At 40.8% G+C, this 57,806-nt stretch overlaps 1 protein-coding gene across 1 annotated transcript; it reads left to right on the top strand.

Moving 5' to 3' along the window:
- Window positions 1-17,903: 17,903 nt before the first annotated feature.
- Window positions 17,904-47,248, top strand: COBL (cordon-bleu WH2 repeat protein). The gene is made up of 6 exons (XM_065627936.1): window positions 17,904-18,229; window positions 31,228-31,331; window positions 32,581-34,583; window positions 35,181-35,300; window positions 37,429-37,680; window positions 47,179-47,248. The coding sequence occupies exons 1-6, from the start codon at window positions 17,904-17,906 to the stop codon at window positions 47,239-47,241; spliced, it is 2,868 nt and encodes a 955-aa protein (XP_065484008.1). The 3' UTR covers window positions 47,242-47,248.
- Window positions 47,249-57,806: the final 10,558 nt, after the last annotated feature.

Below are 57,806 nucleotides of genomic sequence, written 5' to 3'. Positions count from 1 at the left end.
ATGCTTCAGAAAGTGTACGTAATACCCTAAGGGTCTTCTAATAAAAGTGAAGTAGAATTGAACTCTCTGTGCTGCCAGGTACTTTGTAATAGCTTCTTAAGACAGGACAATGGTTTAATTGTAAGTCTTCTATTAAAAAAAAAAAAAAGTAGATGTTCACAATGTGAAGATTAAGAGCCTAATTTTCCCATTCTCGTTACTCTATTTACATCCTATTTGTAACTTCACAGAGTTACGTGCCCCATAGAGTTCAAACTAGTATGAAAATGGAATAATGAAGTGAAACAAAGCTTTTTATATTTAGTACGATGTAGAAGTACAGTGTATTGTAAAAGCAGTTCTTTGCATTGACACTGGTTTAGCTTAAAGGAAGTTTTAGTTTTCAACATAATTACATTTTCAATGAAAAAGTTTCCTTGCTTTGAAGGAGTACAGCTATGACCTCTCTCCGCATAGCTGACAAGTTTACTGTGAAAAGCTGTCTGTCTTCAGCTGGTCTGCTCAAACTCTTAAAAGCTCTAAGTAAAAGCTCAAAAAAGTTCATTACTCACCTTTAATTTACTTTGGTTTTGTATTAAAATGCAAATTTTTCCTCTGAAAATATGTTCATGACAATTAATATTTTCTGTGAAATTTCTACATAAAATCTTTTACTGACCAGTTTAAGCTTTACAGCTCTGCCTTTCCAAATTTAAGGGAAAAATCCTTGCTTATGCTAACTCATAACCTTTGTTTCATACAATTTCATAGGTACCAGATGCATATACAGTATTAAAAAGAACTTAAAAAAAAGAACTGCTGCATCTTTACAAGAAATCATCTTAATTATAAGAAATAATGCTTATACTGTAACATTAGCATATTTAAAACCTCCCATTACTATACACAGTGTGAGAAAGAACTTTCAGTGACACTCATTAAACCCAAATCTATTCAGTGGAATTACATAGATACTCTGTTCCACAACTGTCGATTCATTAATAGTGTGTGTGATTATGGGAACATGAACTCGCCAGAAGTTCGGTTCGCAAACACCAGCTCAGCACTGAGGGACAGTCAGAGAATCCCTGCTTGGTCCAGGCTTTGACGTAGGATTTCTAACATCACCTCGATTTGACTTCTGGAAGAGAATGAGAGTTTTTCTGTCGTTTTCAGTGAGAGGAAGAAATGTCAGTTTAGGTAGGTTTGATGGAGTTTCAGGTTAACAGTGATATGAAAGGACATTGGCTTGGGTTTACTCCGTTTATTTTAACCATGGAAACATTAAAAATGAACTGAGAATGACACGGAGAAGTTGATAACAAATTGACTATTATACTACAATTTTTCACCAGAATGTTCTTACCAAAATTAGTAAGAAACTCATTTAATATATTCAGGATTTATCTGCGCTACCGAACAGCATTGCTCAAATACTGTCCTTCATGGTAAGATATCTGGGGTGAAAAATAAACAAATAAACAACAACAACAAATGGAAAATGTTATTAAGCCCTTTTAGGAGGACAAGTAAATGCAGGAGATAGCTTATAAACCAAACAAATTCCAGTATTACAACTCCAATGTCCGTGACATTCAGTGCTCTTAGGAAATAAGAACAGATGTATAATTTATGATTAAACTCATTCTGATACCTGATGAATGTGGTCCACCCCCACAAAATCCGGTGAATTAGAAACAGATTAAGCTTCCTGGTGCACAGGTTTTGCTGAATGGCCATGTAAAACTTTTTTATGTTGACCACCAGAGGGAGCCGATGTTGTCACATATCTGCAGTAGGTCCCAAGTAAGAATAATGCTAAAGGTGAATTTTAAGCTAAAAGATATCACACTTATACAAAGATTTTCAGTTCTTTAAGAATGCATAAAACTAAACTTAGTTTACTGGGTTGTTTTGTTCAGCAACTAAAAAGAAAAATAAATATTTTTCTAGACTTTTTTTTTTTTTAAATTGGTTTCATCGCTAATAGTAAAATGAAAATAAAATCATATTTGCAGGTGATGCCACAGTGATGGCATCTTCCAGATGCAAGCTCACGTTTTTACTCTAGGCATTCTTGAAAAGGATGGTGGCATGTTGAGTTGGCTTTTATAGATATTGTCTCTGTATTTGTAGTGGCTGTGTGTCCGAGGTATGGAAATCAGTGCATATGGCTGGTGTATGTGCTTCAGAACAAGTGCTTAGGAGCAGGTCCGGTTTAGTGCCCATATAGAAAGACGTGTTGTACTAGAAAGGTTTATCAGCTCGAGTTTTAGAATTTTAAAAGCATGAGTAAATTGTTTCAGTATTCATCCTCTTTCACAGACAAATGACTTCATTACAAGCAAGCCAGACATTCAGATACTAAAATCCAAGATTGAGAGACTCTCCAAACATCCTTAAATGTCTTTTCTATGTGTAATGCTTTCTTTTTTTTTCATTAGGATTGAAACCTTTGATTATTGAAATGAATGTTGTCTTTTTCACTGAGCAGCTGGATTTTTTTCTTTTCCCGTGACAGGACTGTAGAATACTAAACTTTGAACTCATTCCATTTTTATCTTTAGAAAGTGTGCTGCTGGTCCAGAACTGAAACTTATTCTGAAAAAGTAAAATATGGAGAGAATAGTCCAAATAGATTAATGGGAAAAGGAAATATTTCCTTTTTTAAATTTTAACTGCAACTATTTAAAGCTGTCCATGGCATCTAGAGTGCTCAAGTAAGTGCCAAGGGAGAGTGATTGGTAGAGAAATCCTCCAGTCAAATTGTATGATAAACTGGAAAGGCCTGTGATGCATTTATTTATTAAACATGTGACCATGTAATCTATCACATGCTCATCATTTGTCCCTGTATTCTGCATTTGTAAGGTAAACACTGTGGTCATGATTCTCGTACACTCACCGTTTATGTTTACAGCCACTTTAAGTGCTTTTTCTTGTTCCATCTCAGCATAAAAGTGCCTCTTTGTGAGAGTTGGGCCATGTATGTGTATGTGAGACAGCAGTTCTGTCTTCTGAACTTGGCTTCCAGTCACTGCCATGACTCTCAATATATATTTAGCACATGCAGTAGGCACCATTTAACTTTCCATACTAAAATACATGTTATTTTAGAAGACAGAATGTAACTCACTCCATCCCTCTGAAATTACAGCCATGTTGTTTTCTAATGTCATTGCGAAACTATGAACTCCTCCCTCAAGAACAGTGAGACAAACTTGCTGCCACCGTTTACACACTTCTTACTCAGATATCTCACGTATAGTATGCAGATAGGCTTCTCTGTATCACCTGTATGGCTAGAGAAATCCACCAATAGAATTTATATGAAGTTGACAGAACAAAAAGTGGTGTGATTAGTACTTTGTTTATCCAGAAGAGCTTACGCGTAATAAACTCTGGTGACTTCTGCCGAGGTGGAGAAGGGGGAAGGTGATCTTGTATTTTTCTATGCAAGAATCGGCTGCTTTATTCCTTATTTATCGTCTATTCTTCTGTGATGCTCTGACTTCAAGTGGTAAATGACTGTTGAAAGGATCAAGCCCAGGAGCAAGAATGAACTACTTTAGAAGTTGATAACCTGCTGAATAGGTATCAACTGCTGAGTCCTTTATATCGCTTGAATATTGTTTGAACACAAAACATACTTTTTTCCTATTCAGTTCTAATAAGAAAATTGTAAATTTGGGTCACTAGATCTGCTTCATTTTCTCATGACTTGAGCAAGTTCTGAAGAAGAAGATGCAGTCCAGGGTAAAGGTAACACCAGTTGGAAAGGGAGTATTTTGTATTCCCTTACATGTTCACTCTGCTGCCTGACATGGTATTGGAAATAATACCTGTGATTTTGCAGACTTTGAGCCAGAAGTCGGTCCTACTGTAAGGGAGCACAATTCCTTCGAATATAATGAAATATTTCCTGGTTATATTAAGTATGGGACTAGACTCCAGTGAATCAAATAGTCTTTCTAGTTTCATTTCCTGGTATTTAAGTTGTTAACTGTTTTTTTTACCTGTTTCATAGAGTGTGGAATAAACCTTAGCTTCACATTTCCCATCATGACTAAATGTAAAGACATTTCTCTTCAAATTCCCTTGCAGCCCAGCTCTGCAATCCAAGTGGTCTGTGGATAAACTGTGAATGTTTATTCTAAATGAAACCAGATTCCCTGTTTTCCTGTTTCTTAGTCAAAACAAGAGCAGTGTAACTCCGTGAGCTGTACCTTTAATAACTGAGTGGCATCTTAAACATACTCTGTTGTACTTGAACAGTGGAATATGAAGAAGTCATCACGCTCATACAAGTAGAGAGACACAGGCTTTATCGGTACAAGCCAGGCTAAACATCAGTGTCCAGCCATACATGCACGTGGTGTGAGTGTGTGTGTGTGAGGACTTTAATCCTGGGTATGAATTTGAAGTTATGCTTGATTTACGCATTATGTGTGGGCCAAACCAAACTGTAGGGTTGGTATTTGAAATGGCATTGACATCTGTAGTGCAACTTCCTACTGATTCAAACGCAGGCAGTGCACAGAGAGCTACAGAAAGCAAACTGTTGGAAATTTTTGTATTCTCTGTTCCAGGTAGGTGATAATATCCCAACCAAAGTGTTTGTCCATCCTTAGAGATGCTCGTACTCAGCTTTTCATATTACCACTTCTAAGTCAGTAAACACTGACTAAAATGCCTACCTGCTTTCTTCTGAGAAATTGAGAATTCTGGCCATGCATGTTCACTTCTGGGTTTTAGGGCCTGAAGGAACAAAAGGCTGAGACCAGAGACAGAGTCGCTTTTGTCAGCTCCTTTTGTGGATTCCATAATTGGCTCCTGGCATGGATAAAAGAATTACTTTCCAACCTACTGTACCATAAGCAAAGGTGGGGTGTAGTGGAGGACAGAGACCTGAAACAAAAGAAGACCAAGGAAAGAATGAGAAAGGAGGACTATGACAGACGAATATTTTTTTCTTGTAAGACTATCGTTATTAAAAGGTGAAAGTAGCTAAATATACAGTAACCTCCCATAAACAGTGAAGGACTGGTAGGGAAGGACCTATTTACTTGTTAGAGCAAACAAACAAAACAACTAATTTTTTAACTTCAAGCATCTAATGAAAATTATTATTGATATCCGATTTTTAAAACATGTAGGTTAGCATTTTTCTTCTTTTCTCTCCCATGATTGTTTCTTTCCTCATCTTTTTCACTTGACACAGGGAGTTAAAAACTAAAGGGGAAAATTTTTTTTCAGTTTGTAAAAACATGGAAATTAATGGAGAAATATTTTCAACATTTTTTTAACTAAGTCAAAACATGCAACAGCTCTGTTCACAAGGTGTGTCTGTAGATGTAACAGTCAAGATTTCAATGTAAGAACTTAACAATTCTTATAATTCTTAAATTATAAGAATTATGAAGAATTATGTAAGAATTATGAAGACTGGAAGAAAAACTAGTCCACTGCCTTTAAGTTCAGATAGGGAGTTGCTTTGCTTGACTTAGACTCGTAAGAGATGGAACATTTTGGAAGCTAAACAGATTCTTATACTTGACTTGCTTTATGGAAAGCCTCGTGATGGGCTGCTAAGGGCTGTAGGAGGGCCAGCCTGGAACACCTCCTGGTGTTGCTAGAAGTAGAAACTACTTTGGGGACTGTTGCAGGAATGCACTGGTGTTTCAGTTTTATTCTGAAACCTTTTTCGAGTACTACCAATTTCTCAGACATGTTAAATCAATGCTCAGGAATGACGTGATTCTTTTTCACCAGGTAAAACTTATCCCGCTTTCTCCCCAAAAAGAGGAAAGATTTTTTTTTTCAGAAGAAACCTTATTTCAATTAAACATAATGTATGTGAACATTATATTATTTATAATTTTTTAAAATTTATTTTTAAAACCGTTCTCTGCTTACCTTCAGAAAATGAGAATAATATGTTGATTAACTGACAAGTCAGTTAAAGAAACTTGGAGGTTTAAGTGTCCAAGTTTTCCAAATGAAAACATTCAGTTAAAAAAAAAAAGGCGTGCATATACTGTAATTTGCTTCTTTGCTCCACTCCCTTATGGACATGCCCAGCTTCCTCTGTACCTGGCAGCTTTCCTGTTCTGTATTCATCAAGCTGATCAGTGGGATTCAGATGTTCCTCAAATAAAATCATTTGTCTTCAGTCTGCTCGTACAAAGGACACAGATTGTACTAAAAAGGCTTTTCTTCACTTTCAGGATACATTATATACATGCCACTGTTCATAGGACAAGGCTTTGGCAATGTATCGATTGCATTTTTTCACACAAAAAGTCCTTGCACAGGGAAACTCCTTGTGGTTTTCCATGGAGTGAAATTAGTGCCTGTGAGAAAATTAGCAGACTGAAAGCAATGGAGACAGAAGTCTTCAAACTTACATGCCGTGATGCGAAGAGTAATAACAAACCACCAGTTTGATTCTGTGCTGGACTGATAGGGACCACTCTAAGGTGAGAGGAGAGTTTTACAATCTCATGCTGAAATTATGAGCAATCAAGAGAATGAAGATAATGTTTGGGCATTACTGTACAAACTGTACTGTACAAAGTGGCCAGTCACACTTGCTAAAAAATTTTCCAAACACAATCTTTGTGTGCTGTTTTTAGGAAAAAAAAAAAAATAGCTGGTTCTTTGGAGTCTAAAAGAAGATGTGCCTTTTGTTTGGTTTTGGGTTGTTTTTTTGTTCCAAACGTTCTTTTTTAGTTAGGGGTAAGAAAGGGAAAGAAAAGGGATAATAAAGAGATTAATAATGGATAAAAAAGGGAAAAAATAGATGGAGGAGAAAACCCCAGAAGCTTCACCTTCTAGTTTTCAAAATCAAAATGGATGTTAGGATTTGGGCATTTTTTCTTTTTTATTCTTTGTTTTCCTCTTCTCTTCCCTCAGACCCCGTCAAGTAATTCCCAAAGCATTTTTTTTTACTTCTGCATTAACTCAGTTCTCCGGTGTCTAAACCCCAGCACACTCTGAGTTGAAGCTTTGCTGTTGTTCATAGCATCCTTCCCTCAGGTATCCCTGGTAGATAACAGAGAATGAGCTTTTATATCAGCACATATATGAAGAAAGTCACCTTGCTCTATCCTTCTACCTCTTTATGAGACTTTTGGAACTTGACTTTAGACTTTTATCCTTCCTGACTAATTCAGGAGAAGTTGGCAGCCAGTTTAAAAGTTACTGGAGAGTTTCATAGACAGACTTATAAACCTGCAACACTGTGACCTTCTCAACCTGATTTCTGGAGGAACTGAGGCTAAAAAGAATGAAATTCAAAGACATTTCCAAATTTCCCAGAGGAAAAATGACCTTTTATACTGATCCTAACTAAGCCCATTAACTCAGGTGAAAAATTCCCCAAACTAACTTGTCTGTTTTGAGGATATGATTATACCGAACCTTCAAATTCTAGAAATGGCCCTGCTCCAGCAGAGCACTTAAGCATACTTAATCAGGTACCCCATTATACAGCATGCATATTATTATTGAATGAACTGTGTAAATGAAAGCCTTAAAATGCTTCACATGAATAAAAATGCAGACAAATTTTCCCTGTGGGGATCCATCCCGTGCAGGAGATCGCTTCAGCTTTGCATTTCAATCAGCGAGAGGCCCGATCCTGCGCCCATTGAAGTCAGTGGCAAAACCCAACTGCTGGAGTGAAAACAGGATCTGATGCTGACAGCGCAAAATATGAAAGGGGAAGATTTGTTCCAAGTGGGTGTTCAGATAATGACCTATTTCTTGCATCAGGCTGCTGTTCACCATACCACCAGAGATGACACTGCCATTAACATTTTGTTATCAGCAGATCAGCACAGAGTGTAACATCCAGTTACCACTCTTGCATGTTTGCATTTCTTCCTCCTGGTGTTTCAAAGTTAACAGGGAAACAGAGCCCCAGGGCAAAGCGCGATGGATGAGATAATTGACTTCACAAAAGCACTATGAAAGAGTGGGCCAAATTCAACTCTGACTTAAGTATTCCCATCTCTGCTTATGTCTGAAATAATCTGATCTAGTCCATCTGCTGTCAAAGAGGAATGGTGGCATGACAGCAGAGCTCTTCCGTGAGCGCTTTGTTCTCCACCTGTCCAGTGTTTCCCTCCTTACTGGGCTCCCAGGGAGAGCTTCAGCTTGCGCTACTGAAAAAGAGAACCTCATGGCTAGAGCCCGAAGTGGAGTTCGTGGTACCCTGCATTTGATTCTCGCCCCACGCAGTGATTTCTTGGCTACGTCTGTGTTGTTGGGAAAGATGACTGTCTCTTGCCATCCTTCCGTACGACCAAATCCCTTTCTGGGATTCTGCAGCATGTCCGTGGGTGTTTGCTGCCAGCTTAGCCCCAGGGTGCCTGGCAGCGTTTTAGGTGGTGAGTGTGCTTGGCTTTCACTGTCCTGCCCTCACTGCCTTCAATTTGGCCTCGTCCCAGCACAGGAGTCTGGTCTGCAGAGTGCCCAGGAACTGCCCTTTGAAAATGGTGCGTGCCCCTGTGGAGGTTATCACACGAGATCTTCAGGAGATACTTAGCATACCCTGGTGCTTAGTTTTGTTCTCTGCAAGAACAGGAAGATGTGCCAGGGAAGGTTTAGGTTGGACATTAGGAAAAGGTTCTTCCCCCAGAGGGTGGTGGAGCACTGGAACAGGCTCCCCAGGGAGGTGTCCCGGCCCCAAGCCTGACAGTGTTCAAGAAGAGACTGGACAAGGCCCTCAGACACATGGTGTGACCTGTGGGGTTGTCCTGTGCAGGGACAGGAGTTGGACTCGATGATCCTCGTGGGTCCCCTCCAACTCAGGACATTCTATGATTCTGTGATTCTATGAATAATTGTTTCTTCACTGGACAGTTTCAGAGGCAAAACACTGTAGTGATGAGAAGTGTTCAGGTGTTCTAAGCAGTGTCTCTCCAGGTAGATACCTCTGTTGACATCATTGAATGTCTTCACAGCTATGAGAAATATGTTAGCAGAGTAATCGAGTGTGAATGTGCAGTAAAAATATAACTAAACTCAGAATAGAAGCATGCTTTTCTAGATTAAAATATTTTAAAAAATATAATTGCAAAAGTATACTGAAAAGCCTGTTGTTCTTTGAACTTTGGAGGACGCAGGTATTCCATTGATCAGGAGGTCCAAGAAGAGTCAGTTCTGTACATCAAAAGAGGTCAGAGTAAAGCTTTGTGTCTTTATAGCAGAGAGGTGCTTGAAAATGTTTTCGTATTTATATTTGGAGCTAGCTGCTGAAAATCTTCTGTGAAAGTATTTACGTTATTGGCGGTTTGGCTGAAGCATGTTTTGGCCAATTAAACAGAGTTATTTTGTGCCATCCTAATTGTAAGTTAGGCGGTTTGTCCATGAAACATTTAATTTTCTCAGGGCTCTGTCTGACTTCAGATGATACTATAGATACTATCCTTTACAAAGATAGAAGGTGATGTAAGGGAAAATAATGGATGCGCTGACAGGGGAGCTGAAGGGCGTTATCACAGATCTGAATGGAGTGTGAGGATGGATAAGAAAAAAATTTACGGGATTGATGAAATCCCATTTTGTTAACTGCCACTCCAGCCTGGAGTTCACTCTTAGCTTTTGGTATTAAGCAAAACCAGTATTTGTTGCCATTACTGCCTAGTAAGTCTGCATTGTTAGGAAGGTTCTAGAAGTATTTTTTCTCATTCATGCAGCAGTTCTCGGTGGAAGTATATATATGCCCAAGGCAAGTCCTCATAAACAGAAAGCAACTTTCCAAATTTGTTTATGTTTATGTGTGTAATACCTAATGTCTTCAGTAATAGATAGGTTATTACAGATTGACCTGACTCTGTTCTACACCTGCTGACTTCTAAGTCACTTTTAACTTCAAATAAATACACAACTGTGAGTAGAATAGTGTCTCTGTACTACAGAAAGAGCTCTTAAATCCCACAAGTGTGTGTGTATATATGTTTATGTGTGTTTGGTTTCGGGTTGGGTTTTTTTGTCTCTTTGCTGAGTTTGCTGGCAGCTAGTCTCTGGGGAAGAGAAGTATATTTACAATGCAAAAGTGTTCTATGTTTTTCTCTTCTGGATTATGCTAGAAATATGAAACTGTAGTAGAGAATTCATTGAATTGTTAACAGACAAACTAAGGAAGAGAACGAATTGATAGAGTGCACAAGAGGGAAAGATGGTGAAGTTTGAAAAGTTGAGCAAATGGCCATTTTTCTGTGGTCTTAAAAATCACCTAATAAAACACTGTTTTATTGCATAGGTGCACTAATCGTTTCTGGTTTTAGTTGTTACACCGCATACGCTTTTCATGCAATTTTATTGAGTGTGTTCTCTAAGGTGGCTCATGAAAATCACCTTCACAGTCCATTTGTTTAGATTCTGCAGTGTGCTTGAATGGAAGTCGACCACCTCTGTAAAGGATGCAGATTGCCAAAATCTGTCACTTAAGACTAGTAATTCGCAGCAAAACAGGGAGAGAGGTTTATTTCTTCACCAGGCTCATTGTATTGGGCAGTCTGGTTTTAGATCTAGATTTTCCTTTCCTGCAAAGGCCTCCAAAGAGCCCCATCATTGATCACAGCATGTTACCAGTGTTACAAATGGCGATTTAAGAAGTGCAAGTCTATTATATGCTCTCATATATGTTTCCATATTGTCCTGCTCCTTTAACCTACATTGTCTGCTTGTTCATAGTCTGTCGGAAGTGCACGGATTAGGAAAACTGCCCCTCTCCTCACACCTAAGTAAAGGACCAACAAGAGGCAGGAAAGCACCTTGTGAGTCGTTCTAACTTGCTGTTAACTCCAGATAGTGAACACCAGGAGCTGTTGTGAAAGTCTCCCCATTATACTTCACCATGTGTAAAAGGAAATAACTCAGACTGCTGGCTCATTTTAAAAAATCTGTCCTTCTCCAAGCCAAGTGGCAGTGTTCTCCAGCTAATCAAAGAAAGATCTACTTTGACACATGAATCCTTTTCCTGTCAAAGAGCATTTTGCTCTTCATGTCGCTTTTGCGACATCTGATCTCTTTGAAAAAGGAAGGCTGGTTACTGGCTTCGGTGTGGACTTGTCAGAGCCTCAAAACAAGGCTTTTATAAAAGCAAGCAACTAGTAGATTCAAGAGAGTGCCAAAAAGGAGAGGATGAAAAGCAGTTTAGCAATACAAGCAGCATTCTAGGTCAAATGGGCTTTGCAAAGGCCAGAGAGGCTTTTTCAGTCATTGAAGAAGAGACTGTGGGAAATAAATGGGGATAATGAAGTCCAATATGTTAATTTTCCCCTGTCTGAAAATCTGTATTGCATTAGTTCAGAAATTTTTCTTTCCTTGTTTGGTACGTGGTAAAAATAAAGGTCTGAAATGGGAGAGGGTAGCAGACATTTGCTTGAAGTGGTAGTTTCCTCTGAGTCTTTGAAGAGCCAGCAGACAGTCTTACCTAGTGTTCTTCTGAGAGAGAGACTTCATGATAATTTTCAGCATAGGTTTGAAAGGAAAATCAAACATTAGTGCACAAACCTTGACAGTCACTAGTACATGGACAAAACAATGGAGGTACTGGGATACTCTCAGTTCCTGCTCCCTGGTTTGATCCTATCTTTTATTGCCTTTGGTGTAGGAAACATCATTGCCAAAAAAGCTTTCGTAAAAAGTTACAATACCTTTGTGTTCCGATGTCAACCAACAGCAGACAGGATTAACCTCAAGGGAGGTGCTTACGTACCTCAAATTGGTAAGGCAGGTTAAGTCAGCGCACACTGCATTTATTTTTCAACCATAGGACAGTAGGTCTTGGTAGCTAAGTTAACTGATTAGCTTGGAAATGCTGAATATTCACAGGGTGTATCTAATAATACTCCATCTGTAGCTTTCTGATTATATGTCTGGTGATACAAGTGCTTTGTGAGTCTTTAATTTTTGTTATTTGCTAGCGTGTAAAGGAATGGATTTACTTTCGTTTGCAGGTTTTGTGCAGTAAGAATGACTTGCAATTAAAGAACCTGTTGGAAAACATGAGCGTGGAGCATAAGACTAGGAAGGAGATGCGAAAATGTCTCATTATGTGAGAACTGGGAGTCACATGCAGGACTGTGTGAGTCAGCTACGTGCCCTCACAGTGAAGAAGCACTAACCACAGACTGGCTTGCACTAGCAAGAGCAGAGCCAGCAGATCAAGGGAAATGATTGTTCTCCTTTACTTGGCTGCCATGAAGCCCCATCTGTGTCCATTGTCTAAAAACTGGTTCAGCTTTGAGTTCTGGGGGACAAGATAGTGACAAACCAAAGCAGAGGCAGCAGAGTCTGGCAGAAGGTATCGAAAGTGTACATGAAGATGCTGAGGCAACAGGGCTTGTTCAGCCTGCAGAAGGGAGGGGTAAGGAGAATTTGAATGCTGTCTTGCATCTGAAAGAAAAGGAAGGGCGAGCCAGAGTCTTCTCTGAGATCCACTGCAAAAGGCTAAAACTGCAACAGTGACACAGTTGCAGCTAGAAAAATTTCAATTTGGAATTAAAAAAATGTTCTTTATGGGGAGAAGCATTAAACATTACCAAGAGAATGGTTCATGGTTTCCCAGAGAGGTTCTGGAGTCTCCACGCTTGGAGATTTTCAAAACTCAGCTGCTCAGGGTCTTGGGCAACCTTGGCTAAGCTAGAAGTTAGCCTTGCTTTGAGGAGGACGTTGAACTAGGTGACCTCCAGAGGTTCTTTCCAAATTAAATGATTCTGTGGTTCTGTGACCTAAATGAGCTGAGCCAACATTAAGCTGCTCTACATCCTCATTCTGGAGGAGGGCTGGAGCTGCAGAGCATGGTTCCTCACCTCAGCATTTCCTGGCCTCACCTTCAGTTTCTGCAAGGCAGTTACTGGAATTGGGAGAGGAGCGCCTCAGAGCTCCATCTGTTCCCCCACTGCCCCCATGCTATTGTTGATGTGTAACAGTAGTCATTTATTTTCTCTTTGTTTCTTTTAATTAAAAAAAACAGGAATTATGCATATAGGCTCAAATATGCTAAGAAGCATGATGGATTAAAACAGTCTTAATTGTGATAAATAGAGAGAAGTCCTCCCATTCTGTCTTGTGCTTTAACTGCTCACCGAATGGTTTTTAACACCTATCTCTACGTACAAGTTTTTTATCAATGAGCAAAATGAGTGGAGTGGAACCAGAACACATTGTACCTGTGTGAAAAGTCTTATGATAATCCTGTGTTGTCCATTTTCATGCTCTCTGTTAATCATTGTCATGATAAATGTTTTCTTTTCCCATTTCTTCTACTGACCTTCTTCCAAGTGTATGAAAAAATGTACACTTTTGTAATACTGGTCTTTTGTGATGGTCTAACTTTTTACTGCCAGTACAAATAATTGCAGCAGTGTTTCTTACTAGAAGTTTTAAGTACTGTCAGTGAAATAATTATGTTGTAATTTGGGAATCATTATAAGAATTAATATTCTTTAACATCATGAAGTTTTTATTATTTTTTACAACTTCATTGTAATAGACCATTTGAACTACAGCAATGCAATTTTAGTCCATGAAAAGAAAGTTTTCTGGCAGTGGAACAAGTGATGAAAGAAATTGGAAAATAATTACCAACCTCTTAGCAAGAACACAGAGGAATTAGAGGAACTCTGCATCTATAAAAGCATTATGAAGCTCAGATTATTCACCATGTAAGGTTAAATCAACTGTTACTGTTTTGGTTATACTGTTTCTGACATTACTGAATGTGACAGTACACCACCAGCAGAGCTGTAAAACCAGGAGGTCACAGCACTTAGCAAACAGTTACAGCCTGAAAAGACTTACACCCTGTGCCCATTGGACTCAGAGTGATGGCTTGGGCTTTGGTGACTGATCTTCTAAGTCTGGGTAGGATGTGCATCTTTTGAACACTTGGGTCTGATTCTAATTTCATTCAAAGTCAGTAGTGATTATATTTGTGGTAGTAATCAGATTATTTTACCCATGGTAGTCTTCAGCTATTGAATTAAGTCTTCATTTCTGAAAGTGCTGATTAGCGTTTAAACCAGGTGAGATTTATCTATCTCACCATCATTGGCATTCTGTATGAGTAATGTGTACATATATGCGGTATCAAACTGCACAAGTGCGGATATGACTCCTCCAAACTCGGAGTTCAGTGTTTTCCTAATTACTTACAGCCTATTGAGATTAAAGCGACAAGATCTCTTTTGTGTTAAACAAGAAGCTCACATTCTTTACTGGTGAGCTACTCTCCTCTTTCCCTCTTGATGATCACGGGCAACATTCTTGCAAACAGACATCCCAGTCATCGTGTCCCCCCCGCTACAAGAAAGCCTTTGTAAATTGTGGTTGACCTAATTGTGCAGCGGCAGCGCCGCTGATGCTGAGCAGGAGAGATCCCTGGTATGGAACAGTCTGCAACCTGCAGCAGGATGTAAGTAAGTGGCGATGCAGGGCATTGAGGGACACTCTCCAATTTCACCTGGGGGTGAGATGTCCCATGGAGACTTCAGTATGACCTGGAGACCACGGGCCAAGTTCTACACCCCTTTCAATATCGCACCCCACCTGAAACTAGTGAACAGGATCGTATGTTACTGAAAAAGAGGTCTTGGCATTGTTATATATTTGGAAACGCAGACAGTCTTCTGAAGTACAGCAGTGTTTCAGTAATATATTATCTGTGGCAATTGTTACTTGTGTGTCCAATCCTGAAGTACTTGCTGAATATTCTGTCATAACCTTCGTAGCTCTACATGAGGTCTTGAAGATCAGAGCCCATATTGAAATGTTCTAGTGTCATGACAGAGAAGAGAGAAACAAATGTTGAGATTTTTCTTTATTTGACCAACAAATAACCTCAGTGGCCACCATTGTTGTGATCACACTGTGCTCCATGTGTGGTGGTTTCCTGCATGTGCATTCCCTCTGAGAAAAAATAGGCAAAAATCACAAGGCAGAATCACATCTACTACTGCACATTACCCAATTCTCTGTGTAGAATTAGAAAGTTTTAAAAGGTATTTTCTGACTCCTGGAGTCAAGACTGTTCAGTGAAGTCGAGGAGGGCTTTGTTCATGTCATGTATCATTACTCAGTAATGCCAATACATCTTCAGTTTGCACCAGTGGAGACTTAATCAAGCATGTAGAAGGAGGAATAGATTCTTACTTAATCCATCCAAGGATGGCTCAACTTTAAAACAGGGCTCTTTTAGTGCTGCTCTTAGCTGAAATGAGGTTGTTAACATGACACAGAACTGTAGCAGTCATGTTTTATGTGGGTGCTTTCATGTTCAGGCGAGTAGTAGTAGCAATCAAATGTGTTAACTCTCTTAAAAATTCATGGATCTTCTCAGTGAAGATAAAAGATTAGGGAAGCGCTTTGACAATACTGATAGACCTGAAGAAAGGGGGAAACTTTGGTTTTGCTTAAGCGCGGGGAATTTAATTGTTGAATAGAAAGGTGTCTTTCTGTAGTTACATACTTCAGGATAAAACTGGTGTTGAATGAGGAGGTTCCTACACTGGACTGGGTGATTCAGCTGCTGAGATCTAGATGTAGCAGATTGGGATCGATTTGCATGTGGACCCTGATTAATAAGAGACTTGGTTTTCATTTTGTTTGTTGATATGTGGGAAGAATGGGCTGGGAGATGGAGATCCTGCCGTAGAGCATCTTTCTTAATTGCATCAGGAAGAGGCTCGGGTGTTGTTACTACAGGAGGCAAGTGGGGCTGGGTGACCAAAAGGATCTGAATCCCTGAGCAGAGAGATGTAGGAAATAGTTGCAGGCAGGCAAGAAGAGGATGAGGAAATGAGATAGACAGCTAGGGAGGAAAAGCCTGCCATCCTGGTGTCAGGAACTGGAAGCAGGTACTTTGTTATAAATGACTGTGCCAGCTATAGGATGGAGGTCGTTTGTGGCACCCTGGTGACAACAGACGTGGCCTGTGTTATATAGAGGTTTCTTTGCATTGAGGTATACTGCATTGTGCATTGTTTCGCAATCTTCCCATGTGCTTCCACTCTTCAACTTCCACTCTTTAAATTTATTTCTTTGCTATCCTACTTTATTATCTTTTTAATGTATTGTGCCTTTTATTAATGCTTTGGCGGTGGGTTGTTGCTGTTGGGGTTTTTTTTGTTCGAAAGCCAAGCAGGCCATATTCTCTTACCTGTTCATTTACTGACAATTTTTGTGAGGTTTTATGGTTTGGTGTTTAATGTCAAAATTATTCATATTTCTCCTTGATGTTGGTGTTTTCCTAACTGCAATTTTGTCATGAGTATACTCTAATCCATTCAGTGACACATACTTGGTTCCTGTAATTGCCATTTTTAAACAGAATGATGGCTTAAATCTTGGCTTAAATCTGGAACCTAGAGCTAATGTTATAGAAAATAAGGTCAAATAAATCAAGTAACATTACTTCCAAAGTCACAATAGTCTTTGGATCATCTTGTATTATTAATATCAATTCTTGACAGCACTTACAACTTTAATAATGATTTGCAACCCTCTGAATTTTATTGCTTCTGCTGTCAGAAATCAATTTCAGTACTTAATGGCATCTTGTAACCTCAGTCAAGGAGAATGTTGGTTTGATTTTTATTTTAGTTTTACACAGAACTTCATTGCTAAGCTACACCCTTTCAAAATGATTTCTATGACATTTTTTGACAAAGTTGTTTTCAGTTCTCTGACTTAAAGAAAATACTTTTGTGTATGCAACATAATAGAAGTATTTCTCTCTGTTGATCATTTTTATTGAGCAGTACCTTCATGTATGCTTCAAAAAGTTGTAGATTCTGACCCTGAAAAACAGTGAGGTCTATGTTTAATCTTAGTCATACTTGTAGACCTGGAACTTCTCCTATAATTAACATCTACCACAAGTGTCTTCAGGATCAGACCATAAACTATTATTTAATCTTCCTTGTGCTTACTGAGGTTGAAGAAGAGAATGGAGCACACTTATAATTCCAAATTAAACATTTAGATTAGTCTTTATTGATTTCTTTTGATCAAAATAAGTTTGTTTGGGCTTGATTCTGTCTTTAGTCACTCAAGAATTTCAGCCACTGAAATTATTGTTGACCTTCTTGGGAGTTCCCCTTTAATGGCATAATTGCAGGAGGGAATGTAGAGTTATACATTTCTGAAGGGAAATAACAAAAGTGTATTTTTCACAAAAAAAAAAAAAAAAAAAGAAAACCCAAGTAGCTCATAGGAACCAAACTAAAACAGAGTATGAAAAATTGTGCTGTGTCTAATCTTTTAACAGAGTTAAATGTGCAAAGGGCATATCCCTTGGTCTCCTTTGTAAATGACTAAATGCTGGAAAAGGTTCTTCTTTGAGCATAATAGTGTCTGCTTTTCTGTACACTTATTAGTAGATTTTGTATACTTTGAAAAAGAGATGATTGTCTTTCTCCCATTTAACACATAGGAAAATGAAGCATGGTAAAATGAAGTGACATCCAGTGGGCCAGCAGTAGGTATACTTTACCAGTTCAGTGTCCTGACGAGGAAATGCTACCTATTTTTACCTGTGTATAGACTTCTTATTGGAAACGTCATGATCTGTTTGGCAGCGTGGAAGAGGAATAATGAGAATATGTTGTCAGAAGCAATAACAGGAGTGATTTCGTGCACCACATCATTTAAATTTTTGTCTAATTCCCCAAGAAACTGTCCCTGGAAAGTTGTTTCTTCGTAGAAGTAAGGAAACTGATTTGATATGAAAAGTAAAAAACCCAAGCTCCACAGGACAGGTGTAGCAAACCGCCTTTCTAAAAGCAAAGACAGACAAAATTTTTTGTCACTTTTCAAATAATCTTTATCCTATATACGAATACTATTATATACTATTTCTTTTTTTCCAATTACGAAGGAATAGCTCTCTGTGTTTGATTTATGTACTGATGACTTTTACTAACCTTCCTTGCTGTATTCCATTTAATGTTTATGTAGTGGATGACGTGGTACTGGAGCTATCAGAGGTGGAAGAAACAGCATCAGAAAGCAGCTGTTTTGCATCTGAGGACACCACAGAAGACTCGGGTGTGGTGAGCTCCCCATCTGACATAGTATCTTTGGATTCACAAAATGACAGTGTTAAGTCGAGAGACATCAAGCTGGTCAATGGCTACACGGACCCAGCCGAGGCAGATGCGACGTGTGGCACAGAAATGTGCCCCGTAAGGAACGCCTGCTGCCATAGCGTGGGATCTGACAGTGCTCCACACAGGTAAAACTTAGTTTGCAACTGGCTCTTGGAAAATATCTTGTGTGTCCTCCTTGTAGGGAATCATTTAAGAAAACCAACTTCTACGTTCTTCTGCTCTTTCAAAAACCAGCACCAATGCCAAGTGACTCCTCCCAGTGAAGAGCTCACTGCCAAATCCCCTCCAGCGACATACTTGTAGCAACAGGCAAAGGTCACTTTTCTGTTTGAACTTGTAGTTACTTTTCTTGCAAAAGACCGCTGCCCTCTGGAGTCAATTTCTCCAAGAAGTCTGAAATAATACTGTTACAGTTTGGTTTATTTTGTAGCTCTGATAGCATATGAAGTGCTTAAAATGTTACTATATATTGATTTTTAAAAATGACGTGGGACATAAAATGGAAAGTTCATAAAATTGAAAAATTCAAGCTACCAAAAGCCAGGTGGGAAAGGATTGTATTCAGTGAAATTTGGGATTGGTTTATGAGTGTGTGCACCCATAGGTATGTTCACCTAATTCTAACCTCCCCTAGCATTATACCTTGGGGGGTTTTTTTCAGCGTATTTCCTTTTTTTTTTTTTTTTTTTTGCATAAACAAACATTGTCCTGCAGCTTTTGCAAGAAAATACTAGAACCTGGAATTTAACTAGAAACTGCCTTCAAGCACAAGTGACTCTGACACTGTTTGTTTGCCAAAACTCACATAGTTGGTGGCAGGGCTGCAAAGGGAACCCAAAATTTATAGGACTTTGCAAATACAAACTGGCCAAATAGGAAGCTGTGCCTCCAGCAAGGAGGGTGGCCTGGTAATACTGACAGGGATCCGCTCTGTGTGATGCTGCAGAGTCATGGGACAGGGGCCAGAAATTCCTCTGAATTCTCAGTTGACACAAAGTCTGTGCTTTCTGGTCTCCATTCAGCTGCTAATCTGTAGCCCCTTCATAAGAGCGTGTATCATGACCTAGTTATTTCCTTCCTCACATTTCTGAGGGAGAACTTCATCTTGGATCATGCAGTGAGTGATAAATTAGGGATACATTAGGCCAAAGTCAGTATTTAACCTATTGGAATGATCTCAGGGCTTTTCTTTATCCATCAGTATCAATAGGGACAAGGTCAAGCCTCACTTAGATACTTGCTTGACAATATGTTTTTCTCCTGAATTGTCCTTTTACAGTTTCTTAGATCCTGAGCAGTCTGCAGTTGACGGATTAGATAGGCTAGTATAGTAACTGCAATTAACTTTCCAGACGTGATCCAAAAAAGCAACCGATTAATTTCAGTAGATTTAGACTGGGCCTTGTAAGAAAACTACGGAATCTCAACTTTCCTCAAAATGTGGGGTCTGAACTGGTTAGGAAAACACACATGCACACTGAGTGGTGGGGGAAGAAGTTACCATAATGTTGAGAAAAGACATCAAAACAAAAGCCTGTGAGAACAATCATAATCAGTGAAAAATATTTTAGACCTCTGTTTTTTTTTAGTAAAAGAAAATATCACCACAGGTCATTAAGCGACACGCTCCCTCTTGGAAGTCCGTATTCTCTCCGTCTTACACTTCAGCCAGAGATATATGTTCTGTGCATTGCACATTCACCACACAGAATTTTCAGTAGCTGGAAAAAGTGTATGTAGAAGAGGCAACGGGACGTTTCATAAGACTGCTGGCAGGACTGCTGCTCAGGGGTCTGGCTGAGCCAAAGGAGTGGAAGCTGAAGGGTGGCGTGGTGTACGGCCCGTCGCAATTGGGGAGGTGATTGCTCCCCTTGCTCGGCTGCTGTGAGGCCAGTGCCGTAGCACCGGGCCCCCGCTTCAGGAGAGAGATTGGCAAACTGGAGAGGGGTCCGGAGAAGAGCCACAGAGGGGGCTGGGCTGCTGGAGCACACGAGGTATGAGTTGGAGAGGAGGCAACTGGGTGGTTCACCTTGCAGAAGCGATGTGGGTAAGGAGGGACCTGATTGCAGCCACTCCCCAAACTGAAGGAGGACTGTGAAGCTTCTCAGCCGTACGCATTTGAAAGACAAGAGGCAGCCGTCGCCGGCTGCTGTGAAGGAAATAAAAATTGAATGTAAGGAGGAAATTCCTCGAAACAGGAGCGGTTAAGCAGTGGGAGAGGCTGCCCAGAGAGGTCAAGGAATCTCCATGCCTGGAGGTTCCAGAACGTAGCCAGGCAAAGCCTTGGACAGCCTGGTCTGGCTTTGAAATTAGCCCTGCTTGGAGCAGCAGGTTGGGCTAGGCTTCCAACTTAATCTTTTCTGTGATTTTGTTGTGCTAAATATTCTGTATCTAATATGTCCATAATTTTAAAAGAGTGGTTTTAAACTGAAATAGGAGACAGTTGTTGTTGTTGGGGGAGCATGGTTATTTTTCATAAGTTCTGTTGAAGACAGTTATTGTTGACTGGGGAGTGCGGTTATCTTTCACAAGTTCTATTTGTTTTTTAGGCTCTGGGACAGTAAAATTTCTTCAGATCAATTTCAGGATATAGCAGAAACTTAACATTTGTGATTTATTTTAATCTTATATTAGCAACCACTTGGATAGCCACAGCAGCGATGCTGACAGTAGTGTCTTTTAAACTTTTATGCTCTGAATGTGCCAGTAATATTTGAAGGTAAATCCAACTCTACTCCTAACCTATGTTTGTAAACAAACCAGCTTTGAAAATCATGCTTTTGAGGTCAACTTGCTAAGTTTTCAAAAGCCACTTCCTAAGTGTAGAGGGAAGGAAAAAACTGAGGGTTTTTTTAAACCTATTTGTATGAAGTTCTTGTTTTAGTGGGATGTAAATCAGTTCTGAGTACAATTTTGAGTACAGCCAAATTTGGAGAACATCAGTTTCGACTTCCACTGTCAGAACAGCTGCCACTCCACTAATAAAAATTTTTGGGAGCTCTGAGGTTGTTTGTAGTTCTTACGATGAACAGGCTGCTTTCAGGACAAAACCAGCCTCCTAAATTCCCAGACAAGTCAAAGTGCCATTCATGCGAATAATTGATATCAAGCTACGTAGTGTTTTAAATATATATCAGAAGCTACAAAACTTAAAGGAAAATTTTACATGGAGTTTATTAATTCGTTTCTGTCTTCTAGCCTGTGTACTACGATCTAACTCAATTCTAAAAGGCAGACAAGAAAATTTGGGAGAACACGTCGCTACTATAAAGAAGCAGTGGTTAACAGTAGTGAGTCGAAGTCCTCCTTGAGTCTGAGCTCCAGTGAAGCCCGAAATTTTATTTAGTGACTAATTTGGCTGAGGCTTGGGAAAAAAAGGTTAATGAGAATAGTGGCAATATTTAGCTTGTTCTTTTAAATTGTAAATCTGACTAAAACTTGGGCTTTTCACCCAGTGAAATAACTAATTCCTAAGAATTCTAATGCTGTATACTAAAATGATTTTGTACTCTGTGGGCTGTGAAAAGTGCCCTTAAAGTGGAAGCAAATTATACTTGGAGTGTTTAGGGCTACAAAGAAAGTCCAAGTGGTTCTTTGCATGTACACTCTGAAGAGCTGCAGGGAAAAGCAGAATCAAGTCCACAGTTCTTACCTCGGTTTGTTCCAGGGGCTTAGCCTGTGCTCCAGGAGATCAAGAAGATTTTGCCATATTGCTTACTTTGGTTAATTGTATGTTTAGTTTTAAATTCATTTTTCTTTGATTTTCTGGAATTGTTTATTGGGTGGCCTGGGTGATCTCTGCGTAGCTGAAATGTCTGATAGCATTAGAACATCACAGGAGGGTCTGCACCTCAGCTACCGCTGAAGTCAAGGAAAGTTGAGAGCATTTAAGGGTACAGTCTTCATCATGCAATAGGTTTGTCCGCACATAGCGGCATAATAGTATAGCCAGGTCAGAAATGGCACATGCTGCGGGCTGTGCACACACAGAAATGACAACCACAGCAGAGCTCAAATCCTGTTCAGTTCCCAAAGCACAGAAATTTCTAAAATAAGGTCCCTGGATTCAGAGGTTTCCAAGCTGGGGTCTTTCCTCCATGGTTTCGTTTTCCAGTACATGTGAGCAACTTGCAAGTGCACTCTCTTTTGTTTTCCTTTGGGTTTCTTGTTCAAGCAGTCTTAATCCAAATAAACATATCAATCAGCATGGAGACTGTCAAATCTCAAAACACTCTAGTTCTACCCTTGGCTCTGCCTCTAACCTGTTAAACCATCTTTGTCTCTCCACTTCTGATATCCCTTTCAGCCACTGACTGTTGGTTTTTTTTTACGGTAAAAACCATAACACAGCTGTCATATCTCACAATATATTTGTACAGCACCTGATGGAGCAGAATCCAGACCCCAGCTGGACGTGCCAAGGGCTAACCCCGTATAAATAATTGACTACATGCAAAGTTTGGCTGTGAATGTTTTAATATTAACTGCTGACTGAACACTGTACTACGTAGTTCTCTTTCTTCATATCCTTCCTTACGGTTGATTTCTTTGTGTTATGTATCTGTTCGCGAAATTTTAATATATAGTGTTAAATGAGTAACAAGAAAACCACAGAGAAGCTGAAATGTTGCTTATGTAGCAGTAAGTACATCTCATGATCTCACAGTGTTGCAACTCTGTCCTCCCATACCCCGTCCTTTCCCATCCCTTGTATGGTGTCATCACACAAGCTCCTAGGGGCAGGGATCAGACCATTTTATATGCCTATAAAGCATCATGCACACCTACTGTCTGGAGCTTTATAAATAATTACACATTAAAAATTATGTTAAAATAATATTATTAGGGATGCTAGGTCACGCGCTTAAAGTTAGGTAACATTAATATTAAGGCTGTCTGTGTAACCTTAACTTCCTCCCTTTAACCTTAATTCCTCCCTTTTGTGGAGTAGGATAAAGTCTCTATTTAAAGTGATCATACTCTATTTTGTTTTATTTTCTTTCTAAGTTTCAGAGCTCAGTTAATAAAGCAGGTATACCGCCGTTCACTTTCAGTTCAAATTCTGTTCTGGAGACAGGACTACTTAATTTCCTTTTACTGTTTTTATGTCACTCACCACACCAGTATCCATGTGCTGTGCAGACTTTAATTCATTTCTCTGCACAGTACTCACTTAAAATGAAGAGGTGGTGTTATCCGATTTTAGAGAAGGAGAGCTGGTGTGCAGGGAGTCAAAGCAGACTAGTGACTTGTTAGACCACACAGGACCCTTTTCTTTTTTTCAGAGGACTGAGCATTAAATAGCATTTCATATATCGGAATACAGCTCTCCTTTTCCTCCAGACTCTCTTCCTGGAAGACATTTAACCATTTTGGCTTAAATAAAATGAGTGATCATGGACATAATTGAAATTATCACATTTGGACTGCCACCTAGCAAAGATATATAATTTCTCCAAGTTACAAGCAATCGAAATCAGAGTTTTAGAAGGGTTCTTAAGAGTGAGTGATTCCACCAGCCTCTCTCAGAGTAGGAAAACCACTGTAAAATACAAAACTTTTTTTTAATTTTGAGAAGGTTTTAAATGTATTAAAATATTTTAAAAATAGAAATATTTAAAAAATTTAAAGGAAACTTGGCAGTTATAAAGATGAATAAATACAATCTTGTCTGGGACAGAAAGATAAAATACCTTCCAGAGATCTTGAAGGGATTTTCCCTTCCCTTGGGTTGCTGTCTCAGTAGCCATGAGAGAGGAATATTTTTTCACGTACAGCTGGTGGAGGGCATAGGGTGGGGGTGGGGGAACCCTCCTGAGATCTGTTCATGCTGTGGGTCTGGACAGAGATAATCCCATTTCCTCCCTTTCTCTTGGGGTAATTTGTTACCTTTGGCTCTGTTCGGGGTAGTTGAAGCTGTTGGGAGGAGAAGGAGAAGAATCCTCTTCATTACAAACCTGAGAAATACTCACTGTTTGCTGCAAAAGGGTTTTGATGAGTTATTAATAGTTTAAAACAAAAGCTTGGAAGAATAGGGGTGCATGAACTTGTTCTGCTTAATTTTCAGCCCATTCAAATACAAGTGTTACAAGGTTCGACTTGGGAAGGGTAACAGGGAAGGAAAAATCAGTAGCTGTAGAGAATTCAGCAATGAAACTGGTTGGAGGAAGAAAAAATATAATAGTGAGTGGCAGAAGGCAGGCAGGAAGGAAAGAGAAAAACTGTAATGAAAAATAGCAGTGTATTATATGTATTATATATACCTCTTTGTGCACAAATGTTCCATATAATTACATGTCACTTGTAACCGTCTCTGAGAAGTATGGGAAAGTTTTATTCTGTTATTTCCCTATAGGATAGGTTTCATTTTAGCTGGGGAGGCACTTGGTTTACTTTTTTGAAAACAGAAATGTGGTTTTAAGGGGGAGGAAGGTACAGGAAGGGTTAAAGCGGTAGGGAAAACTTCAGGGATGAAAAATTACTTAATTAAGACCCAGATGTCTGAGAGATTTGCAAGCCTCTGCTTCTTACATAGTTTTGCTAATTTCCTTCCTTATCTCTGGCTTTCCCTTTCTCCTTGTTCCAGAAAACTCTTTAAATTTGGATACTCTCATGCACCTTTTTGCTGGCAGATCTTCATGGAGGGAAGATGCTAATGATATTATGGTTAAGTAATAGACACAGTCGTTACAGAGGCAGAATGCAGATTAGCCTTTCTGTTCAACTCATCCACTGGAAAAATGCCATGTACTTTGGTATATTTTACATGTTAGGAAGCAGCTCAGGTTGCTAAAGGTGTAGTGCTGGCCTCCAGGAAAGCAAGGCTCAAGTCCTTGCTCTGTTTCTTATTTTTTCTGTGCAAACCAAGAGAAGTTACTTAACCTCACTTTACCGTCTTTTAACTTGCGCTGTTATGTTGTACAGGTGATGCGGCTGTATTGAGATTTAAATCACCACGCTTTCCTGACTATTTCTGGCAAGGCTGCCCACCTGCGGGCTTCCCCATTGAGAAGCTGTTGCCAGCGGCCCATGTGAGGAGGGGGTAGCGGGGACACGCTTCCAGCTGTATAGCAACTGCAAGCTGCTGCTTATGCAGCAGGACGCTGGAACTGACATATGTCAGGGGACTCTGGAAGCTTAAGTCACCCTGGTATGTTACAAGCTTAGGGATTTCTAGCATTAAAACACAAAAAGATACTAGGCAAAAGCATTTTTGTTTGCTTTCTGTTTAGATTTTTGACCAGTAACCTCAGAGGAGGACTGTAAAAGGACCATAAACCCAGCTGCTGCTGAAAAATTACTTCATTTTCCTCCTCATCTATATTTGCAAGTTCTTCTTTTTAATTGGGTGGTGTTATATCTGAAGGCACTACTGAACCTGTGTGTTCTAAGACTGGAAAATAATTTAATTCAGTCTCTGATTATTTTTAATCAGCACAGATATAAATGCAGTCTAAAGACCTCTGTAAGTGTGATGCAGTCCCACAGAACTAGAAACAGAACACAAACTAAAAGAGTTGGAACAGAAATTATATCTGTACATAGCTCTCAAAAAGTATGTGCAGCTTTTCTTTTGTCTCTCATCGAAGAACATAAAAACCAAGGTTATCATAGAATTGTAGAATGGTTTGGGTTGGGAGGGACATTAAAGATCATCTGGTTCCAACTGCCCTGCCATGAGCATAGTCACCTTACACTAGACCAGGTTGCTCAAAGCCCCGTCCAGCCTGGCCTTGAACTATTCCAGGGATGGGCCATCCACAGCTTCTCTGGGCAACTGCTCCAGTGCATCACCACCCTCATAGGGTGTAATTGCTTCCTTATGTCTAATCTAAATCTACCCTCTTTCAGTTATCTGGCATTCAACAGAGTATGACCGTGTGCTTTTTCCGAGTTGCCCGCCACCTTCAGAAATCTTGCATCAAAGACAAGCGATGACTTTGCTATCTAACTAGCCCTAAGTTGGTTCTTCAGTCTACAGATTTTGCATTTTAACAGGCTTTGGTCGTTTGAATATTGAAGCTTTGTGCTCAAGTTCACAGGAGGCAGCAGAAATGGAAAATATCACTGATCAGATCATAGCTTAGGTCTCCAGAAAGTCCACCATTTATACTAGCTGCTCTCCTGCTGTTATATTCCTTCCTTGGAAGGAAATAGAAAAAAGGCATCTAGTAATGTCATACAGAAATGCAAAGAATGGAAAAATAGTCCATAAGATTTTGTGAACTGTTGATTAAAGCTGGGAAATAGTTACCTCCGCTTTTGAAGGGTACTTCACCTCATCACTCACAAACACAGAAATTAAACACCTTGAGTTTACTTAATGACATCTTTCTGGCCTGGTTGAATAGAAAGTTGTATTCAAAAAGCTTCAGCTATACTTTCCACAACTTAAAACCCTTTAGCACCAGTCTCTTCGTTAACAAGCACCTTGATATATACCCAAGGAAGAAGCATTTCTCTTTCTAGCATTTGTGTAAGAGGAGAATACTGTGGATGCATTTTGAAGAGGACAAATTTGGATACATACAGACGCGTTAATGTAATTCCCCAGTATCAGGCTGAGAAGACTACCAGAGCTGGGAAAGGAGCCCAGCTACTCCAAAGCGCAGTCTGGAGTAACCATAATATCAGCTTGGCATGTGGGTCAGTCCCTGTTAGCTGCCTAGGACACATGCCAGAAGCTGGATGCTCTCGTCCATTGAACAGCCTCGTAGCGGTCACTACGTCCCGGTGTGTGCCTCGGCACTGTGTGCCTGTCTGGATTTGGCTCTTTTATTTGCAATGTCTCTGTCTTCCCTCCCCAGCTAGCAAAAAATTCACAGGAGCCATATTCTCACAGGACACAAAATGAATGAGACTTCCAGGTCACATTCAATTAACCTGAAAGATGTCTACTGCAGTTTCTTCTTGCCTGCTGCCACACCAGCAGGACATGGGTCTCCCTGTCTTCCACATTATGTCTCCGAGCCCCAGACAGAATATCCTGCAGTATTTCAAATGGCACCAAATACTTGAGTTTAGACAACTGAATCTCTTCCTTAGTCTCTTCTCTGCAGTTACATAGGTCTGCGTTGTGTTTAAGCACTTGCAGTGGGAGTTGTGGTCTGTACATCTGGTACCATACATGAGGCTCACCAGAACTTCTGAGAACTTGGATCAGTTTTAATAATTTGCAGACCCCCAGGTAAAGCTGCTCTAACTATAACAAAGTCTCAGCTTCTGTCATTGCAAATCCATTGTCTTACCACTAGTCTTTTTAATGCAGCATTTCCAGCTAGGCTTGTCAGAGAATTTTCTCTCTTTCTTAGAACGTAAACTTTCTCATAAGTGTCCGTGTCCCGTGGCACTGATTTGATGAAATGCTGCTGTAAGTTTCATTTTGTCTCCAACTGTGCAAATGACTGCTGAGGAGTAGTTAGGTGTTGTAGCCCAAGCTCAGTGGAACACTAAAGGCTGTAGTTTAGTAGTCACTTTGCTCCATTCTGTGCTCTTGCACAAATCTTTGCGAATCTACGTAAGTAATAAGTGCACAGGCTTCCAGGGACCATGCACGTTTGCCATTTCGAGCTTGTGCTAAATGCTCACCAGTGCTGTGTTTTTGGTGCCTCACGTTTTACCAGAATGGCAGCGTAAAGGTTATCAACTTCTCCCCGAAGTCAAAAAAAGTGTGTGTGAGAAAATACCACTGGTAATGTTTATCCAGAATGTAAAAACATGGTATCAGAATAATTCATATTTTTCTTGGATTCTGACCAAAATGGAGCTGTCAACGAAAGTGAATAGGGTTAGAAGGGAAGAAGGCTATGAAAAAAATTAGAAGCCCTTTTGTTTTCCTTTCCGGAATACTGTTGTAAGAAAGAGTCATCATAGGCATATTTGTAAATTCTGTGAGCTACTCAAAACTACCAAACTTTCACCGCACAAAACACATATCACATTTAAAATTCTCAATGCTAAGAACTTTAAGAAGATCCCTGTGATTAACGTATACCTTCTGGCTTCCTTTGTAGGTAAGTTTGGAGATGAATTGAACAATAGCTCTTTTAGGAATCTGGAAATGCAAAAGAAAACATCTGCTTTTTCTGAAGCTCCTTCTGTAAAAGCAAATAAGAATCCTTTCATTTTCACTGCATTGTTCTCTTTCCTTCAGAAAAAAATCTGTGAATTGCATATTATTATCTCAGTTGTCTAGATAAGGAGATTGAAGAAGAGATTTAGAGGCAAATTATGTAGAGTCACTGCATAAGTGCACAGAGGATAATGAAAGAGACCTCTGCTGATTGTTGCGTCCATCAAGAAGATAATTTTGCTAGAAGAGTCATTGAAAGATTCCAGTTGATTGAAAAGATCTGGTCAGTGCAATGGACCAGGCACTGCATGGTTGGAGCCCAGGAAATTCTGTTCCCATCCCAAATACATCTTCCTAGATAAATTGCCCATAAAATTCTCAAGCCAATAGTTTCCATTATTTCGTGGAGAAAGCCCAGCACAGACAACCTTAGTAGTTCAGATTTTGGCTGTATTGTAGAATAGTCAGGCAATAAATAGAAAGGAATGATCAGGTACCAAAAAGGTGGTGAGCTGGCATGGTTTTCATGAAATTAGGTCTTATTGTCTGATAAATATGGATTTACACATTTTCCTTCCAAGGTTATGGAAATAACTTCTTCACAGTACCTTAGAGAAAGAATCTCAATGTGTGCCAGGAATTTACATCCAGCTGTGGACAGTGATCCCACAAGACCAGCTTTGTAAAGAAGAAGAGCAATATTTGCCTTCCATGCTAGATAGACCTGTTACTTAGCTGATGCAGTCTGAATGATTCTCCCATCAAAAATGCTCTTGAGTTTCCAAACACATTGGTTTAAAATGCACTCAGAGGAGAACAAGTACTTTTTATTAATTTTGGAAACTTTCCACTGCATAAACAACATGAAATTCAGTTGGTTCATTCTTTGTGCCAACTTCAAGTTGAGCTTTCTCTTTGCCAGACTTCTGTCCCAATCTGAATGCTGCAGTAAGCTTGTATCTTTTTTGTTAGATTGCTCGGATGAGTGGTCTCACTGATTTGTGTATCTATGTGCGTGTGCTTCAGAGTACAGTAGGATTGTGGTCTTACAGTGCCAGTTGCCTCCGCTGGAGACTTGGACTGATCTGTGCCACCTTTCTCTTAATCCATCAGGGGGAATCACAGAATCATAGAATGGTTGGGGTTGGAAAGGACCTCTGGAGATCACCTAGTCCAACCCACCTGCTAAAGCACGTTCACCTAGAGCAGATGGCACAGGAATGTGTCCAGGCGGGTTTTGAATGTCTCCAGAGAAGGAGACTCCACAACCTCTCTGGGCAGCCTGTTCCAGTGTTCTGGCACCCTCAAAGTAAAGAACTTTCTCCTCATATTCAAATGGAACCTTCTCAGTTTACCACGAGTCTTGCAGCGTGGGTGCTGGGCCAGAGTACTGTGAGTTCACGTTGGCTTCTGGGGATGTTCAGGGCTTGTCAACACTCAGGTCAATGGCAAATGCTGGAAAAAATTTTATTCCATTCGCAGAGCGGTGTCTCTTCCTCCATATTCCAGCAACCAATACAGGTTCCTGTCTTAGATTCCAGTTTAGGAAACCACTTAGGCACATATGTAGCTTTGCCACCTTGAATTCTTCTCTATTTAGGAAAAGGATGTGTATGTGAAAAACGTTTTGGAAGGCTTCCTTGCAGATGTGTTTTGCTATTTTCATCGATCCCACATACGGGAGCTCAGCTTTGTAAGTGCAAGGCAGTTTAGGTGCAAGTAGAAGAATCGAGTTCCAGGACTGTTACAAAAGACATAAAGGAAGGAAAGGTGAATGCAAAAATAAATAAATAAATAGAAAATAAAGTAATATAAAATACCTGATGCTTCAACATGTGCTTTCGGTTGGTCCCGCTATGAGCAAGGGAAAAATCAAACAACAAAATAGCAAAAAAGGAAGCACACTGTTGGACATCATTTAAATCAATGTCAGGAAACACCCCTGAATTTTTATTCAGATTATCTCAAAAGACGGCAGAAAAATGGCCTTTTTCAGGTAGTGTTCGACAAATTGCCAAAAAAAATATGTCATCTGTTACCGTATCTGTCATATTAAGGGTCTGATCTTGAAAAGGGCAAATTTGCTTTTCCTGACCAGAGTTAGTCTAGGTGTGGCTAGAATGGAAAATTATTTTTTCAATAGGCTAATCATAAGGGCAAAAGTTAGATACAGTGTCACAGACACCAGTGTCTTAAATTCAGGTGAGGAACAGGTAGCTGGAAAATGTGAATTGCCCAATCTGAAATGCTAACCTCAATCATTTAGATAGAAAAGCTCTCCTGGTCAAGATTTTTCTTCCTAAGAAACAGAAGGTCTGTTGTATAACAGGTTGCCACGCGTATTTTTTTTTATTTTAGTGGTGATTTTTTGCTGGGATTTTTCTTCTTTTTCTTTTTTTTTTTTTTTAATAAGCCAAGACAACACTTGGCACTTTTTCTGATTTCAGACTCGGTTTAGATCATTGTACAACTTCATCAAAAAACATGGCAAAATCAGGCCCCTTAATATGTTTCATTAGAAACAGCTTTCAAGGGATTACTCTCTCTTTCCTCCTTCCCTTCCTCCCCTCAGGATGCAGAGTGATTGTCTAACAGTACTTAGCTGTATTTATTTTTAATTGCCATGCAGTTTTTATTTAATTAATTTGCAGATATATTGGCACAGTGTGTGCACAGGATGGCTAGTGGTCTGCTTTAAAATTATATGGATATGCCAAACCTTTGCCTGGGCATACACTGCTTTCCTGCAGCCCAGCTGAGATGCATACTTCACAGTAAAGCCAGATCATTTCTTTGCAACAGGCTTTATTAATCCTAATCTTTTGGTAGCCAGCGCACTGAGTATGCACAGGCACCGCAGAGATCCTTCCTGGATGCGGATGTGTCAGTGTGGTAGTTTGTGCCTCTAAGGCTGCGCATTTTTTCATGCTTTCGGGAATGAGTCTCAGAACCCCAGTGGAACCAAAGGAGCTGAAATCAGAGTGTATTTCAGAGCAATAGGGCAAAGCGAAAAACGGGGGAAACCCAAACTTTTTCTTCTCTTTCATTCAGCAGGACAGATGAAGGAATGGCTTCGGCTGAGCATGAGGATGAGAATAGATTCATCGCTGCACAACTCCAGCAGACTTTGGCTGGCCTGGATGAACATTTAGAAGGTAGGGAAGTGTGTTATCTCTGTTGTACAAAAGAGAGAGTCATAGACAGGAGATGCAGAATCAAACTGGGCTCTGAGACACTTGCGCATTTGTCACAAAGGTCACTGGGAGCAACTCATGGGTCTAAGACAAAATGTGGTCCACCCAAAGTGGCTGCTCTCCCTTTGCCTCTGGTGCAGTTTCTCGTTACCAGCTCGCACTGAATATTTTTCAAGCTGCTTATCAGATTGTCATAGTATTTCAGTGTCTGCTGCCAAAAAGAGATGAACAGCAGTTTATGGACACATTTTATGGGCCAAATTTGTATACTTTCTTTGACTTCAGTGAAGTTAAATCAGTTGTGAATTTAGCTCTGTGTTTAATGAACAATGCCTCTGTTTTGTATTTTATCATAACAAAGTAGAGGGCAGGGGGATGTTTTTGTACCCAGTGCTTCCTCTGCATTAGCAGTTGTATTAGTTAAAATTTGAAAACATGAAAAGAAAGGGTGGGAAGAGGTAAAATGTCCTATTGTGCTCCTCCTTTTCTACAGTGAATAAAAATGTTTCTCTATTAATGGTTTGTAACCAAATGATGTTGAATACTTTTTTAAAACTTCCCATCTTTATTTCAGTACTTCTGCAGTGGACTTGATTATGATTTAAATTCTGTGAATTCTCTAACACTGCAATTTCTTAGTTTCTGTGTTGTAACCCTTGATTTATACCAGCAAATTTGAGAGGAAAGTTAAGCTTCTTGCACAATGAGACTTCTAGAGTCACTGGTAATGAAGGGTGAGAAGAATGGAGAAAAAATACAAGTACTGTTTCTTTGTTTGCTTGCTCAAGGAAATCCTTCAGATGGGCTGTTAGTAATAACTAGGTCTGGGAAACATAATTTGGAGTCGCTCAGTGTTTCTCAGAAATGTGTCTCCTTTGGAGTCATGTGGTGAAATGTTTATCACTGAGAGAACTTAGTCAAAGATAAGGTATGAACAATAGATTAAATTCTGCTTTCAGCTGCATTTGTATGTTTCCCACTGGCTGAAGCAGGAGGACTGCAGGAATATTTGGCTGGTCCTAATCAGCAACCAGACAATAAAAAGGACCCAGATCTCTCCTTTTTTGCAATAAAGGCATAAATATATTCCTGTTAGTTCTCGTTTAACTGAAATATCTGATCCACTTAAGCTTGTCCTGCCTGTTTGTGTAATTTGAAGTCATATCACCTAAATACTGCCTATATGTAACATTGCATGTGTATTTTGCAGCAGTGGATAGTATAAGTAACTCTGACTCCGGGTACATCAATGAAGTGTTGAGCCCACACATAAGAAAAGTTGAGTCTGCTGAAGATGTTACCGTTTCTGTTCCAGTAACAGTCATAGATGATGCTCCAGAAGTTGGCACCTCAATCTCAGCTGGAAATCATGAGACAGAGACAAGGGTTTCACGAAATATCTCAGCTGATTCTGTTAATGCAAGTAACTTTACAAATAAAAACAACAATGCAGGTTCCTTCGATAAAGGACACACAGATGGGGAGGCTATATGCATATCCAAGGACCTAATTCATCAGCAACCATCAGAAAGTGAATTCAGTCACTTGCCTGTGGAACAGAGGAGAGATATGTTTGAATCTCTCACATGCTCCTTCGAAAAAAGAAGTGAGAAGAACTTACGACTGGAACCGCCCCCCAAACATGGCGTAAAGTCTGAGGAATGTAAATCTAAGCTGTTTCCATCTCACTCCAAGGCCACAGCTGAAATCAGTACAGCAAAAGAGAAGATAAATCCATTTAATGAATGTAATAACAGGGAAAGATCTCTGAAAAAAAGTAAATCAGAATTAGAAATCAAATGGCCACCAGCAAAAAAAATTGAAGTAGAAGTCCCATCAACACCCACATGGTGTCATCGTGCCCAGAATTTGGGAACAAACTATGAACCTAAAATGGGTTTGACAACCTTTAAAGTTGTCCCTCCCAAACCTGAACTAAAACATTTTGACAGAGGAGTTTCCCTCTCCACTGGTGCCATTAAGATAGACGAACTAGGCAACCTCATAGGTCCAAACACATGTGTCAGTAAGCACATACCAGGTACCTCTATTGGTGAAAGTGAGGAAATTCATCTTGGGAAAGTAAAGGCATTCTGGAGATCAAGTTCTATGGAAAAGCAAAGCGATGACTCTGCTGAGCATCTTCCTAAGAAGTCAGCAGTCACCACAAACTCAAAGCCCTTTGCTGTAAAACATGAACACAGAACTGTCTGTCTTGCTGCTCCGAAACCTGCAGCACCACAAACTGTTACTACCCAGGTACCCGAAAGACAGTCTGAGAATGAAAGGACCAAACCACCTCTTCCAGTTACACAGTCTCAGGTGACAGTCTCAGTGGCCCCCACCGTTAATAAGGACAAGCAGGAGCTTCCATTTCTAAAGCCACACAGGAGAACTTCAAGTCAGTATGTTGCCTCTGCCATTGCAAGACACATCAACATGAGTAACTTTAAGTCTGACTCTATGGAATATCATGAGAAAGATGAAAATAAGCAAGAGACAGGAGGGGTTAAAACTGAAGCAGAAGTTTCACCAAAAAGATGTATTATTGTGGCCAAATATAGCCCTGTGGAAACAGAATCAGCAGAAACAAGAGAAACACTTTCAAGGATTTTTACTTGTAGTCAAAACGCATCCCACAGGTTTATACCTGGTGATAATTCTGGCATGGAAAACAAAGTAGTTAACATCAGGGCGCCAAATCAAGCAACTCCTGTGAGTTTCTATAAAAAGAATGCTAGTGTCCCACTTACCAAATCCTCTTCAAAGGATAACAACAGCCTGGAAGATCATGGTTTAAACAGCAAACCAGGTGTAGCAGAGAAAAAGATGCATCTTTTGTTTGACCAGAAATGTGAGACTTTGATCCATAGTAACGCAACCTCACCTCTCAAGTCTCCTGATCTCCAAGGAGTCCTGCCCTTGTTCAGCTCATCTTCACGAGCCACTAAGTGGCCTCCTGCTAACAATGTACAAGTTGGTTCCCTTAAAGCTTCACCTGAACTAAATGCAGAGTCAGAACAGGAAGAGAAACCTGATGATTTGGATACTAATGCTGTCACTGAACTGGATGTTAATGTGCAGACCAATATCTTCGGACCAAAGAAGAAGTTCAAACCTGTTGTCCAAAAACCAATTCCAAAAGACACATCACTGCACAGTGCCCTAATGGAAGCCATTCAAACAGCAGGGGGAAAGGAGAAACTCAGAAAGGTAAAGTGGAGCCTCTTTTTTAGCCTGTATTCACCCTGTCAGACACCAGAGGTTTTGTAACAGGTACAGTTGCTGGTGAGCTGCAGTACACAAGGCATTTGAAAAATTTATAATGGCAAAATACAGACTGAGCCACTGGTTACTCTGCACATCGTGTACATTATGCAACACCATTGCTGCTGCACTAGCTAGAAGAGGCAGAGGGTGCAGAGAAACAGCAAAAAGGAGAGGCAATATAGGGTAGCCTAAGAGCATTTCTGTATGTTATGTAAAAACAGGAACACACAGCATGGAGAAAACTTGCAAATACCGACAATGAAAGAAAACTGCATTTTATATTAGTGGGTGATACTAGTTTGCCACTGACTTCATGCTCAGGGGGTATGGGACTGCATCTGTAAGTACAGCATTACTGTCTACACATAGTCTCCTGGTCAGTGTAAGGGCTGTAAAAGCAGGCCTGAAAGAAGACGGACTCATTAGTGTCCATAGGCTGCATTGTGGTAGAAGTGCCCAAAGTATTTTTAATAGTGTTTCCAAAGTGCCTCTAAGTAAATATCTAATAACAATGTGAGGTTTATTCTTTTCATATTCTAGGTTTCAGACAGTGCACTAAATGGCAATCACAGGAAACCCTCATATACTGAGCCAGAGAATGAGCGCTCAGCCCTACTAGCAGCAATTAGAGGCCACAGTGGCACGTCGAAGCTGAAAAAGGTAAGAAATCAAGATGATAAGTGAACTTTTAAGCACAGTCTGTTCCTACTGGGTGTTTTGAATAAACCCAGATATGCCACAAACTAAATGTTGTGCCGTAAAGCAAGAAGTTGAGGGGGAAATAATACGACACACAAGACCAGATCTGATTTATGCAGCTAGCATGGTGGTTCCGATCCTATCCTCTGCTATAAAACTTAACGCTTTCAAATGGTGTGCATTTAGCTGAGAAAGAAGCACATAGAAATCCAAGCAAATTACAGGGAGTGTACATAGAAGACATCAAATGTTCATTATTTTCACATTTAGATGGGGCTTTTTTGTGCTTTAGGAGTATGCAGGTAGATTAATATATTTGCGTTACCTACCGTATGCATCCAATCCCAGTTACCTGAAAACCCGCTAGGACTTCTTCGTGCCTGCTGTTTGTCTGTTAACGTAAGCCGCTGCATGCAAGTTGTATGCAACTAATTGGTGTTGGTGGGACATCAACTTTCACCACAGCAGGATGATTCCTTCTGTCTGAAAGTTTCACCTCATCATTAAAGCACCTCTTATTCCTAATAGCCAAAAGCTGCATTGTTCTAGCCTTAGTTTTCATTCAGTTCACTAATCCAGCCAAAGATGTGTATTTGGCAAGGGGGGTCCCATTTCCCTCATGACTCAGGCCATTAGCACAGAGCCAGATAGCTGCCATTAGATAGAAAGAATCTTTTGCCTGTGTTAGGCAATTACTTCATCCCTCAAATATCTTCCAGCCCTTGCTGCAGGTAGGGTACAGCTTCCTCTGAGCCTGAGAGCAGGACAGGCTGGGCAGCAACCATCTTCACACATACTTACCTGCATTCTGCATTCATTGGGAATAAATGTAAATTTGTGTAAAGGAGGCTCTGACAATGAAGTGGTGGTGTATTATCACAGAGACTTTTTGGAATACCTTCCTGCAGCAGAGAAGCTTTTGCTATCATTTTAAAGGAAGTTGCCTAGAAACCGTACGCTTCTTTTTCACACGATGTCACCTGTGCTAGTTAAAGCACCATGTTTGTATGTGTGCTGGGTGAGATATAGACGTTTATGATGAAAGGTCTGTCCCTTTCCCATTATCTCAAATGTTCATGTGTTATCTGACATGACATTATTCCCATGTATTGTGTTTGTGCAGTGAAGGAATAGAATATAGGAGCTCTCTGAATGTGGATTATTTAATGGGAGATGAATCCTTTCATTTTTCACTAGGCAAGTTTTGTGCCTCAGTTTCTCTGAGAAAGGCACACTAATGCATCTGCTTGAAAACCTCCTGTTTGGCACATGATAGTGAATTTCCTAATAATCACCAAATCATTGTAATTACCAAGAATTTATCGTGATTCTTACTAGTAATGTTAAAAGCAATAATATTTGTTGAGACAGTTGATGGAAAAGCTAGCTAGTCTGAAAGCTTGCCTCTTCCCTCTGCATTCATTTTAAGTAGGACAAGTTTTCAAGTTGGTAATTCGTGCAGAAATTTTAGTTTCAGAAATTCCACAGAAACATGCTTGGAAAAGCGATCAGTTGATTTTGTTCTCAGCGTTTTCACGTAGTTCTCTGTGGCCCTGGCTTTTTATTATTATTTTTTTAGTATGGCTGGAGACTTCAGGTTTAACAAGATTTTTTTCAATGAAGCCATGTCTGAGAGCTCAGATCTAGAAGAGCCTCCCTGTCATCTGAGATTATTTCTGTGCAGCCCAGACCGCAAAAAAGTAACAAGATTCCTGCATGGCTACTGCAGCCTTAATATGTCTTCCTGATTCCAAAACCCTTGTGGTTGTTTCCAAGTGAATACCAAGTCCAACTCTCTTTCTTACCTTACATGCCAAGAAGAGTTACAGGATGCTGGAGCTCACAGTAAAAAAGATTGAGTTTCTGAGACAGAGTCAATGCCAAATCCTTGATGCTGGTAATCAGCCCAGCTGAGTGATGTGAGTGAGTAGTAACAGATGTTCAACCCCATGAGCAAACAAAAGTTCTATGTGTTTTGCATCATTCAAGCAAAGTGAAAACAGGGTACTGAAAGTGCATCAAATGTCAAATAATTACAGTTTAGTCATGCTCGATATTAATCACCTCCTTTCAATTGCATCATGAGCAGATCTCCTCATTGGCCTCTGAAGAGCTGCAGAGTTTTAGGAATGCAGAACTGTCCATGCAGAAGGCCGAAGACCCTCAAGAAGAGCAGCTTTGTATCCCACCGGCCCCCGCCCAGCCACCACCACCACCTCCCACTCAGCTGTCAGCAGCAGCTCCTAAACCTTCTGCCACGGCTACAGGTAACCCTGTGGAGGCAAGGCAAGCCCTAATGGAGGCCATTCGCTCTGGCGCTGGAGCAGCAAAGTTAAAAAAGGTAAATGTACTATAATTTTTTATTGTGGGTGAAACAACCTAAGTTTGCTGTGCTTCAAGAGCCATTTATGATCTGTTCTAGCCACACATTTCTTTCTGCCATCAGAAGGTACATGCACCGTTTCCTCTAACTGCATCAAAGACCAGGAGTATATTTCAAACCTTTGAACAGCTATTAAAGCGTAATATTAAGACTAAAACATGCCTGTGCATATATGCAAGCATATGAATAGTTAATGCGTAGGGTTTTTTTATGAGAACATCAAGAGCATGAATAGAATTTCAGAAAGCATTTTCATGCCCTTTTCATTCTTGTGAATCTGAGATAATACTGTATGTCCTTTAGACAAGGTGAGCCTAAGAAAGGTCAGATGTGAGACCCTGAAGCAAATTTAGAGATAAGTATTCTCTCCTAATTTCAGTAGTATGTCCTAGACCTTGATTCCCAACACTTAAACCTTTGTTGCACATGTTGAGAGCTGTCAGTACAACTATGGGGTCATTTTAGTGTCTGTCTGAACTTTATTAATCGGATGGTGTGTGTTTCACTTCTGCGGTCAGCTATGGGTTAGTCAGCTTCCAGATGGCTAAATGCTCAGTTCCAGGTGTGATTTTTGGAGTAAGTTCACTTATCTCTTTGATCAAAATTTGTTCTTCCAAACCTCGAGTTATCCTGTATTTCTCGGTGAAGAGAAGTGGATCAATTGACCTTAGTGGAGTCATCCCAATATTACCCTTCAGTATCCAAGAATAGACTTCAATCCAAGGACTTCAGGGAATGTACAAAAGCAGATGTCGTTTTCCCAACACATGATTTAGCTGTTGCCAACCATAAATGTGTAAATAGGCTTTAACCTTGCTTGTCCTTTTTAAAATAATTCAAAAAATACAATCAAATTTTAACATTTAAAAAGTAGCCCAAAAAATCCTGGTTCTGCTGAAACAGAAATTCCACAGAATCATACAACTGGCACAAACAAATCAGTGTTTCGGGGAACTTCACATCAGCATGCAAACAGAACTCTGAATGCGCAGTTATTTTGCATGTGAAAAATTACATCTGTGTTATGCATGCTATTATGAGGAGTGGCTGAGGTGACTTGTGTTGTTCAGCTTGGAAAAGAGAAGGCTGAGGGGTGACCTCATTGCAGTCTACACCTTCCTCAAGGGCCAGTGGTGGAGAGGGCAGTGCTGATCTCTCTCCTGTGATCAGCAATAGGACACGAGGCAATGAAATGAAGCTGCATCAGGGGCAGTTCAGATGGGACATTAAGAAAAAGGTTATTCACCAAGAGGGTGGTCAGTCACTAGAACAGGCTCCTCAGTGAATTGGTCATGGCACCAATCCTGTCGGAGTTCAAGGATGGTTTAGTTTTAGGTAGTCCTGCGGGGAGCAGGAGTTGGACTTGATGATCCTTATGGTTCCATTCCAATTTGCAATATTCTGTGATTCTAAGACTACGAATTATGAAGAAATAGTACACCAGATCAGGCCTTTATTTCCCCATTTCACCAGTTTACAGGAAAAAAGGGATTCGGACATTCAAGAATGCTTCGTACAGTTGTTTTCTAGATCCGTCCAAATTCTTTGTTCTTTCAACTGCATTACTCTTGCGGAAGTCTCTGAAGAGACCCATAGCTGTGCTCATTAAAACAAGTCTTTATCATATCCTTGGGGATTTATTTCGAAACAGTTGGATAGCCAGTGCAGACCATGAAATTAAGTTGGATGTACTGATGTATTCTGCGATATACTGATGTGTTCTGCTGAATGCTGTGCTTGTCTTCTTTCATTCTCAAGATGGAGTAATTTTTGGTAGTTCTGACATTGGTCTTTCATGAAAATAAAAGAGCAGTGTTTTGTCCAAGACAGAGTATGATTTTGTTATTATTGTACTGTCCTTCGTGATACTGGATATGCAAGCTAAGTCTTGTATATGCCAAAGACATCATATCACTGACATCCAAGATATCATGCCCTTGATCACTGGTAAAAGTAAAAACGTTGCCACGTTTCTGAAAGAGTTTCTATCCAGTGCGTATTAATCTCTCTCCTAGCTTGCTGAGTCAAATGAGAGATGAATTCTGATCCTTCCCTGCGGTTGGACAACTTGTGACAGCAAAAGTCGACTTGGTAGCGGAGAATATATGATAGCTGCATGTCACGGTTTTCTTCCTTTACAACTGAAGAACATGTCTCCAAGGAACACTGGGTTTTTGGTAGGGAGTGGCTGGCAAGTGATTTTGTGCCAGGGCAAAAGCAAACTTTTTTCTTTATTTTGCCTCTTCTGTCAAAGATCTCTGATGTCATGATTTGGAGGTGTGAGGACAGAGCCATTTTTTGCTTTACTTTCTAGAAGATTTTGGTTGCAACTGGACAGCAGAGTAGGTAGTTCAGTTCTGTAATTGTGTCTGTTTCTCTTCCATTGTCTTCTCAAAGTTTGCTGGAACAAGGGCTTCTGATGCTGAAGTCATTTATTTAGCTAATATTGTAGGGAACTGGGAAGAATCTGCATTGCTTAGTTATGTGTGACTCTGTTTGTGCTTATGTATGAGGGGTTATTTGCCATGGAAGTAGATCAAACAGGGCTGTCAGGGGAACCAAACATGAAAAGCAACCAATTGCCTAGATAAGGAGCATCCCAACAAACATTTGAGCTCTATTAATATCTGTGAAAAAGGAACTCCTCCACTCCACCCCTGATTACACAGCTGTTTGCTAAAGTCATGAACCGTAAGGTTAAAAGACCCACTGTGCAGGAAGGGAGGAGAGAGATTGCCACAGGCTGACCCTGCCTTGCTGAGAGTCAGGGTCTGCACCACACAGGCTGGAACTGGGTCACCCAAAACAAACCAGAGCAAAAATAGTTACCTGAGGGAAATGCCAAGTATAAGGAAGACCGTATGCACGTAGGTCTCCTGGCTGTTCTTTAATCCATTTCTTGTAGCACTGTGCCTGCTTTGGCAAATAAATCATACTTTGTTTTGAAGAAACGGCTCCTGTTTTATTGCACGCTGTTGCTGTCCACAGACTCCCAAAGGAAATTTCTTGTGGGTGCCAAGCCCAGTTGGGCCTGCTGATTAAAGTGCTTCATCCCCAGTGCAGTGCAGTTGAGAGACCTGCCAGAAAGTGGTTAGACTACAGATCCTACCCAAAGGGAACAGAGATGCAGACGTGTTATTGGAGAACTTACCAAACTGGAAAGGACCTGACAATGTGCAGGAAGTAACCTCTTTATTCAGTTTTCAAAACGGTCTGTCCGAGAACCAAAGTATAACAGCAAGTCAGAGAGATGGCGTCAAGCAAGGCCACCAAGTGGGATGCCTGACATAGTACCTTTGGTGGTTCATTGTCTTGAGAAATGAACGTGTCTCACTAGCGAAGAGCCTTCTACTCAGCCCTGCAGTCTGCCTCCAGTGCAAAGGAGAATCTAGGAAATAAACAGCTGATCTGAGACCAAATTTTGGCCAATTCTGGTGAGCAAAACTCAGGAGCTGTACCATTTGAACTTCTGGTGTTAAAAGTGAACTAGTGTTTTCCTTAAATTGAATCAAGTAATTTTTGTCACAATTTCACATACTTAGGATCTTTATGTTTAGTTTTAAAAAATTCTGTCTCAGCAAATGCAAACTAAGCTAGCTAGATTTCTGAAATTCTGTACATCATTGCATGTGTATTTTTGTGTCCGTGTAACTTGCCTTGGGATTTGCCATGATTATCTGCAGAAAAAAACATAACTACGCATGCAAATAACCCATTAGATGTCTAGCTGTAGGTATAGTTGCAGCACAAGCCCATGCAGGATTGAAAATCTTACCCAACAAGAAGAAGCTATGAAAGTTGCATTAGCTTCTATGCCATCTACTCGTTTTAGGTAGAGTTGTACCCAGGGATTTGGTAGAAGTATTGCAGGGGAATGTGCCTGCACAAGGTGGGGAAGGCAAGTTTTATATTTGAAGAACAGGCTTTTGCTCATGATAAAATGATTTCTTCAGACCTCTTTCTAATGGTATGTGCAAGAGAGGTTCTACAGATTTCACACGTTTTCCACTAAAGATTGGAGCTGTACCTAGAACAGCCTTCTCTGTTTACTTGCTGGGATTTTAAAAATTAATTTGGCTCCGTCACAGTATCCACAAGCGTTCGTGCCAGTGTTCGGCATTGACGTCTAGTCACATGAACTCTTGATACGTGTAGTATATCATTCAGTTGGCAATCAAAGGAGCCAGGTAAGGTAATTACTGCACCCATTACAATGAGTCCCTGGTATAAGCTGGGCTAATTTGAAGTCAGTTGCCAACAAGTAATGGATCGATCTGAATTATGGCACACTGAGTGTCTTCTAGGAAGCATGGCCTAGTTCCATACCTTTATGTCAAGCAGTGGACTATTCTTCCCATGTAATTAGAGATACATAATTGTGAATGATCATCAGTGTCTGTGGTTGCAATGACAGAGATTACAGGCTCAAAGCCACCGTGGATGTTGGCATCGGTCTGCTGGAATTGGGGCAGGAGGCCCACTGAAAGGTTGGCTGAACTTGATATGCAGGTAGTCAAATGAGCCTATAGACTGATTCTAGTTCCCATGCGCAGTGAGAGGCAGTCGTTTGCATGCCGTTACTCTATTCAAATCGAAAGATAAAATTTATTTTGAACTCTTCACGTTGTTAATAATTTGTACCATGACCTATTTTTCTCCCTAAGAATAAGGCTTCTGCCACGGATACTAAGGCCAAAATAGAAGGTTTAGACTTGATCAAATACACTATTCCTGTTTAGCTTTCGTGGTGACCTTAATGTATTATCTCCCTGATAGAATCAACCTCATTAACTTTGATTTTGGAAGAGCACCCTAGCATATGTATTTAAAATTGAGGATATGCTTAGATGACCTGAGGACTAGGAAGGAAGATGAGCATTTGTTTAAGTCTTTTCTGAATCAAAGCCTTTGGGAGTTTCCTTCATTTAATCAAGCAGCAAAGTACTCATCAATTGATTTTTACGACCAATGACAGCTAACCACCGATACTGAAGAGATTTTGACTGTCAGATATTGCATACTCACAGCCAGGGTTTCTGTTCGTTGAAGGAAGTTCACAGAAAAATACTTCACCTGTATTCAAGTATTCATGTAATTGCAACTGTAATACCTAAGGAGTGTGAGGAGTGGGTTTTTTAGGCAAGGAGAACACCTTTCATTAGACCAACTGATACAGCTAGAAGAAAAGCAGATAAGCTTTAAGTAGTCTCAAGGAGCTGATGAAGAGACCAAGCTTGAAAACAGCCCCACAGGAGAACGTTTGGTTAACAATGTCAACAGTTGGAGGTTTAAAAATACCTTGAATGATCATGTGCTTTTCTTTTCTGTAGGTCCCTCTGCTCGTTTGAATCATTTATAAAGAACAGGTAATTGGAAAATCTAACCCTGTATGCACCCATAATCATCATTCAAGGTCTGAAGTGGCAGAAAAACATCAAGAAGTTTAGTTTATTCTTTTGTCTACAAGCCAAAATAAGTTGTAGTTAATCTTGTGTGTGTTCCTGCATAATGGTTCTAAGGGGAAAATATGTTGCTCTGCTGTAAAGCTTCTGTGCCAAGGAATTGTGTTTTGCCTCTGAATATTTAAGGTTGCCAATAAACTATTCTTGTTGGCAGGTTAATAAGAATATAAACACTGCAGTACTGTGTTAATACTTAATTGTGTTTATGGGCAAAATTAAGAAACTTTGCTAGCTATCTGAAAAGTAATACTCATTTCAAGTCGTTAAAAATATTTAACTACTTCAAACTATTTACTTCTTATTTGATTTGGAAATGGGCTGTAAGTGATTAGGGTGAAAACAAACCAGAATAAAAATGTATAAAAAACTATTACAAGAAAAAAGTTACGGTACATTATGAAGGACCTAAATTGTCATATGCTGGAGACATTGGTTTTTAAAACCATATGAACTTTATATCTCTGGTGGAGCTCTGAGAAAGCAGGCAATCAATAATGAATGTGAGACGGTGTCTATTGAAAAGTTACTTACGGGATATGATGTATAGAATGCTAATGCACAGAGATATACTGAACCCTAGTAACATTCACGGCACTTTAAAAATATTGAGACACCTCAAAGGATCTCTATTTGCAACAGACTGTGAAGGTCATAAATGCGATTCAGAGTAGTGCATAGAGGTCTGGGATTTAGAATTCATTCCCGCGCTGCAGAATGAAGTGAAGCTGGTTTATATCAGTGACCAGGACTCTCGTCCTCTTGTTCAGGTCATGCGTAAGTTGGGCCTTTGTTTCCAATCCATGTGGGTGTCGAATGTTGTCTCATGAGTATTTATAGCAGCATCTTTTTCAAAAGTTAACTACTTCGGTAGCTGTTGTTGTACATATTTTGAAAATATTTCGCTAAATTGGTTAACTTAAAAAGGACAAATGAAAATGCTTTTTCACATTTCCTATATTGTAATGAAATTGAAGAAGTAGTTTGTACATTTACATTTTTATAATCACAGACCAGAGTGGTGGCAGATTCTTTTTTGAGCTGAAACTCAAAATGTATAGCTATGTAATGTTGAAAGTACAAGAATATTTAGCCATCTGCGTTTAATGTGACTATATATTACATATTGTAAAATATCGATGTCTGTTAGTGCCACAAATAAAAACAAAATCAAAACCTGACTCGGCTTGAAAGACTCTTTTTGCCAAATGTTCCCCATTTACAGAAAGAAGTTACAAGAGATGGACTTAAGCAAACCAGTACGCTGTGTTTGATATCTCATGTCTAGTCCAAAATGTCTCAAGCCAGGAAAGGGCTCACAACTAATAACCTGGAACACAGTAGAAATCACCAAGTAGAATCAAGATGTCAGAGTTACATACATTTTGGTAATAATGCAGTACTGCTAATGATCCGTTTCCTCTATAGGGAAGCTAATATATTCAGAAATAAGGTGTTCTGTCACACTGTAGGGAAAATAAGATCACGTTTGTCGACTGGTTAGCCTTCTTTTGCCTTAACAGTTTTCTCAGTATGCTTTAGATCAGAAAAAATAGCATTAAAAAATAGCATTTTAAAAATGCAGTCTCAGGAAAGGATTCAGTCACTCATAAGCTTCAATGCTTGTAGGTAGTCCCACCAGCAGAAAATACAGTTTCCTCGGTTAGGTGCTGTAAGACAATATTCGGTGCAGGTCTCCTCCGTCTTGTTCCTCGTGTTGCCTGAAGGCCCTGGGTCTGTAGCCCCTCCTTACTAACGCCTCTTTGGTGTAATAAGTTTTATGGGTACATACTTTTTAATGTAAGGGATCCAGAACTGGATTTTGAGATAATAAGACCCTCCAGGCTTTGTGATGCAAAGGTTCTGGGTCTGGGTGCTGGCACTGCATAGAACTCAAGTTTATAGAAGAGTTATTCACGGATAAACTTCTGAGTATCGAATTCTCATGGGTGAAAAACTGTAAAACTAAGAACAGCTGCAAGATGAGATGTCACCTTCACTGTGACAGCAAAAATATTACGAAAAATCCTGCTGGCTCAGTCGCAGCTCAAGCTAAAAATGGAGAAGAGGGAGTTCAGCTGTCTACAGTAGGAAGCGAGACTGGGTGTTCGTTCCCTTCTCTCATTGATGGCAGACGTGTGTGCTGTCACATTGTCATCCAGGTGCTGCTGATTTCCTGGTAGCAGTTTAATTTAACCCTAAATGAAGGTAACTTTTAATATAAACCTGTTTTTAATGAAGTCTAGTTATAGGTATGACCATCCATATAATAGCTTCCTATTAATGCTTTTAGCCGTCTTCATTTGGGAAGTAAACGTGTCAGTGTTTAGTGCACATCAGGCAAGCATTGTTGAAGCTCTTCACCCCATCATCCCCTCTTCTCCCATGCCTCAGGACTAGGGAACTGGGTTCCTACTGGATGAAATGAATTCGGGAGACGTGCTCCTGCACAAATCGGCATTCTGTCTGTGGAACCGCACTGGAGCTCGTCCTAAGTTAAAACAAAAACCCTGAAATGCGTCTGGTAAAGGCATCGTGTCCTTAGCACCGAGTATTTGCATCTATACATCTGCTTCTGCTGGTCCAGACTGCTTGCTAGTGCAGACACAGCCTATGTCTAGAAGTGGACGTGCTGCCCTGACATGACCTTTCAAGGCTCTTGTAGGTGGACAATCCGCAGGCTGGTTTCTTTTTTTGGAGGACTGAAAGAAGACCAGTGAGCTCCCGTTTTCCCCAGTGTATCTCTCAGCCCTAGATCTTCCCCACGTACTCTTACCTCAGGTCAGCCAGAGGAAGGAGTCTGAAACATGCCCAGTTCATCTGGTCCAAGTAAGATATTCAAATGAGGTCAAAAATGGCATCACCAGCTATATTGAGTGGAGAGCTTGGATTAGGTATCTTTATTCCTTGCACACTTACGAATCCATGTCCAGGGCTTAGAGAAATCTACTCTCATGTCTCAAATAAAATTTGCAGGTCTCTCTTCCCCTTTTTCCCAAGTTCATAGTAACATTTTTTTTTCTCTACTGAGCTCAGAGTGTTACTAAACCATAAAGCCAGCATTAAATCGCCCTGATTAGATATTTAATTTTAAATAATATTGGCTGTCTGCATGAGCTATTTGACTTACAGGACTTCATTATAGATTCTTTTTTTCTTGTACAGACAGCCTGCTAACGCTGGTCGTGCAAAGTATTGGACCAGACGACCTTTTGACGTGCACATCAATCTACAGAGTTTTGAACATGGCAGGATTCAACTTCCTCAGCTCATACAAGTGATTTGTGCAATTTATGCTACATTTGCCACAGCCAAAATTGGCATTTCATCAGTGTACGAAAAAAAGGAAGGGAATGAGAGATGCATTTATGAAACAATGGAAAATGCCATTCAATGCAGATAGTTTGTGGTGTTTTCCCTCTCCAGAAAAGAAAGAAGCAGTTCTGCCGTTCGGTGCTGCTTAGCATTAAACGGGTGGTTTAAGTTCAATGCAAAACTCTGCACAAATCCTGATTTGAGTAGGTTTGTCTGAGATGCTCATAAATGAGTTCTTCGTTGGTGCAATATGAAAAATAGTTGTCTTCTACAACCGCTAATTAGTAACGTGTACATATTTGGAGTATTTATTTGCGTGCACTGTTTCTCTACTTATCTCTAATCCTCTGTTGAGTTACATGTGCAATATGTGTACGAACGTGCTTTGCCGCTGAGACTTATGTTAAGATTTATGAGACTATTCCTGTTCTTACTCCATTTGTTGCTGTTGAGCACACACAATAAAATATGCTATAATCCTGCCATAACTGCCATAATGGTTGAATTTCCCCCCTTGCAGAAAATTGCTTTTGCAATGGCAGAGTTCCTTTTTTAAAGATAAAATGAAAAAAAAAAAAAAAATCCTGATTTTTCAGTAATGTTCACCTGGATTTGGTGCAACATTGTTCCCATCTGCTTTTCTTTTTTCTTTTTCTTTTTCTTTTTTTTTTTTGCTGAGTAGGGTGTGGAGTTTGATTCATTGCTGATGTCTTCATTTGGCTGGAGAAAGTTTCCATGTAGTTGAATTCCCAGGGTTGTTCATCGAGCTTTGCTAAGATGGATGCTCCTAAGAGGAAAAAGGTACTCTTGTTTTGTTGTTATTGTTACTAAATACTATTTAAGTGTTTGTTAAATGAATATAGTTTGGTTAAGTCCTAACAGGCTGCAAGACACTGCACAAGAAAATAAAAGTCACGCTCCCTTGTGTTTGTTTACTAATTTGAGGATGTTTTTGTCTTGTTTAAACAGTTTTCTGATTTGTCGCAATAGTGCAGACTCTAAAAAGAGAGATAAAATAGAAGTGCTTAACAGGACTATTGTGTTTTTCACACTTAAGGAGTTCAAGAACAAGCTCACTCCCATTGTCTGTTCTCTCCCATCGCTCACTCCGTATATATGGGAACATGCACACATGAGGCTCCTTCACCATTTCAGGAAGTCAGGAATAGTTAAAAAAGGATCTTTACCATGGGATCCTATTCCATTTTTAACAGTAGCTTTTTTTGTTCTGTAAAATAGGAACTTCCAGAAAGTCGAGAACTACGTTTTGCCACAGTCAAAACAGCTATACGCAGTCACTGCTGGAAGCAACGTCAAATCCAGCTCCAGATAACGCTGCCTTCAGACGATTTCTTTTCCTTTTGCTTTTTTTTCTTCTTTTTTGTCTACAGACTGATAAAAATTTACGTGCCATGTCTCTTTTCTGAGGTCATTATTGTGCTCGGAGCCCTGAAGGTTTCCCCTCTGAACAAAGCATCGTGGTGTTGCAGTTGGACATTAGACTGAAAGAGAACATTATTCCTACACAAACACCACTGTGCAGTTCACAATTCAGGAGTCGAAAAAGGAAACCTTATTGAAAAAACAGGACTGTGGAACATCATTGTCTTGTACATTGTAACCTGTGTTTACTGCAAGAGGAACAAGGCAAACACAGTGCAAATACGCGTGGGTTTCCTTTGTCTCATTCGATGCATTCAACAGAGGAAGTTCTGTCCGAGGCGCTGGGATCTGTCCCTTGTGGTGCTTGGCACGGGGAAGTGGGTCACAACTTGAGGGTACGGGTTTGGGTGGCACCACCGATTGGCTGTGCCACTTTATTTTTTTTTTTTTTTTTTTGCCTTGCAATAAGCCAAAATGTGGTTTGATTTAGCCAGTACTCAGGACATCAAATCTAGTGCTTTCGCTATGATGATGAGCGAAGGCTCCGCAGGTTAACGCCAGTTGAGCTGAAAAGCAATTCGTGATTCAGCCTTTGCACAGCTACAGTAGCCAGGTCCCAGTAGCCAACAGCCTGTGCAGCTTCGTCTCCTTCTTAACCCAGAGGTAATGGTGGAGGGAGAGGGAAATGGATGTGCCTGCCCTCTGACAAAACCTAGGAGTGAGGTACATGTAACCCAAAGAGCTGCATCCCTCCCCTCCACCGCAACACCCATGCAAACGACATACGGGACGTACACCAAAACTACTGATACGTGAGGGGAGACCTTATCGCTGTCTACAACTGCCTGAAAGGAGGTTGTAGCATGGAGGGTGTTGGTCACTTCTCCCAAGTAGCAAGTGATAGGACAAGAGAAAATGGCCTCAAGTTGTGCCAGGAGAGGTTCAGATTGGATATTAGGAAAAAATTCTTCAGGGAAAGGGTTGTCAGGCATTGGAACAGGCTGCCCAGGGAAGTGGTGGAGTCACCATCCCTGGAGATGTTTAAAAGGCGTTTAGACGAGGTTCTTAGGGACATGGTTTAGTGCTAGAGTTAGGTTAGGTTATGGTTGGACTCGATGGTCTTCAGAGTCTCTTCCAACCAAAATGATTCTATGATTCTATGATTCTATCTGGATTTTGGAAGTCACCGAAGAGATCCTGAGACTGCAAGTACCTCTGCTAATAGCAGCTACACGGTCGGTTAACGTGCTCAAGACCAGACTCAACCATCCCCACCACAGACACTTCCCTGATAAAATCCAGCCCTCGGTCCCACAGTCAGGAGTGGTGGTGGGTGTACCCGGCACGTTCCCTCGCCAGCCCACACCGAGCACAGAGCTGTGGTTTGGCTGCCTGCGCAGTGCTTGTCCCCTCATTCATTAGCCTCGCTGCTAATGCTCCAAACTTCCCGGCTCATGCAAGGAGCTGTCAGAGGCAATTTGCAGATAGCTAGTGCTGCAGAAGTGCAAAGAGTTATATTTTTATGTGTTGATGAATAATTTAGCAACAATTCTGTGTTATGTAAAATTACTGCTTTACTGCTGCTGGGGCCAGTGTTCATACAAAGTGTTCTTCTAAGCCCAGTTATACAAGTTAAAGCTTGCTAGTTTTATCCTATGCATCTGTCATTAGAGAGAATTTTTCCAGGTTTAAACTGGAAATCAGAGCAGGTCTTTCATTCCAGGAGAGGGCTGTTCCCCTTCCTCATTCACATTTATAGTCCTGATCATCCCACTTATTTTCCAAACAGTTTTGCACTAGGTTGCATGTATCAGTGCTGGTTTTTTCCACAGAGAAGGATGCTGTGTAATGTTTTTTGATATAAACACCATGGAAATAATCCACCCCCATAGACCTTTGCTTTATATTAAGGAGCAAGCTATGACACCGTCTCCATGCAGAGCAACCCCAGGTTTCATCCCCCTACCCTGTGGCTGAAGCCTGTGCACTTACATGGGCAGGGAGCACAGAATATGGACAGACTTGGGCATCTCTTGTTTTGGTTTCAGGTTGGAAATTATTCCTTTGAGATTCTAGCTCTTCTGTGCTCAGTGGGAGATTAAAAGATTAGGGACTGAAAACAAAGAACGATATTATTGCCACCCAAAAGCACGCTTGTAAGGATAAAGTGAGATTGCAAAGCTGCAGTAATTCAACACCAGGACGTGTCCAGAAATGGAGAAGCTCATGGGTTTCCTTAGGACTCTACATCTCAGCTATTGCTTCTGCCATATTCTCCAAGTATTGCCAAGAGATGCTTAGTTGAAAATGCAAATATGTTCAAGGCTGAAGGATCAAAGAGCAATTAAATTAAAAACTGCTGACAGGTCAATCTTAATAGTCATTTCCATGCTGAAATAAGTCAATAAATCTTAGCTTGCAATAAATCTTACCACATAAAGGTGGGCTTGCATAACAGGAAAATATAGTAAAATATAGCAATATATTTTATGCAAATGCTTTTTAAAAGTAATGAGTAGCATGTTTTATTCATCTTGTCCTGGCATCAAAGCGGTCAAGAAGACAATGGACTTCTGGAACGGTATGCTGAGCAGGCAGAACGTCTTCTATTTATATTACTATTTACTTACATTTGTAAATACAAACCTTAATTGAGCTCCTGAGCCCTGCTGCGTGTGGCACCGTGCAAACAACACGAGTGACCACCCCTGCCCCGAAGACCTTTACAAACTGGAAAAGTCGGAAGAAGAAGAGGATGGGAGCAAAGCAGTCAGGCGACTTGCTTGAGGTCACCCAAGATGTTAGTGATGGAGGCAAAACTGGAGCGTGGGACTCCTGTGTCATATTTTGGCCCTGTTCTCCAAGTCATGCAGCTTCCTGGTCTATATACTAAGTACAGTAGGTATGGATGAAATAAGAAACAAGCTGAACCTTTCGTGGCCATAGTTTGAGCTTCAGAGAGAGATGGGGAAAGCAGCTGTTCATCTGTCTTTCATACCAGACACCTTAATGTACCCTTGTGTTTTTATTTATTCTCACAAACGCATAAAGTCTGAAATATTAGATAATATTCCTAGGTACGTGTATCTATAACGAGAGACATCCCCAGAATACACACAATACAAGAGGGAGCTGGGATACAGCTGCTAAATTTAAACCAGATTTTCTGCATGGCAGAAGTTCCCCAGTTGTTAACTAGCTTATATCTGCGTTACAGCTTCCTGCCCACCTGTAGCTGTACTCCCTGCGATCCCCAAGGGAACACCCGAGAGGAAAAAGCTCCCGATATTGCCGCTTCAACAGCGCCCGAGCGCTTTAACAAGGATCTTTCTATTAGCCCCTGTATAAACACAGGACGGCAGCCCAGACGGGCAGCTCCAGCTGGAGGGAGCACAGATCGTTTCTGAATCATTTGCACATTCTAAATCATTGGGCACAATCTGCGAAAAAGTAGATCTTGTGTTACATGCTGTGCTTGGGAGGCGATGGAGACTATTTCAGGCTAATAAAATTCCCAACAAGTGACCCAGCACAGGAGAAGTCCTGTTCTCAAGGAAAAAACCTTGCATCGGCACTGGCTCACAACTTACCCTTCTTTTCACAGTGGAAAGAGTGGGGATTTTAATCTCGATTCTAAAACAAGTCAAAACTTGGTGAGCACAGTAATTGCACAAGCAACGAAAGGGCTTGGGGACAGCCTGTACTTCTTCCCCCCAGCCCCTTTTTTCTTTTTTTTTTTCTTCTTTTTTTTTTGCATTGAATTAGAATAGCTGTTCTTAGGTTTGTGTGGTCTCCAGCACAATGCAGTACCTCACTTCCAGAGTGTTTTTCCTGGCGCTAACAAACCGCACAGAGCCCAACCCAGGGTAATAACGTGCTGCGTGTTCCCAAAACTGGGAACAAAAGGTGAGGATTTCTTGTTTTCGTCGGAATGCTGATCTCATGTTATATTACTGAGGATGCAATGTGAATGAGATTTCAAAACTAATTTCAACCAGGTCCCTTTGTGTACCTTTAACCAGAAGAAAGTTTGCCACCATTACCAAAAATGGGAAAAATGCACATTTACCTTATATACCCAGGGCAGGAAATTGTCACCAGTAATCAAAGGTGGCATTAAAAAAAAAAAAAAGTTGTTAATTTTCAGGGGAGCTTTCTCCCAAGAGCAGATAATGTTATTCTCCACAGCAGCAAGCCAGTCCAGCACTGAAGTCTGCCAGTGAAATATGGAATGGAAGGCATAAACCTTGTTTTAAAAGAAACACATCCCAGCTCTGCCTGACCTGTGCCTAGGAGCAGATTTTATTTTTAAGCATGTGAATTATCAGAGACGAAGAATCATGAGTCAGACCCGCAAAATCATGAGACTGGTCTCCAGCATGATGAGGGTTGCATTTTTTTTCTGTTTTTAAGGGCACAGCTTCTGCCGTGTGGTTTGGTCTGCCTGATTTCTGAGGCTCCTTTGTCTGTCCCTGGGGTGTGGGTATGACTGTCAGCGCCGTCCGCTCCCACCTTGTCCCCCCAGCTGCACTGTGGGGCCAGGCGGGGAAACCCAAACTGGCCCCGAAGGCAGTGGGTCCAGCAGAAGGGATGCGGTGGCTCAGCCAGCCCTGGTCTACTTATAGGTTTTGTACTGGTGCAACTATTTCCATTAGAGGTGTGATATTTTTTACTGAAATAGATAAACCAATATAAGCGCTAGCTGGAGGAAACTGTTGTACTGGCACAAAGATGCTTTATGCCAGTACAGCTCACTCACCTTCTTGTATGGAAATAAAAAAAAATCAGCATAAATAAGTATCTTTATCCTGGTATGGCTGTTTCTACCCTAGGGAAATTAGGACATTTTTTACTATACCACTGTGGTTACAATTTTGTGTGTGGCCAAGCCTTCACAATGGTACACCTTTTGTCTGGAAAAGCCTTCATGGTGACCAGTGCCTCGCTGTGCCAAAAAGCTACAGAGAGTCAATGAGATTATTCAGGTATTAGTTATTCCACTGGATCAGACTATCAAATCTGGAGGAGGAGGAGAGGTGCTTTGATTTACTTTTGTTGGCTGGTAAAATAATCCATGTATCTGGCATTGACTGGCGGTGGTTTTACTGGTACCTAAAGGCAGCGGACAGATAAAACGAGAGTCAATTTTTGTAACAACTTACAATGAGGAAGGGTTGCCTTTACAATGTCTGCCTAACTTCATTTTGCAGAAGAAGAGTAAAGCTTTGGGAGAAAAAGCATGTCACTGAGTGTCTCTCTGCTTTGGAAACGAGCATCCTTCCCCTGCTCACACATGGGTATCTCCAGTTCGCCTCAGCACTGTGTAGAAGCAGAAAGGCATTATCCTCCAAGAGAATAGCCTGTTCAGTTGTCGTCGCTTCCAGGCAGCATACGCTAGGCAGAAAAAGGAGAAATACAACTTTTAAGGGTAGTCAGCAGTTACGTGAAGCTTTTCACCTTAAAAAGCCTTGCAAACTCTAGTTATACTTAAACTCATGTCACTAGGATACGTATGTGCGAGTCTATCATCTGTGTGGGTGCTCTGTCCTTTTTTGTATGCTCTACATAAACATACAAGGAAGACAGACAACACTCGGTAGGTCAGTATATGTAACAGGAAAAAAATCTGTGTATAAGAGTGATCGGAAAAGAGTCAAGCTCCTGCTGTCAGGACTCCCGTGGGAGGGAAGGGAAGGACATTGTCTCACAGCCTCCAGTTGTACTAAAAAATGGAGTCAGCCTCTCCAGTTATGTGCTGAGAAAGGTAACTTGAAGAATGGGGTGGAAATTATTTTTAAATACCTGCTGACGGTGTGATTACTTACGATATTATTGATAGAGCTTGCAAGCTGGTGACCCAAATCCTGTCCCGCCATATACAAGTGCACAGTTTTCCTCTCTTTGCCTTTAATAATTTAGAGATCATTTTGGCAGTCTGAAAAAGAGATTAATTCGCCTGCTGTCCTGATGGTCATTATGAAAAGAATCACAAAGTCAGAGCAGTAGCTTGATTTTTATGACTGAGGTCATAGACTTGAGTCTATTATTCAGCTGCAAAGCTCGACAGCCCTTGAAACTGAGTTGCAGGGGTGAAGGTCACTGCTCTGCCAGTAACCACGGTGCCATTACATGAAGTTTTAATCAGCAAATACTGGGCAAATGTAGCTGTAGTACTGTAATGTTAAATATAATGGAATTTGCCCCACAGATGACTGTCGGTCCTCGTTGTTAAATCAGCTCTGCCTATTACCTTTCAGTTGCAGCTTAAACATACGAAATGTGCCATAATCCGTCTTTTCTCACATCAGAAGCTTCAAGAAACCGCTTTGCTGTAGCATCGAATATAAAGAGGTAACGTTTCTTCATTTGCCTCACATATCAAAATTCAAGGCAATCAGTCATTCATTCTGCATCATAAATAATACATGTACCCAACCAAACACAAAAGGCTGTATTTCTGTCTGCTTTCCCTCCACACTTTAATAAGATCATCTGAATTTCAAGATGAAATGTGCAGTCTCATATTTAAATCATTAGGTCCCAGTGTGGTATTTCAGCTCATTTTTGCAAGGTTGGGGTGGCCAACATGGTCAAAGAAAGAGAGATAGATAAAGACTTTACCAGCAGAAGAAATGTAACTGATTCATGTCGAAGAGGACATAGGTTACCCAGAGAGGGTAAACACTTGCCAGAGATTTGCAAGGGAGCTGTAAATCAGTGGTTTCAGACCACGGTGAGGTGCACCTGCCCTGTGGTACACTGTCCTGCAGTAATGAGCCCTCGGCTCCTCTGTCGGCCCCTTCCTGGGTTTTAATGTGTTTTGCCAAAAGCGTAGCAGTCCAACTTCCAAAATATATGTGGCAAGTTTGGGGAAACTGGAACAATCACCCAAAGGAAACAAAATTTCACAATCTCAGTGTGTGTTGGGAGCTCAAACCTCCTGGTTTCTGAGCAGTTTCTGGCCGTGATTCCCTCTTGAGAACAGGGGATGGTCCTGAGACCCAGCAAGCCTGGGTTACATTTTTAGCCTCCTCACAGACTTCCTCTGTGACCCTGGGCAAGTCGCTTAATTCTTGCATACCCCGGTTCCCAGTCTTTTGTTTGCACAGGATATCCCCTCTGCTGGCCTCCCCTGTCCCATCTGTTTCAGAAGAAACTGGCAGAGAATGAGGAGACATCTGAACTGCTGTGATTTGAGAAACATTGGGGAAGTCCAAGTCTTGGGCACCAGTTGTGATCCTCCTAATATATCACTATTATAATAAAAAGGCAATTAATTTAACCCATCTATGCTAGCTTCTCTGAATGTGAAACTGCAGATATTTACAGATATTGCTGACTCATAAAGGTGATGTGGGTAATGTTTGTGAGGCACTTTGTTGATTAAAGGTGCGAAGTCGTCTTTACTGCCAGAAGATCTCAGCAAGGGTTCCTATAAATGCATTGGGCACAGGAGTATCTAAGTAAATGGTACAACTCTTATTAGCTTTAGCACAAACGGGAGCAGGACCTCAGTCACAGGCAGCTTCCAAAAAAAGAGTGAGACAGAAATTTGGCAGGCAAAGTACAATATATTCTCATGTCATCTTTATATAACCATTTAGCCAAAAAAAGAAGGTCACCTATAAATCCAGATAGGCCCAGACAACTGAACTCTGAAGCTAGCTTACAGAAAAGGTTTCCAAAGCCTACATGGTGTTGTGTGAGATTAGAAAAGGATAAAAACATTTCCTTGGACCACTATAACGTGGGCAATATGAGGACAGCTCTCAGCAACAGCTTAGGCACAGAATAACTGCAGAAATGCCTGATGAAAGCATGTAGAATGGGTAACACTAGCAGAAGTGTCAAGCCTTGCCCCCTAGTTATGTGCATGGTAAATTTTGCCCAGTGAGGTGCTGCTCCCCCTCTTCTGTGGTGCCCCTTATAGAACCTCTAAGGGAGGAGAGAGGAGATCAGAAGTAGAGGACCTTTAAGGGGAGCTAACTAGGCTGTGGTGACTGCAACCACAAGACAACTTCAACCCAAGTCAGCTTGTTCAGTAACAGTCCAGTTTGGGCTAGTTGTGGTCTTTTGGGCAAGTTGCTTGTCCGTTGACTGTGTGAAGCTGCTTTAGACACTGACCGATGCAGCGCTGAGCTGTGGCACGATGTGCTTTGCTCCCCCCATCTCGCAGGCAGCTCCATTTCCAGCTGTGATGCTGGAGGCAAGAGCAGACTTTGGCAGCTGGGATGGAGCTCATGGCGTCACTGCTTGGGGAAGAGGTCAGAGATTTTCAGAATTTCATTTCTCCTCACAGCCAGCACAGCCAGACCACGGCGGTCAACAGACCGCTGACCACAGAGCAGTCATTGGCCTAGGCTGAAGATTATTCATGAGAGGAATAGGTTGTTTCCCCCTCCAATTATCTTTTTATTGCTGAAAGCAAAAAAAGAAACAAAAATCCTTTAATGATATGTTTTTTCAAGTCCATGGGTTCAAGATAAACTAGCAAGTTTAAGAAAAAAGATGTCCATAGAGGACAAAGTGAAGAATTATGACTATTCAAAACACCACATACTCTTTCCTACTGCTTTTTCTCTCTTCTCTAAGCTGCTGAAAGAAGATATGCTGACAGACATGTTCCTGAACAACCCTTTGTACATAACATACCCAGAAATGAAATAAATATGTAGAATGAGTTATACTGAATGCCTTATATCTAAATTAATCACAACCCAGATGGAATGGGGAAGATGTTACACACTCACACATGCACACAAGCGGGAGTCATACCTCCTGAGGAGGTTAAAAAGGAAACCTGTAAACCGATGGATGAACAAATAAGAATCCTCTCTACATTTATTTAAATATGCATCCTCTGCAGTGCTTATATGAACTCTGAGCTCTTAGAGGTGCTGATAAGCAAGACAGACCTATTAAAGCCTCATTTGAAAATCTCCAGAACGTGCACTCAGCCCCATGTCAGCTGAAACCCTGCTGTCCCCAGAGCCCCCAGGCTCATGCGGAAGCATTAGCCATGCCTATAAAAGTGTGATGTGTTGCTTCTCTGTGCCTCACCCCTTCCAGGCTCCCCTTCCATAACCAGTGGGAGTCCACATCTCCCCTCCCTCCTTTGCAAATACTGTTCAAGCATCAATCAATATTTTCTTGTCTTCAGATCCTGACTGCCAGCCCAACCTCATCCCTGAGTCTTGCACCACACATTTTAAGCCAAAGGCTGAGGTTTTCCTTAGAAACTCCCTCCCTAGCTTGCCCTGCTCTTCCTGGCAAGCAATCAGCTCAGCTGCCAGGATAACCCTGGCTCCTGCTGCAAAACAACCGAATGAGCCTGGCTTTCTTCCTCCCGCAGGCGGCAGGTCTTCCTAGCTGCCTGGATGGCTCGGGCTTCCTAGAGGGATTTTTCCGATGCTCAAGCAGATCTTATGGAGGGAAGGAGGAGCCACGAACAGAGCAAAGGCAGAGAGCTGCCTTTCAAAAGCTGCTTCATGTAGTGTTGCCTCCTGGAACATGGCAGGGGCTTTTGGGGTGGCCTCAGAGCTGCTCTTGCTGTCCCTCAGCGAGTGGATTCACTGGTGACAGCCTTAAACCCTTTTTACACGCGTAGTCCTAGAGCCAGCTGGGATCTGGGCCAGCTTCTGGAGTAATTGTGGTCCTAAGGGGTCATTTGACAGAGGGGCACAGCAGGGACCTGCTCACACTTGGTCTCATCTAAGCACAGCCCAAGTAGGGAGGGGTTAGTGAAGGCACGACCACAAGTGGCCCCCTTCTCCTACCCTACCACAGGACGATTAGTTAAAACCCCACCATGAGTGGTTTGCCTCGCCAAGCAGCTCCTCCGTGAGTGTCAATCTTGCCCTCAGATCCTAGACAAGAGTTTGTCGGCGATGCAGCTCACATTTTGCTCCAGCTGTATATGGATGGTTT

Source organism: Caloenas nicobarica, chromosome 2, assembly GCF_036013445.1.
Source record: "Caloenas nicobarica isolate bCalNic1 chromosome 2, bCalNic1.hap1, whole genome shotgun sequence".
Taxonomy (NCBI): domain Eukaryota; kingdom Metazoa; phylum Chordata; class Aves; order Columbiformes; family Columbidae; genus Caloenas; species Caloenas nicobarica.
This window is presented reverse-complemented; position numbering and strand designations above follow the sequence as displayed.

Coding starts and splice junctions, on each gene's coding strand:
- COBL (XM_065627936.1), top strand. CDS start 17,904: ATGACTTTTACTAACCTTCCTTGCTGTATTCCATTTAATGTTTATGTA. Junction 18,230..31,227: donor TCTGACAGTGCTCCACACAG/GTAAAACTTAGT, acceptor TCTTTCATTCAG/CAGGACAGATGAAGGAATGG. Junction 37,681..47,178: donor GAGCAGCAAAGTTAAAAAAG/GTAAATGTACTA, acceptor TTTGCTGAGTAG/GGTGTGGAGTTTGATTCATT.